Source organism: Hyaena hyaena, unplaced genomic scaffold, assembly GCF_003009895.1.
Source record: "Hyaena hyaena isolate Hyena2069 unplaced genomic scaffold, ASM300989v1 scaffold_50, whole genome shotgun sequence".
NCBI lineage: Eukaryota > Metazoa > Chordata > Mammalia > Carnivora > Hyaenidae > Hyaena > Hyaena hyaena.
This window is the reverse complement of record NW_024080682.1, coordinates 1,668,115-1,740,203: the sequence shown is the minus strand read 5'-3', so window position 1 is coordinate 1,740,203 and position 72,089 is coordinate 1,668,115. Positions and strand designations below refer to the sequence as shown.

The following is a 72,089-nucleotide window of genomic DNA, read 5'->3' as shown; positions in this document are numbered from 1 at the left end:
TGTTTTTGTGCCAGTACCATACTGTTGATGATTACAACTTTGTAATACAGCTTGAAGTCTGGAATTGTGATTTCTCCAGCTTTGGTTTTCTTTTTCAGGATTGCTTTGGCTATTCGGGGTCTTTTCTGGTGCTATACAAATTTTAGGATTGCTTGTTCTAGCTTTGAGAAGAAAGAGCATGCAACTCTTGATTTCAGGGTTGTGAGTTCAGGCCCCACGTTGGGTGCAGAGATTACTTAAAAATTAAAAACTCTGAGCCTCCTGTGTGGCTCATCGGTTAACCATCTGACCTCAGCTCAGGTCATGATCTCGCAGTTCCTAAGTTCAAGTTCTGCATCAGGCTCTGTGCTGACAGCTCAGAGCCTGGAGCCTGCTTCTGAATCTGTGTCTCCCCCTCTCTTTGCCCCTTTGCCATTCATGCTGTCTCTCTGCCTCTCAAAAATAAACATTAAAAAAATTTTTTTTCATTAAAAAAATCTTAGGGGCACCTGGGTGCCTCAGTCAGTTAAGTGTCTGACTCTTGATTTCAGCTGAGGTCATGATACTAGGGTCGTGGGATTTGGCCCCGCATCAGGATCTGCACTGAGCTCTACTCTGAGCAGGGAGTCTGCTTAAGATTCTCTCTCTCTGCTGGGCACTTGGGTGGCTCAGTTGGTTAAACATTGGACTTCAACTCAGGTCACGATCTCAAGATTCATGAGTTTGAGTCCCAAAGGGGTGAGCTTGAGTCCTGCTTTGGGTGAGCCCTGCTTCTCTTTCTCTGACCCTCATATGATCCTCTCTCTGTCCCTCTCTCTCCACCCCTCACTCATTTGTGCCCTCTCTCTCTCAAAAAAAAAAAAGATTCTCTTTGCCTCTCACTCCCACTTACACTCTCTCTCTCAAAATAAATAAATAGATCTTTAAAAAATGTTAATAAAATTTTAAAAATCTAGAAGTTGACTGTAATAAAAGGAGGATGTCAATTTGGAACACTGATGCCCATTGCTTTTTGTACAAATAATCTATTTCTCTTTGCACAGGTTTTCACAGCGGATATTTGATTTCCATTAATAGAAATTGTCCTCCCCCTTTCCTTTCTCTCGTCCCTCATCCATTCTCCTCTTACCTCTTCTGCTTCCTGAGGTCGCCAGCCCACTTCCCAAAAGTTTTGTGTTACTTACTGATAATTAGAAAGACTTCTTAGCATTCATTTCTTTCTTACGCAGACTCGAAGGCTGGAATTCTTCTGCCCCCCATTCATTAGCCAATGGATCCTGATCAACTCTCGCACGTCCTTGCTGTGAACAAGGGCAGCTAGTGAGCAGTGCCTCCTCTCTCCACCTGAAAGAATTATTGGAAAGCCAGGTGAGATAACAGACGTGAAAGTGCTCTGATGAATTGAGAACAGCGATACAAACAGCAGGTGTTATTATTAATAATTCACGACCTGGAACACTGACTTGTATCCTCCCTAACCAGAGAGTAAATTGGTTCTTGGAACTTTTTTTAAATTCCATTTACTCTTATGAGACCATAGTTTTTACTAAAACTGGAAGTGGAGGGGTGGCTCATTCTCAACAAGTTGTTTGCACGTAAGACACTATAAATGGAAGACTTAATGTGTCAACAGAGACAATGAACTCAAGGCTAAAGCCTATTGCATAACATCCAAAAAAGAAGTTGGAACAGTGGGCTTTTAAGAATCTTCTCCATTGAAGCTTTTGGGAAGGTGCTGATTGCCATGGGGAATCAACAGTCATTTAGTGGGATTATATGACATCAGTCTGAGTCATGCTAGTATGTAGAACTAGTATGAGGTCATTGTAAGCTAATCAAATGGGTGGCTGGAGAAAGGTGCCATTCACTATTTATGACCTCAACCAGAAACAAAAGGACTGGATTTAGTTAATGGAAACCAAGGGCTTAATGAATCAGACTAAACAAAGAGGGTGGTGGTAATTGTGTCATTAAGGCCTTAATACTGAGAATCTGTCTACTTCTCATATTGGCCCGAAGGCAACTTGTCCAAAGGTGATTCCATGGTCATTAAAAAGGCCTTCTGCTTTCAACTTGAAGAGCTCTTCTTATTGAAGTCACTGAAAAGTGGTTTCTGGGTTACTGGGAGTTTGTTCTGGGTCACTGGGAATGTTCGTTATTGGTCTGCAGAAATGTTGGTAATGCCCATCAAATTCTCTTCCAATGTCAGATGTCTACTCAGCCGGTTGATGGGACTATAAAAAAAAACCCTAAACTAAAGCTGATTATGTTGAATGGCTTCTGGAAACCAGTCGCATTCTCTTAACTGTGCCATCACATCAGACAAGCACGCAAATTATTACAATTCAAAGAAGGGACCGTAAAAGGAGCAGAAAGGGCTGTGGGGGAGGGGAAGACGAAAGGGCGGACATTTTTTTTTATCTGATTGGTGGGCTCAGAACTGCTCTTTAGAAAGATGACCCTTCCAGCCACTTTCAGGGCACCTTGAAGGAGACCAGAAGGGAAGGGGTTGAGGGCTGGAAGTGCTGAGATTCTGAGAAGGCTGATGTTGGGGCCAGAAGAGCAGGGATGGATGAAGGAGAGCTTCTGCACAGCAAAGGGACTTAAAACTTTGGCTTTCAGTTTGAGTGTACGGGAGAGAAGGGAAAGGATTCGCCCAACCAAGGAGTGAGGAGAAGGGCATGTCTGCGGTGGGGAAAGATGATTTGGGTCTGGGATGTGCCCCCTTCCCCCGAAGCAGCATGGATTCCTAAGGAGAGAGAGAAGACCAAAAGGCAGGGACCGGGACCTGGATGATCCCCCCTCTGCAGGGGGCACATCCCGACGGGACAGGAGTAAAGAGTTCATGATTCAAAAAGGGCCCGTGTGAGGGTCCCAAGTCAGGGTTGCCAGTTGCAGGATGCAGAGAGCGGGGAAGGCCGCCCGGGATGGGGTGAAGGCGGTACAGAGCAGCGGGTCTCACTCAGGCACAAGCATGTCCCCGGAAGGGCTGATTCACAGAGACAACTGGGTTCTACCTCGGAGTCTCCAACTGGGTCTGGACCTGGAGCTAAAATTTGCATTTCTCATCAGTTCTAAGGTGCTGGCCTGGGGCCCACACTTGGAAAACCACTGGTGTAGCGAAGGCAGTATAGGCTTTGGATTCAGAAAAACGTGAGACCAGGGGAGCCTGGGGTGGCTCAGTCGGTTGAGAGTCCAATTTTGGCTCAGGTCACAGTCTCACGGTTCGTGGGTTCGAACCCCACATTGGGCTCACTGCTGTCAGCACAGAGCCAGCTTCGGATCCTCTGTCCCTCTCTGTCTCTCTCTCTGGCCTTCCACCACTTGCATGCTCTCTCTCTCTCTCTCAAAAATGAATAAACATTAAAAAAAAAAAAAAAAAAGACATGAGACCAGTTCCCAGCTCAGTCACATCACCTAGCATCTCCGAAAGCTTTCGGTTCTCTCCAGCGGCAAATGAAGAAATAAACTACGTACCTTGGGGAGTAAAGGGCATGTGTGTACAGAGCCTCCCAAGAGCGTCTCGCACGAAGCTGGTGCTCAGTGCGGGATCCCACAGTTGGGAGGGTAGGAAGAAGACCCCATGGTGGGTCAGTAGGCGGATAGGTAGGCAGATAGGTAGGCAGATGGGCTGTCCTGTGGGCCCATCAGGATCCGCCAGAGGGATCAGGAAGATGGGGCAGAATAGATCCCCAGACCGAAGAGCAATCAGCAAACAGGTGCTTTTGCACCGGGTACCTGGCTTTGCCAGCGGGGTAACTGTTGAAAGAAACAGCTGGGGAGCAAGAACGAAAAGTCGCTGGACCGACCCAGGAAGCGGTGACAAAAGCAGCCCCGGTGATGTGAGCCTGGCCGTCCGGTCGTGGGCGGTGCACTCGCCTCCACTGCAGGCTCCTCGTCTCCGATGCTGGGGCTGGAGGCGGAAGACGCGTGCAGACACTCTTGCCCGTTTCTGGGCAAGCTTCGGGGCGTCGCATGGCGTGGGCCCGTCGTCGGCACGGCGCCCTGCGTGCACGGGCCACCCACCCGTGGAGCCGGCCCGGGTGGCACGTGCACCCCGGACTCACCCTGGGAAGACAAGCAGCCTGCATTTGCAGGCTCCGCAGCTCAGTCCACAGCTCTGGCAACGTGCTGGCGACGTCCCATTTAGAATCCTGTAAATGCAACCTGGTGACATAGGGCTGGAAGGGGTCCTCAGGAGTGTTTGGGGGGCTCCCCCGATAGGTTAAAAATCGAGGAAAGAGAAGTCCTTTACAAGGGGCGTGGCTTGCCCACAGCTCCTGTGAGCGCGACTTCCCGGCTCACGGAGGCACGTGAGGTTGTGGACTTGGTCTGAACCCTGATCGTGAAAAGTCCAAAGTCCCCTGTTCGGGATCCGTGTTGTGATTAAGCTTTTACATCCGAAATGTGTATGCTGGGCAGTAAACACACACTCCTACTCCGAAAGCTCCCTCTCCAAACTGACCACGACCGCGTGTCCACACGCCAAGCAGTGTCTATATTCGCCACTAGGAGGCAGTGTTGTCTAGTTGGCTGTTTGTAAGGCCACAATGCAAGGATTTTTTTCCCCCCATCTCAGTTCCCTTGCAGGAGGACTTTGAACTTCTATCTTAAAGAAGTGAAGGAACACCCTTAATTGTCTACTTCACAGCAATTGAAATGTATTAGCTTTACATTTCTGATGTAAAAGGGGGAGGGGCTGCAAAAGAAAAAAGTAAAGGTAGTTTTGACAGCAGGGTGCCCTTATTAACTGGATTACAGAAACCATTCAATCTAAAACCACGGGGTCAGATTCTGGTTTCGAGAATGTGAAAGAAACTACCGTGGATAACTGTCCAGGGATTGAAGAGAAACTCGGATGTTTTTTTCCAGGTAAGCTTGCCCTGCAGTGAAGCCCAAGGTACTGGCTTTGACCAGAGGGAATTTTCTATTTGATTCCTATGGCTCGAGGCTTACCAGCTTTCCTTGGTTGGCAAAACAGAGTCCGAGCGATACCACAGAAGCTAGCAATAGTCCAGCGGTTCACAAAAACTTGACACAGGCCCTGGGCGATTCCACCCTCTTCGAGGCTACGGATCGCTCCAATCCTGCTTCCAGAAGAAACCCAGGATCCAAATCTTCTGGAAATACTCACTGAGTTCCCAGGATGGGCTTAGAAAGAGCTCTATGTTATTTTCTATCTTCTAGGCCCTTAAAGAAGATAACTCACATGCAGAAACATGAATGTGTGTTGTTGTACTGTAGGAAAGAACATGAACTGTGTAGCCTAAAAGGTTTCCAGCTGGGGTGGGGAGAGGTCCCTTCACACAGGAATAATCTGGCTTCACAAAAGGGTGGCTCTTGGGAGAGGCTTTTCTCAGAGCTGGGAGAGAACGGTGCACCTTGGGTTCAAGGGCTGCGGGTAGGTACAACTCTATGGAATGCGTCTAGAAAGATGAGTTGGTGAGAAAATGTGGAGGTTACCACGTGCCAGGAAGAAGCCCATCACGAGTTTTAGAAAAGAGCTGAAAAGTGCCTTGTGGAAAGGTCTGGAGGACACACCAACAAAATAGAAGCAAAGAAGTGCTTGGTGAGAAAGGATCCCAAAAATACAGCGGAGGAAGTGGTCCGGCTGTCTGCGTGTGGATTGCCCCTCCCTCGCTCTGGGCTGTGGGACGCTGGGCAAGCTGGTTAACCCTTGTGAGCCTGTTGCTCATGGGTAACACAGGGTTAATAAGAGCATGGCCCTCACAGGGTTAATATACGGATTACACAGATCATCTCTACACATGGGTGGAACTACTTACCAGCCTTTGATGAAGATGAGGGCATTGTGAGCAAATTGTAGTTCAAGTGGATCAAAAACTAACCAGGGGCAAATCAGAACGAAGCGTGGTCTCCTGACTCTGATCTGGGGTTCCTCCTTCTTGCACACACACCCTAAAAATGTGAAGTCCTCCCATCCTGAAATATCTCCTGCAATCTTGTGTTTTGAACTTCATGTTAAAGCGCGAATTCTTTCGGAAATAAAGTAGCTCCATTTTCATGACTGAGGAAGAAAGTCTCCTTAATGATTATAGTTAACCAATGTCCAATTAATAAAGACTTTAGGGGCGCCTGAGTGGCACAGTCAGTGAAGCGACCGACTGGATTTCGGCTCAGGTCATGATCTCATGGTTCCTGGGATGGAGCCCTGCGTCGGGCTTCCAGCTAACAGAATGCAGCCTGCTTGAGATTCTCTCTCTCCTTCTCTCTCTGTCCCTGCCTAACTCTCTCTCTCTCTCAAAATAGATAAGTAAGTAAACACTAAGCATTATAATAAAAAAAATTTTAAGACTTTATTTAGCTGGGATTTCAATTGCCTTTCAGTTGAATCCATTATTTTCATTTCAGTAAGTAAATTTGATGGTATCTGTACACATGTGATACAATGAGATGTATTTAAACCTCTTTCTGCTTTAGGAGACACAGTCTATACCTATATATTTAAAGCTATCTTGATTTTTAAAGTTTACTTTTTGCGGCTGCAAAGAAAATCACATGAATATCTTACTGATGCAAGTGAAATTCAGATAATTGAGACGCATAAAGTCTTCAGGAAATAACCATGCATAAGCCAATGCGATAACAGCAATAATATATGCCATATATAACGGCATAATAATGCTAGAAGGGCAAGAGCAAACCAACCAACCTTTCACCAGACGTGATTAACTTGTTTCATTTAACTCAAAGCAAGCTTAGACTACTCTGAATGTTTTTCTTTGGCAAGAAATATGTATAATCATTTTAGTTCTACAGTGCCACGGGAGGAATAAAGAAACTCAAAATATTTTGGCTGGAAATGCACCTTGGGTAGAAGAGCGGGTGGTGGGAGACATAGCGGGTGGAAGAAAATAAGTAGAAAGACCACTGTCTTAAAGCCTCGCAGAACTGTCCCTGCAGGGAAGAGTTCTGCACATTCTGTGGCGTTCTAGAAACCAAAACAAGAACGTAACCTCTTCTGAAATGACAGAAATTCCAGTTCAATTTTCAGTACAACTTTCTGTCAATTAGTGTGCTCAAAATGAAATTTAATATCAAATTGTGTTGTCGTTCATATTAAAAAAAAAAGCACGTGTGCGGTGCTGGTTGAAGGAAGGGTACTACAATCATATGAATATGTGTACATGGGGCGCCTGGGTGGCTCAGGTGGTTAAGGGTCCGACTCTTGGTTTCGTCATCATCTCACGGTTTGTGGGTTCAAGTACTGTGCTGGGCTCTGCGCTGACGGTGCTGAGCCTGCTTGGGATTCTCTCTCTGCCTCTCCCTCTGCCCCTCCTCTGCTCACACACTCTTTCTCTCCCTTTCTCTCAAAATACATAAATAAACGTAAAAAAAAATGTATATGTATATGTGTATGTATACAAAACCCTCCAGGTACAATACCTAGAAACTTCCTAACCACTGTCGCAGGGAGGGGAACTGAATGGATGGAGAATTACCCTGCTCTCCATACTTGCTTGTTCTGCACGTGTTTTCATATACAACACAACGAACATAGAGGGAACACCTGAGCACGTTTTCTGAACTCGACGGTGCCTGAGCAGAATCATGTCAACCAGTCGACAAGAATGCTGTAAAAAGAATTCCTGCTTTGGGTTAAGGCCGGTTGATGACAGAATCCCAAGTTCCCTTCTGACTTAGAGAACAGGCTCATGCGGAGGAGACAGATGCGGGGGAGGAGAGCTGGGGACCGGGGGCAGGTCTTCATCCACTCCGCTCCCTTCCAGGTTCCAGGACAGAAGGGGCGTTGGCCTAACCCTAACCTTAACCCCTAATCCTAACCCTAACCCCTAACCCAAACCCTAACCCTAACCCTAGCCCCTAACCCTAACCCCTGACCCTAACCCTTGACCCTAACCCCTGACCCTAACCCCGACCCTAACCCTAACCCTAACCCTAACCCGAACCCGAACCCTAACCCCTAACCCCTAACCCTAACCCTAACCCTAACCCTAACCCTAACCCTAACCGCGGTACAGAACCAGCTGTGGGTATCAGAAGCAGAGGGAAGCTTGCCGCCCAGTCTTGATCTTTGTTTCCTTCTGCTTTTCGGCCTCTATGCGTAATCTCTCTTTTAGCTTGAAATCAGCACAGTGGCAGACAGGATCAACAATCGTTGTCCCGTCCTGAGGTAGCTGTCAACCCAGGAGAGAAATCGGATCACCTCTGGGGAAATACCACCTGGGCTTCGCTCCGAGAGGCCATAATTGCCTCTGGCAGGAGAGGTGTAACATTCCGCTTCCCTCTCCGCCCCCGAGCCCCCCGCGAAATTCTCTTCCCTAGCGTTCCTCTGGGCGCGTCCCTTGAGAAGGAGTCTGGCTCTCAACAGGAGGGAAAGGAAAGCAGACTGCCCCAGTTCCGAGGTCTCCCCCAGATCCTTCCAGCTGCCCCTCCCCTGTCCAGGTCTGTCCACCTCCCTGGGGCACTGCGGCCTACGGACGGCCAGCGCCATCTTGTCTCCGTAGGGGGCGTCCGTGCTAGTCCGGGCTTGACCCACGTATTTAGTACTGATCCCTGGCTTGGTATGACCTTTCTTCAGAGGTCACCTCCTTGCCTGCACCTTTAAACCAGTGCTCCCTGTCCCCGTGGTGGGACACATGGTTGTGTACAACCCCAGGTCTTCAAGGAAGAAAAAACAGGTTTGGTCTTATTTGAAGAAATGCCTGATTACCTGCTGCTTCGCATAAAGAGAACTTTGCTTCGGGTAACACATGACACATAAATGCTGAGAATGAGATTGCCTTTTAAAAAGGAGAATGTTTGCTCAACCTAATTTGGGGAATGCTTCTTTTATCTGCATTGTTTAGGCTAACTATACAGTGTAGACATCAACCAGATCTTTTCCTTTATGTTGTTTGGCACCTGCCATGGTTCTTGGTTATTTAGAAAGTGCCTTAATGGCAATGAGTAAAGAAGCAGGAAGTGACATTTTTAAAAAATAAAAGCTTTTGTTTTTACTATTAGCTTATCTGGTAAGGATAAAATTTGAATAAGGATTGAATTAGATCTCTTCTGAAAATAACAGACTGGATCACGGGGAACAACTCTTTCACTGAGAACAATTAGAAGAGCGGCTCAAAGAGAGAAATAATTTGTTTGAAGTCACTAGAGAAACTAACAACACAGTAAATAATTACAGGGCTGGGATCTAGAGAAGAATTAAACCCAAGGAGTGGCATCCAGCGTTAGGTCTACTATTCTCCTGGGAAATCTGTCAGTTCCTAGAAAAGTAACCAAAAGATTGAAAAGCTGAGCAGACATTTTTTGATATATTGTGAGGGAAACCTGTAGAGAAAATACACACACACACACACACACACACACAGTGGGTTGAGAAAGTCAAGGGCTAGACCCTAGGAATAAGGGCGAACTGAAGCTCAGCTTCTAATTATCTTAAGACTATTATTGGAAGGCACCTGGGTGGCTCAGTTGGTTAAGCGTCTGACTTCGGCTCAGGTCATGATCTCATGGTTCATGGGTTTAAGCCCCACGTCGGGCTCTGTGCTGACAGCTAGCTCAGAGCCTGAAGCCTGCTTCAGATTCTGTATCTCCCTCTCTTTCTGACCCTCCACAGCTCATGCTGTCTCTCTCTCAGAAATAGATAAAACATTAAAAAAATGAAAAACTTAATTAAAAAAAATAAAGACCGTTATTGGATTCATCTGATCTGGAAGTGCTAGTGTCCCTAACCACCTGCCACAAGCAAATACAAATCTCTGTCAAAAGACAACGTTAGATTAGATTCAAATTATTTCTGCAATAATTAATATACAATATCTTGCACACAATGAAAAATAAATAGGTTTATGAGTACTCAGGTCAGTTGAAACCTAAAGAAACAAAAGGCAATAGAAAGATACCCATAAGGGATCAAAATAATGGAGTTCTTCTTACTCAAAGGTGTTAACTATGTTGACTATGTTCCAAGAGATTAAAAACAACTCAGAAGAGAATTGGAAACTAAGGTAGAACCAAATGAAAATTATGAGATTAAAAAAATAGTAACCTGGGCACCTGAGTGATTCAGTTGGTTGAGAGTCTGACTCTTGGTTTTGGCCCACATCATGATTCACAGTTGGTGAGATCGAGTCCTGCATCGGGCTCTGTGCTGAGAGTGTGGAGACTGCTTGAGACTCTCTCTCTGTCTCTCTCTCGGCCCCTCCGCTGCCTTCTCTCTTTCTCTCTCAATAAATAAATGAACATTTAAAAAAATAGTAACCGGGGTGCCTGGGTGGCTCAGTGGGTTAAGTATCCAACTTCAGCTCAGGTCATGATCTCACCGTTGGTAGGTTCAAGCCCCGCATCGGGATCTCTACTGACAGCTTAGAGCCTGGAGCCTGTTTCTGATTCTGTATCTGCCTCTCTCTCTGCGTCTCCCTCACTCACACTTTGTCTCTCTCTCTCTCAGAAATAAATAAACATGAAATTTTTTTTTAAAAATTAGTAATCAAAATTAAGCACTCACTATATGGGTTTAACCTCATATTAGACACAGCTAATGAGAGAATTAACAAATCAGAAGATAGGTCAGGAAAAATGTCTAGCATGAGGCACTGAGAGACAAAAGGATAGAAACCATAGAAGAGAAAGTAAGAGGTAGAGGACGAGGACTAAAATATATGTAATTGGGGTACTAAGGAGAGAAAACAGAGAGTGGAGATGAAGCAATATTTGAAGAGATAATGGCAGAGAATTTTCCAAAATCGATGAAAGATATCAAGCTACAGATATAATCATCCTTGTGAGCCCCAAGCAAGATGAAAACTAAGGAAAAAATTCCACTTAGGTACATCGCAGTAGAACTTCTGGAAACCAAAAACAAAGAGAAAAATATGAAGCACAAGAAGAGGAAAAAAACTTTTGAAAGGACAGCACTAAGACTGGCGGCAGAATTCCCAAAAGAAACAATGGAATCCAGAAGGTAGGAAATACCTTTGAAATGGTAAAAAAAAAAAAAAAAAAAAAAAGAATTAGAAACCACCTGATAAAAATCGACCTTTATTAATTCATTCAACAGGTACGTATTGTGTATACTTTGTGTGCAGGGCACTGTTAGACAATCGGCATACAGCAATGAATGGGTACAGTGATTACCTCAAGAAAATTAATAATGGTACTCAACACTTTACTCAAAGGCCTACCTACACTTGAGCTGTAGGCATACTCCCATCATTAATAGTGGTTTTCTTATGGAGCGCCTTGAAGAAGGTGGGATTCAGGGGTACACACCAAAACTTGAAAGTGTGTGTCATTTTATTTTTTTTAATTATTTTTTAAATTTGTTAATGTTCATTTATTTTTGAAGGAGAGACAGAGCCTGAGCAAGGGAGGGGCAGAGAGAGGGAGACAGAATCCAAAGCAGGCTCTAGGCTCTGAGCGGTCAGCACAGAGCCCGATGCGGGGCTTGAACTTACGAGCCATGAGATCATGACCTGAGCTGAAGTTAGACGCTTAACCGACTAAGCCACCCCGTGCCCCGGTGTGTGTCATTTTAAAACCATCTCCCAAATAATATATTCTCGTCCCTAATCCCCCAAAAGACGAGAATTAGTGATGCATTGGGGGAGAGGGTGCAAACATTTGCACTGTAATTTAATAAAGCCATAATCAATTAATTTACCCATCCATTTAACATCGTGCTATGAATATAAAGAGAAGTAAGTCCTAGTTTTTGACCTCAAGATGCTTATAGTCAATGGGAGAGACATCCTAGAGAAATCAGTAATTACGGTGCAGTGTTTATTGTTTAATATTCTTCGGGAAGCGGAATAGGGGGAGCATGATCTCTGAAATCAGACGGTATAACCTCTCTATGCCTCACAATCTTGCTACAAAGATTAAGGGAGTATATGGAAAACATTTAGTACCATACAGTGCTTGACGTATTAGGTAACTGCCTAATAAATGTGGGGTATTTGATTACAAGTCCCGGAACCCAACTTTATGTCAATTAAGCAAGAAGGGTGAGGTTTTTATAAAGACACAGGCATATATCAAGCAACTTAAAAACAATAAGTCCATAGTAAAGGATCTAAACAGAATGAAGAAGATTATTAGAAACCCAAAAATAGGGGCGCCTGGGTGGCTTAGTCGGTTAAGCGTCCGACTTTCGCTTAGGTCATGATCTCGCAGTCCGTGGGTTCAAGCCCTGCGTCGGGCTCTGTGCTGACTGCCAGCTCAGAGCCTGGAGCCTGTTTCAGTCTGTGACTCCCTCTCTCTCTGACCCTCCCCTGCTCACGCTGTCTCTCTCTCTCTCTCCCCTAGAAATAAATTAAAAAAAAAAAAACATTAAAAAAAAAAAGAAACCCAAAAATACTCACTATCTCTCCCGTTTTCTCTCTACATTCCTCATTCATTCAGCTATCCTTCTAACGCTTGGATTTCCTTTTCCCAATAATAAGGCCAGCTGTGGCCACCCCCTACCTCCTAAATTTTTTGGTTTGTGGGACTGAGTGACAGTCTTACAGACACCTGTATTCTAAAACTCCTGTTTGGGACAGACACTTGCATATGACATAATTCATCTTGGGCAAGAGATGAGGCCAGGTAATAGAAACATGATTGGATAAAAATAATAATATAGTCTTTTTCATATTCTTTCCTATGCCTTCAATTAAATCCTGCCTATGGTAGGCTTAGCATATTCTTAGCAATGGATGAATGCAGGTCAATGATATGAGCTAGTCAAGCTTCCCTTTCCCCAGCATATCTGGAAAGTAAGACTTTGCTCTAGGAGTACATAACAGATCTTTGATAAGCTCAGACTAGAATTTAAAGTATAGGGGTTGGTCATCTGGAGAATTTCTCCAGATGCCCTATAGGCATGAATTGGTATGAACAGAGGTCTTGGGGGCCAGTAGGGGAATATGGTACAGCATGATTGGATGCCCGGAGAGAATGGGTGAACTGAGATAAAGAGGGAGGGTGGCCAGGCATATGTACCCAGCTGCTGTTGACTGAGGGGTAAGGTCTCAAAGTGGCAGGGATGTAGCCCCCAAAGGCTCTGGCTGGTGAAAGTCTGGCTGACAGCTATGTGGCTCTGAGGGCCAGCTGAAAGTCTACAATACAGTGTTGGTGAGAGGTCCACCCACCGCCGTCTGCGCTGTGCCCTCTGAGGGTTCGGTGTGACCACCTGCAGAGGACAGCTGGATCCAGTCAAGCTGTTGTTCCACGAAGGCACTAAAAGCAGGTCAGGACAAGATCCTCAACAAGAAAGCTGGCAGAAAAAACCTAACTGAACCCATTTCTGAGGATATGACGCAACACAAGCAGGTCCTAGAAATGCCTTGGGGAACGCGATGGAGGGATAAAAGAGGCTGAGTGCCGGAGCATGTGAAAATGCTTAGCCTGTTTATGGCATTCACAGCCTTCCTGAGTTACGCCCTGAGTGGGCCCTGGGAACTTTGGCACTAAATAAAAAATAATTTTATGAATGAAAGATTTTCGGACAGAGATTTGTCTTTTACATATGTATACAAAATCAAGTGTAAAAACATTATCCTTTTTAAACGGGGTTATTACCTTGTTTGCTCTTGATTTTATGAGTTTTTAAAACATATTCTGGGAATTTCCCTGTTACTCGAAGGTTTGCAAATTTTTTCTTCCATTCTTCAGGCTGACTTTTCATTTCATTGATCATTTTCCTTGTTGTGCGGAAAATTTTTAGGTTGATGTAATCCTACTTGTCTTTTTTTGTTTTTGTTGCCTGTGTTTTTGGTGTCATATCCAAGAAATCACTGCCAAGACCAACATCATGAAGCTTTTTTAAAAAATAGGCTAAAGACTTGAATAGACATTTTTTCAAAGAAGACACACAAAAGACCAACAGCTTCATGAAAAGGTACTCAGCATCACTAACTGTCAGGGAAAATGCAAATCAAAATCACAATGAGATATTACCTCACACCTGTCAGAATGACTATAAAAAAAAAAAAAAAGATGGGGCACCTGGGTGGCTCAGTTGCTTAAGTGTCCCACTCTTGGTTTCTACTCAGGTCATGATCTCATGGTTCATGAGAACGAGCCTGGCTTTAGGCTCTGCATTCCCAGCACAGAGTCAGTTTAGGATTTTCTCTCTCCTCTCTCTCTGCCCATCCCCACCCCCATGCTCAAACTCACTCTCAAAATAAATAAATAAACTTAAAAAACATAAACAAACAAAACAACAACAAAACCCAAAAGATAATAAATGTTGTCAGGGATGTGGGGAAAGGGAACTCTCATACACTGGCGGTGGGAATGCAAAACAGTGCAGTCACTATGGAAAACAGCATGAGCATCCTCAAAAAAAATTAAAAATGGAACTACCATCTGATCCAGCAATCCCACTTCTGGGCATTTAGGTTTTTTTAATGTTTATTTATTTTTAAAAAAGCGAGAGAGACAGAGCACGAGCAGGGGAGGGGCAGAGAGAGAAGGAGACACAGAATCTGAAGCAGGCTCCGGGCTCTGTCAGCACAGAGGCTGATGCAGGGCTTGAGCTCATGAACCGAGAGATTTTCACCTGAGCCGCGGATGCTTAACTGACTGAGCTACCCAGGAGTCCCCACGTCTGGGTATTTATATGTAAGTATTGAAATCAGGATTTCAAAGAGGTATTAGCCCTCCAATGATCACTACAGCATTTTTCACAATAGTCAAGATGTGGAAACAACCTAAATGCTCATAAACAGACAAATGGATAAAGAAAATGAAAATGTGGTATGTACACACAGTGGAATTTTTTTTTTAGGATTTTATTTTTGAGTAATTTCTATACATAATGTGGGGCTCAAACTCACAAACCTGAGATCAAGAGTTGCATGCATATAACTCTTGGTCTTGAGGTCGTGAGTTCGAGCCCCATCTTGGGTATAGAGATGACTAAAAAAAATAAATAAATAAACTTAAAAAAAAAGAGTCACATGCTGTACTGACTGAGCCAGCCACGTGCCCCCACACCATAGAATATTTATTATTCAACCCTAAAAAAGAAGGAACTTCTGAATATGTGACAACATGGGTGAAACTTGAGGACATATTATTCTGAGTGAAATAAGCCAGTCACAGAAGGACAAATACTGCATGATTCCATTTATAGGAGGTATCTAAAGTAGTCAAATTCATAAAACCAGAGAGCAGAATGGGGGTTGCCAGAGGCTCTAAGGAGGGGGAAATGGTGAGTTGTTAATCACTGGCATCAAGGGTCAGTTATACGAGATGGGTAAATTCTAAAGCTGTGCTGTACAACATCGAACACTTAACCATTTCAGAGAGTAGATCTCATGTTGTGTTATCCTAACAAAATAAGAAACGTTTAAATTACACTTTTTTTCTTTGGTGCACTTTGGAAGTTTCCACTCGCCACCATAGTTTATTAAAATTAGCTGGGGTCGAGGGCGGGGGAGATTCTACCCTCAAAGAGGTTATAGTCTTACTGGAGAGAAGTTTAAGGGCAATTTTTTTTAAGTAGCCACGTACACTGACTGCTTAACCAGCAGTGAAACTGACATCTACTAGTCCCCTGTTCGCACTTCACATTTCTTGACTCTAATCCACGGTGTCACTGCACTTCCCAGTTCGACAGATATCTCCATGATGCACATTTTGGGTTGATGCCTAAGGACATTTAGAAGGAGGTTAGTGCTGAGCGTAAGCTGAATATATTCCCAGAATTCCTGTGCTAATCAATTATTTATCCCTTACAAATGCTAAGATCAAATATGAAGAAAAGTTATGTACTTGAGCTTGACAGCAGGTTTTGGGAGTCCAGCAGAAACAAAATACTTCCGCGTCTACGGTGAGTAAAAATGAGCTTCCGGACAGTTATACTTGGTCTACAGCAAGGCAAAGAGTATTCCTCTGTTGTCAGTAGTTAAAAATTAATCCATAAATTATGAGGAAGTTGTAATTTACATGAAATGTTGCTATCCTTTACCACTGGTTACTGGGATTTTCTGATGTAACTAGAAAACATATTTTGATACTTGTCACACTTTACCCTTCATTTTGGTTTTACTACAAAAGGTGATAAAACACACTAAATTGCCACTTCAAAGGGCATCTTTTTATCCGGAAACTTCTCATCCTTGTGCACGTATAATTTTAAACAGGCTTTATTTTTTGAAAATGCTGTCACGTTTACAGGCAAATTGATGAGCTAGAATTAAAAAAGGTACCTGGGCTGAAGTTTAGCAATGATCAGCATCTTACTTTGCTCAGGTATACTTGTTACACTTAATTAGCCAATATTATCACTTGCCTCTTGTTTGTTTTCATTTTGTCATTTGCTTTCTTAGCCTCCTCTCTCTGCCTGCAGTAGTGCTGGGCTCTGCCTCGGGCTCCACACCCGTGGCCCTCCTTGTGACCCCCCCTGTGATTGCCAGAGCTCTGACCACACCATGCACTGCCTCCTGCATTTACCCCAAACACCGCTGTGCTCCCGTCTCCTCCATAAGCCTATATGCAGCTCCCTTCTGCTATGAAGGCTGTGAAATATTCCATGACGTGGAATACCGTAATTATTAAACCAATCACAGTCTTGTATTATTCTCCACACAAAGCCGCAGGACTTAATCTTGCCACATATTTCTCTCTGTAGCTGGGCTGGTATTTCCGAGGGATGGATTCTCCGAGGGCAATCTATGGGTCCAAGGGTATCGGTCGTGCTTTTTTAAACCTTTTAGAAATAAAGATTTCACAGTAGCAAATGTTTTATCAGTCCACTCTTTTTCTCACCTTATTTACAAATCACTAAATGCTTGATTTAATCAAAATATATCATATATATGGGGTGCCTGGGTGGCTCAGTCAGTTAAGCATCCGACTTGGGCTCAGGTCATGATCTTGCAGTCCGTGAGTTCGAGCCCCGTGTTGGGCTCTGTGCTGACAGCTCAGACCCTGGAGCTGCTTCGGATTCTGTGTCTCCCTCTCTTTCTGCCCCTCCTTTGCTTTCTCTCTCTCTCTCAAGAATAAATATCAAACAAGTTTTTAAAAAATATATCATATTTATGATAATTCCATGCTATAAGAGACTTACTCACTTTTACAGACCACTTCCTTCCGCCCTCTTCACTTTTAAATGGTCTACCCACAGGGTTATATCTCATTTTTCTTTTACTTTTTTTTTTTCCCTTCTCTGAAATTCTACTATTCATAGGTCTAGGACATATCTGACTGGACCCGTGTTTCCTCTAAGATAACGTGGTCATTTTCCGCTGCTGCCTTTGCACATAGTCAGAGTTAAATTTTATACAGCACTTCCTCTCATTAAACATCTAAAATTGAACACTTTAATCTCCACCAAAGGAGGTAAAGGACATACCTGAAGCTTTGCCTTCAACTGAATGAGGCTTCCATCAGCGGACAGTCCGTTCAATCCTCTCTGTTTCCTGTGCTGGTTTTGCATCTCATTTGGAGACAACATGACTCATGTTCTCTGTGTGGCCGGGCTGTCTGTGTGGTCTGCTCTCCCTCCAACAACTCTCCAGCACCCTTCTGCCATTTCTGCTGTTCCAAATGCTTCCCATTGTCTTCCCCCTGCGGTGGGTTTTTCCACAGTAGGCATGCACGTTTTGGAGAGAGTTCCAGTTCACTTCTCTGTTTTAATAGACAAGTACAACCTTGGATGGCGAGTGACTTGTTCTGCGAGTGTTCTGCAAGACGAGCAAACATTTCTAACAAATTTTCGCTTGATAAAATGAGCAATGCCTTGCAATATGAGTAGTAAGTGATGTCGAATGCCACATGATCACAACTGAGCCAATGGTTCCTCTCTCTCTCTCTCTTTCTCTCTCTCTCTCTCTCTCTCTGCGGAATTGTGGGTGATCGTCTCCCATGCTCGGATGCTCAGTCTCAGGCCACGATGTTTAGCAGAAATCAGTGACTTTTTTCAGAACGTTGGAAGGTGCCCACAACCGGCACTAGTGTATTTTTTGTCGCTTCAAAGCACTGATGGACAGTCCTTTGTTTTTCCAATCAAAAGTGAGCTCAGGAATGCTTTATTTCATTCTAGGTCAGGCCACCTGCAGATAGAGACCCTTTCCTTTGCTGCCTGATTGCCAGTTACATTAAATATAGTTTATGACAAGAACTTATTAATACCGTGCTGTAGCCAACATCCATGCAAGTGTATACAATGGCCCCGGTGCAGTAAAAGATTCCATTGAGCCAATAGATAGCAGTGATTTCATAAGTGATCGTGAAAGTTGTCCTACGCAATAACCTTCTCTCTTGTCTCCCTCACACCAGCCACGAAGGTTTTCAAAGGGAAGTACAGATTAATTTGTTTATTTTTTTATACTTTGTATTTTCTTTATTATTTTATATTATATTACAGGATTGTAATCATTCTTATATAAATATTTTGGGGTTGTGGAACAAATCATTTGAGTTTCCGTTATTTCTTACAGGGAAATTTGCTTTGATAGACAAGTGCTTTGGATTACAAGCATGTTTCCGGAACAAATTATGCTCACAAACCAAGGTTTTACTGTATGAGGTTCTTTGAAACAGAGTGTACGCCCTTATTTCCGTATTCATACCCCTAGTTTTATTTCCCTGATTCTCAGTAGCTTTTATAAGATCATTCTCCATGTCCATCTATTCGAAGTTCACTTCGTTTAGTACCCAGGCTCTGTTCGTGGCCATGTGAACTATTGCAGCAAAATGGACTTGTTTTAAACCCTGTGGCCTCACCCCTACAATTACTGGGACCCATGTTACCACCTCTCTTGCTCCTGTATTATTGACGCCTGAACTGGGCTGGCCTGAAACTTGCTTCGTTTCTGCTACCCTCTCAGTTCCTCACAAAAGGCTTCAAAACCACTGGTGACACATTCTTAGCTTCCTTCTGGGCTTTCCAGTAATTGCGATTACCAAAAAGTGTACCTAAAGTTGAGTAGAAGAGCAACGTGCTCTGCCTTTGACCTCATCAGCCGTGGCCCCACCACGTCATCGTGACGGATTTCCTTTCTCTGCTAGCCATTCCTCTCCTGTTATTAAGATGGTGTCCATATTTTCATAGAGCAAAAGCAAATGTTTAGTTGTTGAGGCACACGCTTTCTTATGTAATTTTTGTGCAGACACCTAGACATCCATGCACATATTTTGTTGTTGTTGTTTTTTAAAGTTTTTATTTATTTATTTTGAAAGAGAGAGAGAGAGAATCCGAAGCAGGCTCCTCTGACAGCGGGGCTCGATCTCACGAAGCGTGAGATCGTGACCTGAGCCGAAACTGAGTCGGAGGCTTAATCGATTGAGCCACCCAGGTGCCCCATGTGCACATATTTTGAAATGTAATTATTAAATAATGATTCTATTAAAGTAAATTGTAAAAAAATATAAAGTAAATTGTGAAATGTAGTCAAAGGAATTATTATCAAGAATTTTAGGGAACACTAAACTAGTGGTTGTAACACTATGATCTAAGGCTCCTGGGGTTGCCAAGACCTTTCAGGGAGTTCATAAGATCAAAACCATGTTCATAAAAATACTGGGATGTGATTTTCCTTCTTCTTTGTGTTGGCATTTGCACTGTGCTCACATTACAATGGGTTGAATTCAGAAGCAGATAGGAGATTATAGCTGTTGCTTGATTAAGCCAACCATTAAACAAATTTGTAAAAAAATATAAAACAATGCTATTCTTTTCACCAATTTTTAATTTAATTTAATTTTATTAAAGATTTTGTTTTTAAGTAATCTCCACATCCAACTTGAGTTCAAACTCTGAGACTAAGAATCTCATGGTCTCCCAACAGAGCCAGCCACCAGCCCCTCACCAATTTTTTATTTTTTCAAGTTTATTTATTTATTGTGGGGGGGGGCACAAGCAGGGGAGAGGCAGAGAAAAGGAGAGACAGAATCCCAAGCAAGCTCCATGCAATTAGCACGGAGCTTGACGTAGGGCTCAAACATAATGTAAGATCATGACCTGAGCTGAGATCAAGAGTCAGACACTTAACTGACTAAGCCACCCAGGTGCTCCACCAATTTTTTATTTTAGAAAATACTTTTTAAAATATGCTGACATGTAACAGGTTGAATAAAGATATATATTTTTTAATTTCTCAATTTAATTTGTAATCTAGTAAATAATATTCGATATAACCTAAAGTTCTTTGGGGTCCTTAGTAATTTTTAAGAGTGTAAACTACTGCTGAGCCCCCAAATTCTGAGAACTGCTACCCAAAAATGATTATTTAAATTCAGTCTGCATAGTTTTCTTGGAACTTCCTTCGAATTTGTTTTTTTTTTACCTGAAAAGGTAGGAGAATTCTACTATTTCCATCCTCAACTATCTAACAGGTTTTTATTGTAACAACTCTCCTCATATATGCCTACAAATATAAATAAAAGGTAAAAAGAAAAAGGGAATTGGAAACCTTATCCCATAAAACCCCAAAGAAACATACAGATGAGTAAAAAAAAAAAAGCAGTCTCTGAGAAGTAAAAATTTCTTCTGGTATATACAGCTGAGCGTAATTGTGTTTAATTACACCATTATAACTGTGTATAATTGGGTGTACAAATAATAAATAAAGAAGATAACGTCATCCTTGTCCATTCCCAACATCCATTTCTCTAAGTCTTAACCTCATAGCGTTTTCCCACAGCTTTCCTGAAAAACCCAACATGCCTACAGTTCACCTAGTTAAGTGTACAGTCAAACAGCTATTAGCTTATTCAGGAGTTATGCATCCATCACGTCATCGGTTTTAGAACATTTTCATTCTTCCAAAAGGAAACCCTGTACCCATTAGCCATCCACAGCCAACACTCCCACACGCCCTCCAGGCCTTGGAAACCACTAATCTAGTTTCTGTCTCCACATTCTCTTCTTCTGGACATTTCCTGTACATGGAATTATACGGTACGTGTCCTTTGTGACTGGCTTCTTCCACTTAGCATAATGTTTTCAAGGTTTGTACAGGTTGTAACACAAGTCAGCATTTCCCTTCTCTTTATTGCCAAAAAATATTTCATTATGTGAATATACCACATTATTCATCCATCAGTTGATGGGTACTTGGGTGCCGTCTATTCCATGGCTGTGATGAAAGATGTTGCTATGAACATTTATGTTCGAGTGTTTGGGTGTGCAGTGGTTTTTACTTCTCCAGGTATAGACCCAGGGGTGGGTGTGCTGGGTCATAGGGTAACTCTCCATTTAAGGTGTTGAGGATGGCCAGAATATTTTCCACAGGGGCTGAGACATTTTACTTTCCCTCCAGCTATACACGAAGAATCCAATTTCTCCACATCTTCACCAACGCTTGTTATTTATTTGTTTTTATTTTTCTAGCCATGCTGGTGGGTGTGAAGTGGCATCTCATTATGGTTTTGATTTGTGGAAAGTCTTTTAATTGGGCAATGAATGTTGTCAACCTACCAGCTCTAGTACCTTGGGCTTTAGATGCCCAGACTCCTCAAAGCACTTATTCTAACATGGATCTTCAATCTCTTCACCTCCTAGAGCAATTCAATTAGATTTAGAGCAATTTTATTTCTGCAGGTCTTTTGGTGAACCCGATTATCTGTCAGCATGGCTTAGAGAACTCAGAAACCCCACTGGCAGTCACAGGGTAACCGCCCTGGGCTCTCTGTTGTCCCAGACATGGTGTCTGTGGGGTGGTACTGTGCCAAGTCAAGAGCACCGGCTTTGGGTCAGACTCAAGGTCAAAATAATCTCCAACTCTTCCCAGCTATCCGAACGTTATTATGTAATTGATGTCATCTCTCCAGCCTCCGTTGTTCATGTATAAAGCAGAGACGTCACCATTGACGTAAAAGCAATATGCGGTAAGGGTGTAAGGGTCAGAGACACATCGGACACATTGGCCTGGATTGTAATCCAACTCTGCAGTTTCTTAACAATGTGGCCTTGGGCAAGTTGCTTAACCTCTCTGATCCTTTGTTCCTTCACCTGGCCCTTACCCATTGAACTGGAGAAAGGACTAAAGGAGAAAGTATGTAAAGTGTGCCAGCTTAGCAGAACTTAGTCAAGTTAATGTGTTCATGACCCAGCCACCCCATTCCAAGGATATATTGCAGAAAAAATTGTCACAAAAGATCTGTGAGGAGACATACGCAGAGAATGTTTGTCGAAGTGTTGTGTGTGGGGGGTCAGGAGTTGGAGATACTGTAGTTATGGAGGACACAGATAAACACAAGGTGTTGGGTACACAGTTTGGACCACCATGCAGCAGTTAGACAATGACACAGACAAATAGGACCAGAGGCAGACCTTTAAAAAAGGGAAAATCTGAGTGTATTGGCTGAGAATTAACTAGGAAAAGAGATAACATGTTAAGTATTTTAAAACAGAGAGATTTTTTTTACATTTATTTTAGAGGGGCACCTGGGTGACTCATTCAGTTAAGCATCAGCTCAGGTCATGATCTCGCAGTCTGTGAGTTCAAGCCCCATGTTGGGCTCTGTGCCAACAGCTCAGATCCTGGAGCCTGCTTTGGATTCTGTCTCCTTCTCTGCCCCTCCCTTGCTCATGCTCTGTCTCTCTCTGTTTCTCAATAATGAAAAAACATTTAAAAATTTTTTTAATTTATTTTAGAGAGAGAGCACGAATGGAGGAGAAAGAGACTCTTAAGCAGGCTCCACACCTGCTTAAGAGCGGAGCCTGACTCGGGGCTCAATCCCACAACCCTGGGATCATGACCTGAGCCAAAGTCAAGAGTTGGATGCTTTACCAGCTGGGCCACCCAGGTGCCCCAAGACAATTTAATATGAGGAACTGGTCACACAGGCGATGAAACAGTTGAGAAACCAAACAGGGAACAGGTGAGGCCTAGACTTTTGTAACAGCAGGAAGTCACCTCCACCACAGGTGAGAGGGACAAAGGGAGGAAGCGACGTGACCTAAGTTCAGGGGCTGAGGTCACTCTGTGGAAGCTGGAACGATGACAGGTTTGTTCAGTGGAGACTGGTGCTCTGGAGAAGACACAGTTGCCTCAGGAGATCCTAAAAAAGACAGAGAAGGCGTGCACACCAGCTTCTCCCTCCTTGCATCCTCCTGTCCCCCACTGGCGCCTCCCACTGGCTGAACTTGGCCAGGAGCTGGCTAGGGAGCCTGGAAATGCAGTTTGCGAAGCTCAGCCCATGCCCTGCCCCACTCCACCCTGCACTGCCCTGTGATGCAAAGCAGAGTGGGGAAAGAACGATAAATGGATTTGAGAATCTGAGATCCCAGCCAGGACAAAGAATGAGCACAGTTATCTACGCAAACTATGAGTACATCCACACTCAAGGTCACAGATGGAACACAGAGGAACTGCCTAGGCAGGGATGAGATAGATCGAGAGGAAGAAGTCAGGACAATGAACTACCCTGAGGTACATGAGGCAGGAAGAGGTTGAGGTGACAATGACTTTAGGGTAAGTGAACAGGACACTTGGTTGACTGCTGGTTGACTCCCATGGGAGAAAGGAATGAATGCTTAGGTTATGCATTATTAGTGCTTTGGTGGACATGTTGATTCCCTTATTAACTGTAGAGAATCATGGAACGTAGAGCTGTGAAAGACCTTAATCCCTTTGCATCTTCTGAAGCAACTTAATGCATTAGGAAGACTGTAGGCTTTATAGTCAGGGATACTTGGGTTTACTAACTAGAGGACTGTATGATGGTTAAACCTCTCTGAGCCTCAAAGTACTTGCCTATAAAATGGGGGTATAATAAATACTTTGCAATGTGCCTTGGTGGCTCAGCTAAGCATCCAGCTCTTGATCTCAGCTCAGGTCTTGATCTCAGGGTGGTTAGTTCAAACTCCACCTTGGGGTCAGTGCTGGGTGTGAAGCCTACTTCAAAAATTAAATAGATACATACATACCTTGGAAGAAAGAATTGGGAATCATACGATAGAATAATAAGCATAGTGTCTGCAACAGAATTGACGTCTGATAAATGGAAGCTATCATCTAGTCCAGATCCCTGACGTTCCAGGGAGAGAAGTGGAGGCTATCATCTCATGGAAGTTAGAGGCATACCCAGCATCACAGACATAGGGCAGAGTTGATTATGGATTTTAAATCTCCATATTTAAAATCTTTTGAAATTTGGGCACCTGGATGGCTCAGCTGGTTGAGTGTCTGACTTCAGTTCAGGTCATGATCTCGAAGTTCATGAGTTCTATCCCATGTTGGGCTCTGTGCTGACAGCTCAGAGCCTGGAGCCTTCTTCGTGTTCTGTGTCCCCCCCTCTCTCTGCCCCTATTCCACTCCCTCTCTCTCTCTCTCTGTCTCAAAAATAAATGAGCATTTAAAAACTTAAAAACAAAAAGCAAAAAACAAATGGGATATAATGGGTATATACCTAGGAATGGAATTGGAGTTATGACTTAAGGAAAAATTCCTAGAAGAAGGATTGCTGTATCAAAAAGTTAATAAAAATTTTTACATACTGGAAAATTCCCCTCCAAAAAGACTGTACATATTTGCATTTCTACCAGCAAGTTATGAGAGCATCTTGAACATTCTTTTAAAAGAGAAGTGATATCTCTAGAACATTAGAACTGAGGTAATTTTGGGGCACCTGTGTGGCTTAGTTGGTTGGATGTCTGACTCTTGATTTTGGCTCAGGTCATGATGTCATGGTCGTGGGATCGAGCCCCACATCAGGCTCCACGCTAGTGTGGCAACTGCTTGGGATTCTCTCCTCTCCCGCTGCCCCTCCCCAGCTTGTGTGTGTGTGCATGTGCTCACTCTCCAAAATAAAAATGAAAAACAAAACTGAGGAAATTTCAAAACCATGTTGTGCATGATGGCCCATACAAACAGGTGTGCACTTAATGAACTGAACCAGTTCAGCTGACATGTAATCTTCACTAGGAACTGTGTGAAGACCAAGAAACCCAGCCAGCTCAGAGCAGCTATTGGATTGTAAAGGCTTCTTTCTCAAATATTGATTTTCTTATACATAAGGAAAGGTTTACTTTGTCAAGAAGTGAATGGAATGGAAGAGGGGCGTGACCAGATATGTGGATTTGTATATATTTGTCCTCATTATGAAGGATACAATGGGATGAGGGTGCCTCCCCAGCACCCACTCCCACTTCTTCTAACTCCTCAGATGTTGTTGTCTTTGTCCATCTACTTTATCCACACCTTACACAGAGCCCATACACATTGAAAGAATATGCCTTTAAATTTTTTTAAATGTTTATTTATTTTTGAGAGAGAGATACAGAGTGTGAGTAGGGGAGGGGCAGAGAGAGAGGGAGACACAGAATCTGAAGCAGGCTCCAGGCTCCGAGCTGTCACCACAGAGCCCGATGCAGGGTTTGAACCGTGAGATCATGATCTGAGCCGAAGTTGGATGCTTAACCTACTGAGCCCCCTAGGCGCCGCTGAACTAATACACCTTTGACCCTGGACCTATGTGGGGGGCATGTGGCTCAGGCCCCAGCCAACCAGCCCAACTTTATTCCCTGAACGGATTAATGTTTCAGGTGTGGACACATAGCCCTATAAGGTCCAAGGTAGAGAATATGAACCTGACAAGAGAAAAAAAGGAACTAGGTACTTGTTTCCCAAACTGAGCTCTCAGTAACTAGTCTTAAAGCCTGTCTTACATCTGGACTTTATCTGGGGGACCCAAGAAATCTCATTTATTACTTAAATCAATTAAGAGCTGGGTGTTCTAAAACTTGCAACCAAAAACATTCTAATTTTATACCATGAGCAACTTTAGCATTTCACAAGAATATATTTCATAAGAATATATTCCCTAGGCTTTTTAAAGAATGGATGCATGAAAAATATATCTTTGCATGAAACGTTTTCATTCCATAAAACAGTTTCTCATCTTGATGTTAACGCCCAATGCTGCTAGGTCTAGATTCTTACCTCTTAGAACCCAAAAGTGGGTATTACTATTACCAGGACTAAATTTCTAGTTCCTCAAATCCTAGAGGTTAGGTCCAAAGCTTTATCAAGAAAGTTTAACAAGGCATAAAAACTTGTAGGTCAGAATGAAAGTCATGTTCATTTATTTTGGCTGAATCTTGCCTCTAGTTTGAAATATAGTCTTCCTGCCTTTCTCAATTACAATTATATTCTTGCTTTTCTGAGCTTCTGCTTTCCTCACTCAAAACCTTTAATATATCCTGTTACAGGTTGTTTAGTGTGGGTCCCAAGAACTGCAAAGAGCCTGAGAGTTTACTCCTCCAGCGAGCATGAATTAGTCTACCACAATTTCACGGATGCTGATAAAAGACAAAAGAGTCCAAGCCAGGGGCCAGAATACCAGCATCTCCTTACTCCGGTTACAGAAACCCCAGTAAAGCACAGAAATTGTGAAGAGGGTAAGGTAACACGTGCACATTATAGGAGAGGAAATTTCAGCTCAGGGAACCCAAATATTTTATAATGGGCAGTAAGCAGGACTTTGCTCCCGAGGGAGATACTGTATCTCTATCTTCCATAGGTGTTCACTACACAGATGTCTTGGACAGCTTGCAGACTTAGGAAAATTAGACATCACATTTCTAAGATAGGAAATCCAGGACCCCAGTTCAAAAGGGGATTATAGTTCAAGGCACCACTATCATCAATATGATCAGAATTGTATTAAGATTTGTGGACTTGCCCAAGGGAGTAAATAAGTTGGCACATCTTCTAAAGGATGCGTTTTTGATATTTGTCTACGTATTTTTTGAAATTCACAATCTTGCTTCTTTGTGTGGGAGCGGGTGGGGAGCAGACAGCTATCACGTTAACTAAACCTATACGTGGTAACTCTTCTGTTACCCAAGTGTGTCTTTTATGGTGCCTGTTTTATCGTGTTCCCAAGTGTCTTCTCTTCCCAACCACAGACAGTATCCCACTTGAAAAGATTACAATTAAAAATTTGTTTTTTTCCATCTTGTATTCTTGTGATATTTTAGGACATAGAGAAGTTTTAGCAGCCTTAATGATGTGCCACTCGACATCTGCTGACCAGGTTCATCTCTTAATCTGGTCCTAATCATCACCATCACGCTAACCAGGGGATGTATATTGAGTATTTATGGTATCTTTGGCACTATGTTAAGTGACGATCTAAGAAAGATAGGGAGGTAGGAAGGGCATTGATAGTTTGTGTTAGATGCTGCACTAGCTGTTTTAAGTACAGTTTTTCATCATCACATCACAGCAATAACTATGGTCCAGAGTGGTATTAAGTGATAAGACCAGATTTAAAAATCTAGGTGTATCTGATATCAAAATCCATGATAATTTCAGAAAATTAATCTTGAAATTCAAAAAAATTGTAACTCAGGGAGAAAAGCTCTGTGCAACGAAAAAATAGTACTAATATATGTTGTGTATAAAATGTGACTATAGACAGTACGTGTTACTGGAAAATTCTCCTGGTTAAAATAATTACCACCATGGTCTACAGTGGTATAGTACTTAGGTCAATCACCACTACTGTGTTCAGCATGAACCGAGGTTTTCTGAGAAAGGTTTTTAGGAGAGTGTGTAGATGGTAACATTAATTCAGGCAGTCAACTTAGGTGCACACTTTGATTTTCTCAAGAGGAATTCAACTAGATAGAGTCTTGGATTTCTACCACCTTCCTTTCTACTTCAGAGAAAAAACATAAGTCCTCAGGTGTGACCTTCCTCAACCTCTTTGAGCTTCCCACCCCAGAATATAGCTGCATCTGCACCCATATTTTACCATAGTCTCCACTCATAGTGAAAGAGTATTCTTTCTCTGATGGTGTCCTTAATCTACAGCTCCTTCCTGTCAGCATATACATTTTTTTTATTTTTAATTTTTATTTTAGAGGGAGAGAGTGGAGGAGGGGCAGCGAGAGGGGGGAGAGAATCCCAAGCAGCCTTCACACTTAGCACAGGGCCTGACGTGGGGCTCAATCCCACCACCCTGGGATCATGACCTGAGCTGGAGTCTGAAGTCAGGCAATTAACCAACTGAGCCACCCAGACATCCCATTTCCTGTCAGCATTGAAACGAGCAGCAGGCTTTGCTTTCTTAAAGACTCTTCCTTGATTTTTTTCTTGTTACTATGTTTATCTTCTTCCTTCACAACCAAGTTTCTTTATTTATTTAAAAAAGTTTTTAATTTTTTAATTTTATTTTTTAGAGAGAGAGAGTGAGTGTGGGGGAGGGGTAGAGAGAGAGGGAGACACAGAATCTGAAATAGGCTCCAGGCTCTGAGCTGTCAGCACAGAGCCTGACGCGGGGCTCAAACTCATGAACCTGAGATCATGACCTGATTATGATCAGACGCTTAACCAACTGAGCCACCTAGGCGCCCCACAACCAAGTTTCTTTGAAGAACAGTTTGCATTCTTCCTTTCCTATTTCTCACTAATGTGTTGACTCAGTACAATCTGGTCACCAAAGTAATGAGGACCAAAATTGTGCCTCAGTTTCCTCATCTGTGAAATATGGGGAAAATAGTAACTACCTCATAGGACTGTGCGTGTTAAACTAATTATTACATATAAAGCACTTAGGACACATACTAAGTATTGTAACCGTTAACTGTAATTACTATTATTCATAATTACTTAATTACATAGATTCTTTCAAACTTAGTGTACTTTTTTCAGAATTAACCATGAATCACATGTAAAGCCAGCTGGAGGCTTTTAACCCACAAATGGACAAAAAGCCCTGCCTGCTCAGTAACTGCTTTGTTTATGGGAACGAGAGAGAGAGAGAGAGAGAGAGAGAGAGAGAGAGGAGGAAGGAAGTAAAGAAAGGAAGGGAAGGGAAGGGAGGGGAGGGGAGGGGAGGGGAGGGGAGGGGAGGGGGGGAGNAGGAAGGAAGGAAGGAAGGAAGGAAGGAAGGAAGGAAGGAAGGAAGGAAGGAAGGAAGGAAGGAAGGAAGGAAGGAAGGAAGGAAGGAAGGAAGAGAACATGCTGCTAGTTTTACCTACTAAAGACGAACTGAAGTTTATAAGAAAAAATCACCAGCTGTCTCCCGGTCTCCTAGGAGACGCGGTCTGACGTCACCTGCGCAAGGGACGCCCGTAAGCCTTAGTGCGCATGCCCACCGCCTCCCGGGTGCCGGGCTAGCCGCAGTGCGCATGCCCCCGCCCGGGTCAGCGGGGTCAGCGCGGCTGACTGGCTGCGGGGCCGCAGCCGCGTGCGGTAAATGGCGCTGGTGGCGGGAAAGTTGAGTGTCTGGTGCGCCGAGCTTTCGGGGCCATGTGTAGCGACTTCCACAGGGCTGAGTCTGGGACGCAGGTGAGAGGCAGCGGGGCGGCAAACGGGAGAGACGGGAAACGGGGCCGCGGGCGGGCGGGCAGGCGAGGGAGGCGGGGCGGGCGGCCCGGCCCGGGGGGCGCTAGATTCCCGCCCTGGTGCCGCCCCCTCCCACCCTCGCCCCTGGAGCGGGCCCCCTGGACCTGGGAGTCCCCGGGCGCCGGTGGGTGTGAATTCTTGGTCTCCGCTCGCCGGGACCACTGGCCGCGCCTGTTCCCTGCGCGGGGCGCCGGGCGCTGGCGAGCCGGGCAGGGGAGGCTAGGAGGGTCGCCACCTGGAGCAGTTACGGGCGTTTCTCTAGGACGGGCGGCATTTCAGGAGGTTGCTTCACCCGCCTCCCCCACCCCCAGTCTGTGCGTCTCTGCCTCTGGCTTCCAGCCCTCGCTGCCCCACGTAGCATGCAGTTCCAGCCATGTGATGCCCGGCAGGAACGTGCGCGGAATTGCACCGACGACATCACGTGCTCATGTGTGCCATCCACTGGTCAGGGCATCGGAGGAGGAAACCAGGGAACCCACCTCTGCCGTTGCCGAGCCGGCGCGAAGGACCGACCCGAGCACCGCTGCAGGGTGTGCAGTCGGCGTGCTGTCCGGCGGAAGGGCAGCCAGGGCCAGGGGATGACCGCGGCTGTAGGCACCGTGTGCAGTCGGTTTGGCAGGCGGGGGTGGCACTCAGAGCGGAGGGTAGCGGTGACGTGGCTGGTGCCTTCGGTTAAGCGCGAGCCCGGCTTATTTGGGGGGACCTGCGGGTAGCTGTGTAGCTACCGCGGAGAAGCGGGCCGGGAAGGGAGCCCTGAGAAGGAGGCGGGCGTGGCTCACGAAGGATCTTTTGCACGGCGAGGGAGAGAAGCAGTACCCTAGGTGAAGGCCCCCGTGGTATTTAGGCTTTGCAGGCCAGTGGGGGTCTCGGTTAGAGCCACTCCCCCCTGCAGGTCTCCTGTGAAGGTTTCCATGGAGACGTAAACAAATTAGCTTGGCTGTGTCCCAGAAAAACTTATTTTGAAACTTTTGGATTTGGCGTTCTGGGCCATAGTTTGCTGATCCCTGCTCCTTTTTTAAATTTTCTTTTTCTTTTTACATTTATGATTTTTGAGAGACAGTGTGAGCAGCGGAGGGGCAGAGAGAGAGGGAGACACAGAATCTGAAGCAGCTCCAGGCTCTGAGCTGTCAGCACACAGCCCAATGTGGGGCTCGAACCCACCGACCCTGAGATCATGATCTGAGCTGAAGTCGGTCGCTCAACCGACTGAGCCACCGAGGCGCCCGTGCTGATCCCTGCTCCTTAAGAGTACCAGCCACTGCTTGTATAAGAACCACTACAGTTACAGCCTTATTTTATTTTTAAATTTTGTTTATTTAAGAGACAGCGGGACCACAAGCAGGGGAGGGGCGGGGAGGGAGGGAGAGGAAGAATCCCAAGCTGACTCGGTGCTGTCAGCACAGAGCCCGAGTTGGGGCTCCATCTCGCAAACTGTGAGATCATGACCTGAACTGAAATCGAGTCAGACGCTTCACCCAGCGAGCCGCCCAGGCGCCCCAGAAACGATCATTTGAAACCAAGGTCGAACTCAGATGACTTTTGCAGTCAGAACAAGCCTAGTCTCCAAAAACTGGGAGGCCTGCCACGTCTGTACGGAGACCGGAAGCGGGTCACCAGGCTCCGTCACTTCGCTTTGTGGAGTAGGAAGGGGTGGGGGGCTAGGGAGCTGGGCAGTAAGTGCTACTTTATTCTTTTTCCTTTGTGTCAACAACGCCAGCAAGGGCGCCTCTTTTTTTCAAAAGTCCTTGGGCGCTCTGTGGCCAGTGCTTAATTCGTTTGGATACAGCTTTCTCCCTTTGCACTTTAGGCTGCAGTACTTGCTGGATTCTACTCGGAGCCATTGTGTGGAGGCAGATCTCTGAAGTCACAAGTCACCCCAAGTAGTACTTAAGTGCTGCTTTAAAATTTATTCATTCATTTTTTTGTCTAAAGTGTTTATTTGAGAGAGTGCGCATACGAGCAGGGGAAGGACAGAGAGAGGGAGAGAGAGAATCCCAAGCAGGCAGCATAGAGCCCAACGTGGAGCTCCACCTCACCAACCGTGAGATCATGGCCGGGGCCAAAATCAAGAGTCGGACACTCAGCCGACTGAGCCACCCAGAGGTCCCTTACTTTAAAATCTTAATTCACTAGAATTACAGCTCTAAAAAACAGCTAACCATTCCCGCATTTTGTGAGTAGCAGGGAAAAGACGTTTCCTGCAGGGTCTTCCAAGAAAATAAAGTTGCAAAAGATATTTTAACAGATTCTAGGGATGGAGTTCTAGTGGGCCAGATGGTGTGAATAGAAAACTTATAATGAACCCTTGATTTATTTTTTAAGTTTTATTTATTTAAGTAATCTCCACACCTAACATGGTAACGTGGGCTCGTATTCATGCACCTGAGAGTTGCATGCTCTTCTGAACGAGCCAGCCAGGCACCCCACTGAACCCTTGATTTAAAGACAAAGCATTTTGACTACAATTTAAAATAAAATAATTCATTTTTTACCTTGTTGACTGTTAATCTTTATTCTTTTACCTTGTTTATTCCTTTTTTAAATGTTCATTTTTTTTTTTGAGAGAGAGCGTGTATGTGAGCGAGCAACGTTGAGGTCATGACCTGAGCCAAAATCAAGAGTCAGATGATCAACCGAGTCCCCGCGCCCCAACCCTGTTTATCCTTCACACTGACCACAGCTGACATTTTATATTGATTTAAGGGTCGTGAGAACAGACTTTGTTTTCTGTTGAGTTCATTCCTTTAGTCTCAGTGTTGAAAACTATATAGCCCATAGCAGGGACTCAATGATTGTTGGTTCAGTGGATAAATTTCTCTTCTCTCTCCCCTCTTTCTGCCTTGTTTCATGTGTCATTGAGAAAAAAAATTTCACAGGAACTTCCTTATGTTTTCCTGTTGTCTTTTTGTTACTGATTTCTAGTTTCTTTCCATCATTGTCAGAGAACACGCACTGTATGATTTCAGGTTTTTTCCATTGGTTGAGGTTTGTTTTATGGCCCAGGATCTGTCTTGATGAGTGTTCCCCAGGCCCTTGGAAATAATGTATATTCTGCTGTTGTTGGGTGGAGTTTTCCGTTTACATGAGTTAGATTGTGTGTTGTTCAGAGCTTCTGTATCCGTGCCGATTTTCTGTCTGTAAGTTCATCTGTTGCTGAGAGGGCACTGTTGAAGTTTGTGGGTTCGTCAGTTTCTCCTTTCACCTGCATTAGTTTTGCTTTTTGCATTTTGAGATTCTGGTAGGTATGAACACACTTAGGATCATATGTCTTCCTGGTCGATTGATCCTTTTTCTCTAATTTCCCTTTATGTCTAGTAATTTTCTTTGCTCTGAAGTCTACTTTATTAGTTATTAATATAGCAGTTCCTGCTTTTTCATGAAATCTGTCTTGATCATCTATGTACTATTTCTCTGAATTCCCTCCTTAAAATAGAATAAATATTTTTGCTTCTAAGAAAGTGCAGCTTCTGCACTTAGGATGCAGATTCCTTCCATCCCTTTCCTCAGGCACTTCACTGCTGCCGATGTTCCCAAACTCCTGTGGTCGTTTTTCTGTCTTCTTTCAGTCTTCTTTTCCAACAATCATTTCTGTCAGCACCCTAACATAAAACATTAACCACAAAGCAGAAAACCTCCCCTGACCTCCAGGCCCCATCCCGCCCACCCGCTTCCTTCTCAGCACAGCAGAGTTTGTGCTCGGTGCCTGCACTTCCTTCTCTCTCGTACTACACGCTTTAGCCCACCGGTCGGGCTTCCGTCGCCCAGGGTACCACTGAAAGTTCTCTTGTCGAGGTAATGAGCCAGCTGTGCTGCCAGACGCTCATTTCTGAGTGGGCCCTCCTTTGAGACTGAAGTGCAGGAACGCAGCAGATTGGGGACTTCTGTCTGTATCGGCAGACCCTCGGGAGGGGTGAAGGAGATGACCGGGCCTGTCTAGTACCTGCTCTCAGAGTAGCCCGCTAGGAAATCTCCCCTTCCTCGGGGAAGAGAGTGAAAAGTGGGGGAATATTCCAGAAGCGTTTCTCCAGCAGAGCTCCTCACATGCAAGGTGAGAGGAGTGTTCTGCCAATATTCAGCTCCTGTAATTTTGATTCTGTTTTCTTTCTGGGACCTTGCATATATTTGATTTTTTTTTTTTTAATGTTTTTTTTTTTGTTGTTTTGTTTTTTTCTAGGAGAGAGAGAGAGACAGCGTGAGCAGGGGAGGGTCAGAGAGAGAGGGAGTCACAGACTGAAACAGGCTCCAGGCTCTGAGCTGGCAGTCAGCACAGAGCCCGACGCGGGGCTCGAACCCACGAACCGCGAGATCGTGACCTAAGCGAAAGTCGGACGCTTAACCGACTAAGCCGCCCAGGCGCCCCTTGATTTTTTTTTTTTTTTTAATGAAAATTTGAAGGAATTTGGCATAACTTCCTGATGAAATCTGAAGAATGCATTTAATGGAATTAATAATTTGTGGAATGTCATAATTTGAAATTTAGTTCTTACAACTTCAGCTAGAAATGAATGCTGCTTACACACCTGGCAGAATGGCTAAAGTCAACAACACAAGAAATAACAGGTGTTGGCGAGGGTGTGGAGAAAGGGGAACCCTCCTGCACTGCTGATGGGGATGTAGACTGTGGAAAACAGTATGGAGGTTCCTCAAAAAGTTAAAAATATAATTACCTTATGATCTAGCAGCAGCACTACTGGGTATTTTCCCAAAGAATATGAGAACACTAATTAAAGAGATACCAGCAACCCTTTGTTTACAACCATATTGTTTACAATACCCAAGACACACACACACAAACACATACACGAATGTTATTCAGCCTTAAAGAATGAAATCTTGCCATTTGCAGCGACATGGATAGAGCTTCAGAGTATAATGCTAAGCAAAATAAGAGAAATACTGTATGATTTCACTTACACGTGGAATTTAAGAAACAAAGCAAATGAGCAAAGGAAAAAGAGACAAACCAAGAAACAGACTCTTAACTACAGCAAAGAGATTGCTGGTTACCAGAGAGGAGGTGGGGGAGATGGGTGAAACAGGTGATGGGTGCTAGGAAGTACACTTGTTCCGATGAGCACAGGGTGATGTATACAAGTGCTGAAGTATTATGTTGTACACCTGAAGCTAATATACTGTATGTTAGCTAACGGGAGTTAAAACTTAGGGAAAAAAAAGGGTGCCTGGATGGCTCAGTCAGTTAAGCATTTGACTTTGGCTCAGGTCATGATCTTGTGGTTCATGAGTCTGGGCCCCACATAGGGCTGTCTGCTGTCAGTATAGAGCCCGTTTCGGATCCTCTGTCTCTGTACCCTCTACCCCCCCCCCACTAAGCATTAAAAAATATATTTAAAAAGGGGGGGGAAGCTTAAATTCTCAGGTGTGTGTATAGAAAATTTTGCTTGACTTTATCTGTTTTTTCCTCTTATAGGATGATTGTTTTTAAAAAATATTAGAAAAGTATCAGCTCTTCATGGAATATACTTAGAAATGATGGGATTTTTTAAAACTGTTTTTTATTTATTTCTGAGAGAGAGAGAGAGAGAGAGGGAGACACAGAATCTGAAGCAGTCTTCAGGCTCTGAGTTGGCTGTCAGCACAGAGCCTGACACGGGGCTTGAACCCACGAACCATGAGATCATGACCTGCGCTGAAGTCGGATGCTTAACCGACTGAGCCACCCAGGCGCCCCAAAAATGACAGGATTTTACAATATGGTATATTACTCAGCAGTTGTCTTTTCCATATAATTTAGACAAAAGCTTGATTAAAGAAAATTCAGTTGAATTTTCAGAGTGCCAGAGGAGTCTGGTTTCACACATGAAAAGAAATTGGCCCTCTAATTTCTGGGACTACTGTAATGGTCCAGTTTTGCATCGATCACATGATGTTCATATTGTTGCTTTCCCTTGCTTCCTTATTTCAACTTGTCTTTTACTTTCCCTATGGTATAGTTCAACATTTTTGCCTGAATTTCCTCTATAAGTAGTAAAACTAAGAATTGTATTCAATTTTTAGGTGGAAATCCAGGCCTGTTATGGGGCAGGGGTGGGAATATTTGGTTTAGAATGTTTGCTTTAGGTAGCTTTTTTTTAATGTTTATTTTTTGAAAGAGACAGACAGAACATGAGTGGGGGAGGGGCTGAAGGGGGGGGAGGGAGGCAAAATCTGAAGCAGGCTCCAGGCTCTGCAGTATCAGGGCAGAGTCCAACGCAGGGCCCAAACGTGGAAACCATGAGGTCATCACCTGCCAAGGACGCTTAACTGACTGAGCCACCCGGGCGACCTTTAGGTATCCTTTTATACTTAACTAGTTTGAAACCCTTCTGCAGATATTTAATTACAAAAGGTCAGGGGGAAGTGAACCTTTATCCAAATGCTTTTTATATGTAAGAACTTACCTTAATGTCATTCATTTCTGGTTAGTTTGATCTTTTACGTTCTTTCTGTGCTTTATTATTTTTTTAATGTTTGTTTACTTTTGAGAGAGAGACAGAGTGTGAGCAGGGAAGGGGCTGAGAGGGAGACAATCTGAAGCAGGTTCCAGGCTCTGAGCTGTCAGCACAGAGCCTAATGCAGGGCTTGAACTCAGGAACCATGAGATCATGACCTGAGCCGAACCCAGGCACTCAGCCAATTGAACCACCCAGGTGCCCTGATTCTTTCTGCTCTATAAATGCTCGTTAAAGACGTCTATATGGGAGGCACCTGGGTGGCTCAGTCAGTTAAGCATCCGACTCTTAGTTTCAGCTCAGAGTGTGAGCTCACAGTTCATGAGTGAGTTCGAGCCCCGCATTGGGCCCTGTGCTGACAGTGCAGAACCTCCTTGGGATTCTCTCGCTGTCCCCATCTCTCTGCCCCTCCCTGCTTGTTCGCTTGCTCACGCTCGCTCGCTCGCTCTCAAATAAATAAAAACTTAAAAAAAAAAACATCTATATGGCAGGTGTTTTGCTTATCAGTTATTGAAGATTTGGTTAGTATGAAGGGCTTTGATGATAGGCATAAAATACTCACGGACTTGGTAGAAGTTTGTAGACAGTCCTGATAGAAAAATTGAACTAGTTTATGAGATTCATGGGGCGCCTGGGTGGCTCAGTTAGTTAAGCATCTGACCCTTGATGTCTTTGGCTCAGGTCATGATTGCATAACCTCCACCTAGGGCCTCGCTCCCTTGGCTCAGGATTCTCTCTCTTTCTCTCTCCTGCCCTCCAGCATGTGCTCTTGCGTTCTCTCTGTGCCTCTAAAAATAAACATTAAACAATAAACAATAGTTCGAGGTGGTTTACATTCCGTCCTCCCCAAGCCTGCCTACCTATGCCCTGTTCACCTTTAACAGGCAACTACTGAGTTTCTGCCAAACATAAAGCATGTGGACTAGGTGGTGAGCCGAAATAGATTCTTCTCCTCGTGAGTTTATCCATCCAGGTGAGGGAGACAGGCTGGGGATGTGTTAGTACAGTAATAGTTTCACGGAAGGAGGCAGCCTTGAAGAATGTTTGTTATTTTCATCTGTTCCATAGTCTAGGCCTTAGGAATTTAATTGAGATAATAGGGCAAGGACATTCCATGGAGAAAGAGAAAAAAGGATTTCTCTATCAGTGTCCATTTTGCATTTAAGAGAACTATAAGCTAAATAAATCTCTCATTCAAAATTAAAGCTGCCTCCCACAGATTAGAACTGACCAGAAGACTGAAGAAAAAGGCTGACAAGTCCAGCTTGAGGCGAAATGCCTTGTCTCAGGAGTAAAGTAAATCTCCCGCGGCCCCACCTCCCTTGAGACTTGCTTTTTCTAGCCCTGGAGGCTGGTCCCGCTGAGGGACCACCCAAGAGGGGAATGTTTAATCACCTGTCCGAGATCTCCAGGGCCGGGCGGGAAGTTCGGCCCCACGGGCGTTGGGCTGTAGGGTGTGACGAAACACGAGCAGAGAATGTTGGGAGGGTGCTGTGTTCTGGGAGGCCCCCCGTCGCTGGTCCTCAAAGCGATTTCTCCAAGATGGCGGTGTGTCTGGTTCAGACACTCCGGGGCACCCTGTATTTCTGCTGTAGCACCTGCAGTACTTTATTGTGCTTTTGTAACATTTTGACTTTCTCCTGTTAAATTCTTTGAGGACAGACACTGTGTCTGCTACGGCTCTGAGTCTGAGTCCCCGGCACCTTACTCCGTTCCCAGGACGCACTTGACTTGGCTGGGAGGTTTGCCAGTGGGCACAGTTGAGTATTGTGCCCTTTGCAGGCTCTATGCTTGTTACAGTAACAATGCCGCCCGTGGAAAGCTTTCAGGGCTCCTCGGCGGCGCCAGAGGCAGTGCTGACTGTGCTGCTGTGCGGGGCCAGGTAACCGCCCGGACAGCGTCTGGATTGGTTTCATCTGCTGCCCAGTAGTCAGTCCATCTCTGTGCTCAGATGTCATCAGACCCGGTGATACGGATTCCGAGGCGCCCTAGCACAGAGTTCCAGCTTTGGGCGCCAAATGACATCTCTTAAATCTTGGCTCTGGCAAATACTAGTTTTCTCATCTGAAAAATAGAATGATAACAAACAGTTAATATAACAGAAGAGATGATGTATATAAATTATGTACTTCTGAGACCACAGTAAGCACAAATAGTAGCATTTATTGGATCACTGTTATGATAATAAAACCTAGCAGATTCTGATTTACAAACCAAATGTCAAATCTATTAATTAACAATATTAGTCAAACTGCCAAATAGACTAAAATTGTTGTGTCCACTGTGCATTCTTTCCCAAATAGGAAATTAGGCCTCAGAAGGATTGCTGAATCGAGAGAAATACTTGAATTATCTTAATGGTTCCCATCACCACGCTCTGATGGCCCCATGTGTTAATCTTCCCTGAAAGGATTAAACCGGCATTTCTAGCAGAACTTACTTGGGTTCCCTTTACCCTCGACACTTAAACTCTTTTTTGCCCTTCAGAAACTCCAGACTGATTATACACCTTGCTTCTTTCAACTCACTCCTTCCTTAACTCTGGACATCCTTAATTTTGGTTTTGTAATGGGTTTATGTCAGATTTGTAGGGTGTTTTCTGCCTAGGTTTGGACGATATCTTGTCCCATAAAATAGCTTCCATAAATTGTTCATATTATTTGTATTTGTATTGTATTTATAAGGGTAAATCTATTTCCAAGTTCTGAGAGGTAATTTCCCTATACTCTGCTTTGGCATTGTAAAACATTATTTTTAATGTTTTTGATAGTAGAAAGTTTTCATCCTTTGAAAATGAATTTGAGTTTTTAATAACAGTGGAAATCAGATGCAAACTGGCTAATTTAGCCAGTTTGGTAAGAGGGGTAATACCATCTTTGTCCATGAGTCATGCCAATATAAAGCTTACTTTATACTTTCTTACAAGGAATTCTCAGAAGGGAGAATTCTAAAATATTTTAAGCAATGACAATAAGTAAACATTCTCTTAGTAACTTCCTGAGTTAATCATTCTGATGAGAATGTTAGTCATTTGTATACATATAGTTGTTATATATGTTCGATATTGTCCATGAAAGTTTGTGGGGTTTTTTAAATTTTTAAAAAATTTTTATTCTTGAGAAAGAGAAGAGACAGAGCATGAGCGAGGGAAGGCCAGAAAGACCGAGGGAGACACAGAATCCCAAGCAGGCTCCAGGCTCTGAGCTGGCAGCACAGAGCTGATGTGGGATTCAAACTCAGGAACCTCGAGATCATGACTCTGAGGCAAAGTCAGACACTTAACTAACTGACTGAGACACCCAAGCGCTGCCCCATTTCTGTCTTATTCTTCAGGCAGGACTCTCAATCTTATAACTCAGTGGTTCTCATACTTTAGGAGTGCATTGCACATTTAAAATTACTAAGGACTGGGGCGCCTGTGTGACTCAGTCAGTTAAGTGTCTGAGTTCCACCCGAGGTCGTTCATGAGTTCAGGCCCTGAGTCAGGCCCTCTGCTGTCAGCATGGAGCCTGGAGCCTGCTTCCTATTCTGGCTCCCCTGCTCCGCCCCTCCCCAACTGGCTTACTTGCGTGCTCGCTTGCTGTCTCTCTCTCTCTCTCTCTCTCAAAAATAAACAAAAACATTGAAAAATAATAAAAATTACTGAGGATTTTAAAGAGTTTTTGTGTGTTTTTTGGTGTCTTTTGTGTGTGTGCGGTGTACTCGATATAACATTATTAGTTTCAGGTGTCCAACATAATGATTTAATATTTGTTTATGTTGCAAAATGATCACCACAGGAAGTACATTTAGCGTCTGTCACCAAAAGAGCTTTTGTTTATATGGGTTATGTCTGCTAGTGAAACAGACATTGATTGATGGGTTGGTTGAGTAGCAGAAGTGGGAAAGTTTATTAAAGTAAAAAGTATACTATCAAGATCCGAGAGCAGGCAGAATGAGACAGATTTAAAATCTTATGTATTTACATTCATGTACAAGTGACAGTAATAACCCCATTGAATATTATCATAAATATATTAATGAAAAATAGCTGTATTTCCCTAAACAAAAAAATGTGGTGAGGAGAAACACTTTTATGTACCTGCAAATCTCTTTCATGTCTGGCTGAATAGAAGTTAAACGGGTTTTCATCTCTTCTGCATCCAGTCTATTACTGTGTGTTGTTCCGGTTAAAGTACATGAAGACTGGTCTCTCGTAGATTTACAACTGGAAAAAGGAGTATTTGAAGATCTTTTCAGATAATTGTGGATTTTTTTTCTTTGATACTGTACCAAAACTTGGCAAGTCATAGTTTCCTAAAAGTTCATTGCAACATAGAATCTAAAATGTGTATCAGTGAATCTTCATATGTTAAAACCATTGATTGGCCTTGTACATGGAGTGAACCTTTTACCCAGGAGTGATGTGACATCATGCATCGCTCATTTGGAAATAACTGGTTCAGTGAATTACACAGATCTTTCAAGGATTGATGTGTTTTATTAAATAATTGTTTTAAAAATCACATTAAAACACTGGTGACTTCACCAAAAAGGACTGTGAGTGTTGGGAAGCTGTCAAGGTCATGATGGTGGATAAGTTTTCCAAAATTTAAATTTTATCATTGGCAACACATACTTTCAGTTTTCTTAAGGTGATTGGCTTACTTTCTAATATCTGCCAAATCTCGAAGTCTGTGTAATCACAGTTTGCCTTGTCTTCCTTTCAAATACAAGGGTAATCAATGAAAAAAACATCCAATTCAAATAATCCACAAGTACGTGCTCTTTCTAAAGGAAAGAATGATTGTATTTCAGTTTGTAGCCGAAGTCCCTTATCTCTGTGTGAAGCTGGGCCTTTACTGCAGACACAAACTGCAGAGGTTCAGGTGCGTTCTGACACGAGTTGCAGGTTTGGGGTCCCCAAGACCACCTATAGTAGCTCCTAGAAGGACTCCGAGCTCACGGAAAGCTGTTACGTCGGGGTTATGGGTTCCTGCAGGGGAAGGATGCAGATCTGAAAGCAGCCCAGGGGTTGTAATGGATCAGAGTCAGGAGACTTTATCCTCTCCTAGTGGGCTTGCGGCCAGTACTCAGTCCTCCCAGCAGCGTGTGGGACAGCCTGGGGCTCTCCTGTAGACCAGGCAAGCGGCTGACCTCACCCTCCAGCCCCTCTGATACCAGAGGTCAAGTTGACCCAAAGCCCCACCCTAAGTCACACTTTCAGGCTTTCTGATGGGGCAGCAGGCCTGGGGTAAACAAAGACACTTCTGTCTGGAAGGATATTCCTGGGGGCTTAGCGATGACCTCCCAGGAGCCAAGGGCAAAGGCCAGACCTCTCTTTGGTTAAGGTTAAATTCTTTACTGCCAGTATGCTGCCCCTGTCATCACAATAATTTTAAAAAGTACCCTGGGGTCACGGTTTAACAGAACTAACACTTTGCTTCCCCACCAGGGCATTCTTATGTAAAACCAGTGTTGCCTGTTTTGAGGTTTTCTTCCTGTGAGTGGGCGGAGACGGTGTGCGGCAGCTCCCCCCCGTCCCTGCCAGTGTCATGGAGGTGAGGAAGGGAGTCTTAATATTCAGGGGGCCGGTTCTGAACTCAGACGTGCCTTCAGAACCTCGCTGTGACTCTTGTGTAGTTAGCAGCCTGTCCTGTAAGAAGGTATCTGGAGGGGACTCCGGCCAGGCCGGCTTCTTCCTCTGTAGTCTGCTCCTGAGAGACCCAGTGCGGATTTGCTAAGTTAACTATAGAATCCTTTCATCACTTCAGGGAATCTTTTCAAAACTTTTGCTAGGTTAAGAGTGACTCCATTTGTTCCCATTTGTGATGTGCTTTTTTTTCTCTTTTGTCGTATGGAAGAGTTGTCAGATATGTGCTGATTCCTTAGAGCCTTGAGAATCCATTTGATTACATTTTCCTCTTTGACATTTAAATCAGTTACACAGTTCTGCTTGCTGTCATCCTAACTGCTTGGTGTGGGCACACCTCCTCCAGATTAGTGTGACTCCAGCCTTCTCCATACCTGGTTTTACCCCCAAGTCCATCCCCTTCTAGCCACCAGGATAATCTGTTTGAAATGCAGATAATGATAGCTGGGCCGCACACAGTGCTGCTTCTATGCCAAGCACTTATTATTTTTTTTTTTAAATTTTTTATTTATTTCTAGGAGAGAGAGAGAGAGACAGCGTGAGCAGGGGAGGGTCAGAGAGAGAGGGAGACACAGACTCCGAAATAGGCTCCAGGCTCCGAGCTGGCAGTCAGCACAGAGCCCGACGCGGGGCTTGAACCCACGAACCGCGAGATCATGACCTAAGCGAAAGTCGGACGCTTAACCGACTAAGCCACCCAGGCGCCCCGCCAAGCACTTATTTTTAACGCACTGACTCCTCCACATCCTTGAACGGGAGATAGCTGTTACCATTTTCCTGATGAGAAGCCTCCGTCCCAGAGAAAGGGGCTAGCAGGTCTGGTTCTGAAGTCCCAACTATTCTAGACTGCTTCTCATTATGCAGTTTAAAATCCCTTGCTCATGTCTAAACACCAGAGAACAGCCTCCTAAACATGGCATCTAAGACCTTCCGTGAGCTGACTCTCGCTCTTTTAGGACTTTTACGAATCCACTGCCTGTTTGATGTTACAAGCTACAAGCTGTAGCAGTTCAAATCCACTTAGTTTACCTACAAGCAGAGTGTTCCTCATGGCCTCTGCACCTTGGCTGACACCCTTCCGCCAGGTACCTGCCGGAGCTCAGGTGGGAGCTCCTCCAAGTAGGGTTTTTCTCACCTTTCTCCTTTCCCCCTTTCCCCCCGCTGGATGAGGAATTGACTGTCATAGGCAGACAAACCAAAAGTGTGGTAAGTGTACTGAGAAGGGAGCTTGTGACCCGTAGGAAAGGTAAATACTTGGCAGTTAGCAGTTCGGTCCTATGTCCCAAACTATAGCGTCTGCTCCTTTGAAGACAGGGATTCATTTTATGCCATCCATACATAAAAAAATGAAGTATTTTCAGGGTACCTGGGTGGCTCAGTCGGTTAAGTGTCTGGCTTTTGATTTTGGCTCAGGTCATGATCTCGTGGTTCCTGGGATGGAGCCCAGAGACTGCTTGGGATTTTCCGTCTCCCTTGTCTCTCTTACTTGTGCATGTGCCTACAACCTCTCTCTCTTCCCCAAAATAAATAATCTAAAAAAAGTGAAATAGTTTCTGAATAAATGAACACAATTTTTCTCCTAAATTGTATCTATTTCATAATTTCCTCAATCCTCAAAATTAAATGAGTCTTTTTATATAGACGTTTGGAAAATTGTATAATGTAGATTTCTAGGATTTTATATTTTTAGGTAATGAGTTTTCCTTCTCTTGTTTCTTTTGCAAGCTCCTTGCCCGACTTGAAGGTAGAAGTTCCTTGAAAGAAATAGAACCGAATCTATTTGCTGATGAAGATTCATCTGTCCATGGTAAGAACAATCTCAAACCAAAATAGTGTCATAAATTAAGTCTTCTAAAACATGTTTTCCCCCCACGTGTATTCATTTATGTGTACATACCCCTAACAAGTGGCTATATGGATTAAACTGTAAAATTAAAAAGTGAGAAATAGATCATGACAGAACACTTTCAAGTGTTATCTGTGTCAGAGGAGATGAAATTTGACTCATCATCTGCGGTGAATCTTGAGAACAAGTATTGACCTCTTTTATCCCAACACATTATTTGTGGGGTTTTGTTATTATAATTATTTTTTAATTCTTTAGAAGTTCGAGAATCACAGGAAAGCCCTTAAGTGCCCCATTGTCTGTTCATATCTCTACAGAAGGGAAAAGATGTACCTACTTTTCCCACTAACACTTTTACACTAGGGAAAACTTACAAAGAAGGTCCTGTGCTTGGGTTGTTTTTCTATTAGTGGAAGAGCTTTGTAGAGCTATAAGTTTAAGTGTAGAACTTAATGGTTGTATTCTAATATTCACAGTTATGTACCTAGGACCACAATTGATTTTAGAATATTTTCATCACCTATTAGCAGTCACTGCCTGGCTCCTCCCACGTCCCTCAGCCCTAGGCAGCCACTCATCTACTTTTGGACTCTCTAGAGTAGCCCTTTCTGTGTATTTCATATAATTGAATTACACGGTATGTGGTCTTCGGGACTGGCTCTATCACTTGGCATCATCTTGCCAGGTTTTGTCATGTTGTGGCACATATCAGCAGTTGTGTTTGCTGTTGAGTGATGTCCTGTGGTGTGGGGTATCCCCATTTTGTGTGCCCATTCGTCAGCTCATGGACATTTGGGTTGCTTCTACTTTTTGTTATGCATAAAGCTGCTGTGATTATTATTTGTGTCCAGGCTTTTCTGTGGATCTGCTTTCAGTTCTCATGGATAATACCTACTGGAAGGATGGTTAGGTTCATGTGGCAACGATGTTTAACTTTTTGTGGAACTGCCGGGCTGTTTCCCAAAGCAGCCGCACGTTTTACTTGCCTCTGGTGGTAAAGTTTAGAATGGTCCCGGTTTTCCCACGTCTTGCAAACAAATGTTCTTATTCTCTGTGTTTTTAGTTATAGTCTTCCTAGTGAATCTGAAATGATATTTCATCCTGGTTTTGATTTACATTCCCTGATGGCTAGTGATATTAAGCCTCTTTGCATGTGCTAATTGGCAATTTGTATGTGTAATTTGGAGAAATGTCATATCTTTCGCCCATTAAAAAAATGGGTTGTGGGGCGCCTGGGTGGCTTAGTCGGTTAAGCATCCGACTTTCACTTAGGTCATGATCTCATGGTTCGTGGGTTCAAGCCCCGCATCCAGCTCTGTGCTGACTGCCAGCTCAGAGCCTGGAGCCTGTTTCAGTCTGTGACTCCCTCTCTCTCTGACCCTCCCCTGCTCACGCTGTCTCTCTCTCTCTCCTAGAAATAAATAAAAAATATTAAAAAAAAAAAGTTAAAAAAAAATGGGTTGTGTCTTATTATTGACTTATATAAAAAGTTTAATCCTTTATATATTCTAGGTACACGTACTTTATCACATGTGATTTGCAAACACTTTCTCCCATTCTGTGGGTTGTCTTTTCACTATCTTGATGGTGTCCTTTGAAGCACAGAGTTATTAATTTTGATGAAGTCCAGTTTATTTTATCTTTCCTTGCTCATGCTTTTTGGTATCATAGCTAGGAGGTCATTGGCTAATCCAAGATCAAGAAGCTTTATAGCTTTTTTGTTACTGATTTCTGTTTTCATTCTTTTCTGATCAGAGAACACACTTCTGTGATCCATTCTTTTTAATTGATTGAGATTTGTTTAATTGCTGACCATATGGCTTACCTTGAAGAATGTTAGATGTGCACTTGAGAAGAGTATATATTCTTCTGCAGTCGGATTGAGTGTCTTCATGATGTTTTGTAGTGCTCGTTGGTTTCCAACTATTGAAGTTTCCAACTATTATTTTTGAACTGTTTATTTCTCCCTTTATTTCTCAGTGTTGCTTCATATATTTTGAGGCTTCGTGGACTCTTGGGCACTTGTACGTTTGTTATACCTTATTGATGAATTGATTCATTTATCATCATAAAATGTTCTTTGTCACCTCACACCCATTAATTAGGGTGGCTCCAAAAAAAATTAATCAGTGTTGATGAGGACGTGGAGAAATTGGAAAACCCTTGTGCAGTGTTGATGGAATTGTAAAATGGTGCAGCCGCTATGGAAAACAGTATGAAGTTTCCTCAAAGAATCAAAAATAGAACCGTCATATGATCCAACAATTCCACTTCTGGGTGTATCTCCACAAGAATTGAAAGCAGAGTATTGAAGAGATATTTGCCTACCTATGTTCATAGCAGTACTATTCACAATAGCTAAGAGACGGAAACAACCCAGATGTTCACTGGCAGATGAATGGATAGACAGAATGAGGTCTCTGCAAATACAATATTATTGAGCCTTAAAAAGGAAGGAAATCCTCTCACATGCTACTACATGGGGAAACCAGGAGAACATGCGAAGTGAAATAAACCAGGCACAGAAAGAAAAATATTGTGTGATTTCACTTATATGAGGTATCTAAAGCAGTCAAGTTCATAGAAACAGAACAAAATGGTAGTTACGGGGGGCGGGGGCTGCGGAGAAAGGGGGAAAAGGGAAGTTGTTTAATGGGTACATGGTTTCAGTTTTGCAGGATGGAAAAGTTCTGGAGATGTTTCACAGCAATGTGAATGTACTTAACAGTGCTCAGCTGTACACTTAATGGTGAAGATGCTCAGGGCGCCTGGTGACTCAGTCTGTTAAGCGTCTGACTTTGGTTTAGGTCATCTCACGGTTCGTGGGTTTGAACCACGCATCACCCTTTGTATGGACAGGTCAGAGTCTGGAACCTACTTCAGATTCTGTGTCTCCTCTCTGTCTGTCCTTTCCCCCACTCGAACTCGGCCTCTCTCTCTCTCTCTTTCTCTCTCAAAAATAAATGCTAAAAAAAATTGTTAAGATGGTAAATTTTATGCTGTCTTTTAAAAGAGTGGAAAACAAAAATGCCATTGTCTCTAATAACAATTATTAAAGTATATTTTGTCTGATAATAGTATAGCCACATTAGCTTTCTTTTGGCTACTGTTTGTATGCTGTATCTTTCTCTATCCTTTTATTGTCTATTTGTGACTTGGCAAAGTGTGCCTGTGGTAGGTAGCCTACAGTTGGGTCGTGTGTTTTATTCCATGCTGCCATTCTCTGCCTTTTAGACTGTTTAATCCATTTATAACTAATGAATCACTGATAAGATCGGTTTTATGACTGCCATTTGCTCTTTTTATATATGTCATATGTTTTTTGTTTCTCTATTCTTCCTTCTTTTGTGTTAAATAAATATTTTCTGGAGGCATCTGGGTGGCTCAGTCAGTTAAGCATCCAGCTTTGGGTTTGAGCCCCATGTCGGGCTCTGTGCTGACAGCTCAGAGCCTGGAGCTGCTTCAGACTCTGTGTCTCCCTCTCTCTCTGCCCCTGCTGGCACTCTGTCTCTCTCTCTCAAAAATAAACATTTAAAAAAGTTTTTAAAAAATTTTTCTAACGTACCAGTTATTTCCGGTCATTACTTTTACTTTAGTTTTTTGAGTTATTTTCCTAATGGCTGTTCTGAGGATTACCATTAATATTTTAATTTAAAACAATTTAATTGGAATTAATACTACTGTAATTTCAGTATTTTATAAATACTTTGCTATATAGCTCCATTCCTTCCCCCTTTGTGCTGTTACAAATTACATATTTATACATTGTATGTCCATAAACACATCTAAACTTATTATTGAATTAAAATAAAATTAAGACAATAAATTAAAAAACCATTACAGCAAAGAAATTAAAATGCATTATAACAAATAAATTTATTACTTAATGCAATTGTTTCTTAGATAAAACAAGTTACAATTCTAAACATATTTACACGGTCTTTCATGTTTACCTTTGTGGTTGCATTTACTTGTGTTTTGTATTAACCCATTTGGATTTAAGTTACCTACTGTCCATTCGTTCAGACTAGAAGCCTCCCTTTACTGTTTCCTGTAGGACAGATCTGTTAGCAAACAATTTTCTAAACTATCAATAATGAAAGACAAATTTTGATCAAACATGTTAGAAGATTGAACTGTGTTCTATCAGAAAGGATGTCAGTAAGTTGGACCTTATGAAATTGACATTAAAGCAAGGGCTGTCAGCACCACTTATGCATTTGAGTATTACATTTATAGAAACTTTGTTTTTAATTTCAGAGAGTGAGCAGGGGAGAAGGGCAGAGGGAGAGAGAGATAGTAGAACCTTAAGCAGGCTCCACAGCCAGTACAGAGCCCGTGGTGGGGCTCTATCCCATGATCCTGGGACCATGACCTGAGCTGAAACTAAGAAGCTCTCAACCAGCTGAGCCATCCAGGCGGCCCTAGGTCTGTGGAGACTTTAGAAACACGTCTGTTCAGTCACTGACAAAAGAGCTTACCTGCACCTACCGTACACGTTACAGCTGTGAACCTAGTGAGATGAATACTCATTGGAGCATTGGCAGACTTAGGACTGGTATTGTAAGGGTTATTTATCAACAACAGTAGTTTATCAGAAACTGTATACGAAGCTCAAGTCGAAGCAGGAGGAGATTTAGGGATTACAGAAAGCTCTAACGCTGTTGGAAACATTTTAAAATTTTTTTGTAGCAACTCAGTACTATATACCAACTCATTACCTCCTCAGTACTATAACGAACATAATCTGCAAATTGAACATATTTGTTATACAATTAGTAGATTGATACCAAAATGATGTATTTTTTGGCTTTTCTTTTCTATCCTTATTTTGAAGGATCTTTAGATTCATAAACTCACTCTGACAATCTGTTACCGAGATCCCTTACAGCGTTCTATTTGTGAGAGCAACTATCAAGGCCAAACCATCCAGATTTTCTGATTTAGTTTAATTCGTCAAGTGCCAAATGGTAGAGATGTGTTTTGGTGTGTGTATGTGTTTTGGAGGGGTTTTGTTTTTTGGTTTTTTTACTGCAAGTTGTCATAGCCAGTATTTGAGCGGACAAGCATACTATTTCTTTTGTAACAGCTCTCAGGAACATTTGAGACAGTGACTTCAAACAGCTAAAAGGACTGTGTCCCTTCTGTAGAACATAATTTTGGGGGCGCCTGGGGGGTTCAGTTGGTTAAGCATCCGACTTCGGCTCAGGGCATAATCTCATGGTTTGTGAGTTCAAGCCCCATGTCGGGCTCTCTGCTGTCAGCACAGAGCCCACTTTGGATCCTCTGTCCTTCTCTCTCTTTGCCCTTCCCCTACTTGTGCGTGCGCGCTCTCTTCTCTCTCTCTCTCAATAATAAAAATGAACATTTAAAAGTTTGGCTTTTGGGGCGCGTGGGTGGCTTAGTCGGTTAAGCGTCCGACTTTCGCTTAGGTCATGGTCTCGCGATTCGTGGGTTCGAGCCCCGCGTCAGGCTCTGTGCTGACTGCCAGCTCAGAGCCTGAAGCCTGTTTCAGCCTGTGACTCCCTCTCTCTATGACCCTCCCCTGCTCACGCTGTCTCTGTCTCTCTCTCTCTCCTAGAAATAAATAAAACATTTAAAAAAAATTTAAAAATAAATAAAAGTTTGGCTTTGTTAAAAAAAAAAAAACAACCCATGATGTGTGAATATGATTTTTGATGTGATTAGGCTGTGTTTATAAAACCAGGGAAACTGATGTCAGTTCATCATTAAGTATATTTGTAGGGAATCTAGAACCTTAATGGTAATATTTATGTATAATTTGTAAGTTTGCAAATTTCATTTCCCCAGTTGTTATAAATGACCTATTTATTTGCTTTGCTATTAATCTGTAAAAGGAGAAGAGTGTTTTTATATGCCTGTTAATAATCTCCTCGCCAAGGATTTCACCTTAAGCTTTGTCTCATTTCAGTCATGCTGAACCAAGTATGTAAGGAATCCATATACCACACCATGTATTTCTTAGTAATGTGTGCATTTATCAAACCTTGTTAAACCACGTAAGTACGTGTCCTCAAAGACTTACCCCTTTGAGTTATGCTCAAAGATGTTTCTGAGCACCACCTTCTGTCCAAGAAAATGTTTGGCAAGGTTTTCATTTTTTTCCTATTCTGAGAATTCGAGAACTAGGCAGAGATAGTACACAGTTACCCTCTGGCCAGTGTCCTGTATTCCTATCCCCTGTGGGGTCTCTTCCCCTTTAAAAAAAATTTTTTTTTAAAAATATTTGTTTATTTTTGAGAGAGACACACACACAGAGTGTGAGTGAGGGAGGCTCAGAGAGAGAGGGAGACACAGAATCTGAAGCCGACTCCAGGCTCCGAGCCAGACACGGGGCTCGACCTCACAAACGGTGAGATGAGATCTCAGCTGAAGTTGGGGATGCTGAACCCACTGAGCCACCCAGGTGCCCCAGCGTCTCTTCCCTTTTGCTTCAGAATATGTTGTCTTTCTCTTGACTTCTGTTGTTTTCATTGGGCTCTCCAGCCTCATGAAACTCCTACTGAATATTCTTACTTTTTAAATGAACACAAACCATTGTGTTTCCCCCTAATTCCTCGTGCACCCCCTGATTCCTTGTCCTTGCTGCACTTCAGGAGCACTGGGTGCTCCCGGGAACACCCTTCCATCTCTCTTCCTTGTGTCTGATTCTGAAGTTTGGTTCATAATATATTTATATTAAACGTGCTTTTGCAAACTGCACATTTACTGCTGTCAGGTAACTGTCCAGGGCCAGTTCAGGGATCTGTTTGTTCCTCAACTCTCCTCTGCCATTTTGTCACTTTTAGAACTTTCAGTGCTGCATTTACTAGGATTTAGTATTGTTTCATTTTCTTGAAACCTTTTGTGCTCTGTGTCATTTTCCTCCTAATTTTTCTGTTAAATTTATTTCTGTTTTATCCATCTTCATGCTGACTCCTCTAACTGTGGATGTATCCCAGTAATTGGGTTTTTGGCCTCTGTTCTTTTGGTTCCCTCTCACCCACCTGCTTCTGTGTCTGTGTCACCTCCTCAGACTGTTAGGTCCAGCCTCTTATGACTGTCCTAGATCTTAAATCCCAGTGGTTGTGAGACCTTTTTGTTTTGTGACACCTCGTTAACATAGCATTTTGAAAGCTGAATTCTTGTTAGGATATTTATGTGATTACATGAATTAAAAGTCCCTACTTTGCTTATGCGGGTACTTCCAAGCCTATCCCCGAGAAGAACCTGTAAGTCACTACCTTAGCCTGCCCTCAGCCTTCTGAGCAAGTGCAGGGGGCTGAGTGCCAGCAGCGCCTGGCCGGGGGCTGTGGCAGCGGCCGGGCTAGCGCTGGTCACTTTGTCCTCTTGTGCCCGCCCCCCGTGCCGCGCGCTGGTCCGCGGCCTCTACCCCTGCTGGCTTCTGTGGCCAGACTTGCTTCCTTTCAGGGTGCCATGTTCCGAGGTTGCCTTTTGGGCCTCTAACCCTCACCAGGTCATCGGGACTTAACATTTTCATTTTTCAGGTGCCTCTCAAGAAGTTCTCCAAAGGAAAGTAATCTGATGAAGTGCGGCCAGAAGATGCTGTGTGTGCGCGGGAGACACACTACAGGAGGAGCACACGCGAAGTGTGGTGACGCGGATAGGCAAAACCTAGACGGCCTGAGAACCGTGATGACGGAAGCTTATAGAGTTTGCCTTCTTACCTCAGAGTACTGCTCTTAGGATCAAGTGAAATGTCATGAATGGCCCCTTGTCGTCTGTGAAGTACGGGAGAAAGCCTGGTTGTCGCTGGCCGGCCTCCCTGCCTTCTCTTCCGGGGAGAGGGTGAGGGAAGGTGTGGTGCAGTCTGCTGACTGGCTTCCCCGCCGTGTCTCTCTCTGTGGCTCATGGTATCCTACAAGCCGCTTCAGATGAATCTTGCTAACCTGTGTTCTCAACGTTCCTTCGCTACCGTGGATATCTGTTCTGTGCTAATGTTGCGCTTAGAGCATGTAGTCTGTTCTCCCTCTGTAACGCAGGGCAGTAAAGACTTTATGTGGGAGCAAGGGCAGCTTAGCTCCTTAGTCACCTAGTAGGAGACGGTACTGAATAGAGCTTTAGTCACTATGATAACATTCAGCAAGAGCACTGGTGAACAATGGTTATTGTGAAAATAGTATTCCTTGATCTGGAGTCTTGGCGGGGTGGATGGGTGAGGGGAAATCTTTTTAATTTAAATTTGAGGGGCGCCTGGGTGGCTCAGTCGGTTGAGCGTCCAACTTTGGCTCAGGTCATGAGCTCGCGGTTCGTGGGTTCAAGCCCTGCGCCGGGCTCTGTGCTGACAGCCAGTTCAGAGCCTGGAGCCTGCTTCGGATTCTATGTCTCCCTCTCTCTCTCTCTGACCTTCCCCTGCTCGCGCTGTCTCTCTGTCTCAGAAATAAATAAAACATTAAAAAATAATAATAATAATTTAAATTTTGAGGAGCGCCTGGGTGGCTTAGTCGGTTAAGCGTCCGACTTTCGCTTAGGTCACGATCTCGCGATTCGTGGTTTCGGGCCCCGCGTCGGGCTCTGTGCTGACTGCCGGCTCAGAGCCTGGAGCCTGTTTCAGAGTCTGTGTCTCCCTCTCTCTCTGACCCTCCCCTGTTCACGCTGTCTCTCTCTCTCTCCTAGAAATAAATAAAAATATTAAAAATAATGATAATTTAAATTTTGAATTGCAGATTGCCTGTAAGTTTATAGTAGAAACTGGCTGAAGTTTTAGACTCTCTTAAATATGGTGTAGTGGTAACATGCTAGAATTTTTTACATACTTTTTGTGAATGTTCCAATTTGCAATAGTTTGTTAGTAATAACCGGAAATAAAGTAACTGGATTCTCAGATAGACTCTGTATGTGGTCAGGGCTTAAGAATCTGCATTTCTTTTCTTAAATAGTTTATTGTCAAGTCGGTTTACATATAACACCCAGTGCTCATCCCAACAAGTACCCTTCGCCATGTACATCACCCCCCAAGAATCTGCATTTTTAACACCGTGTTTTCAGTTATGTGGTTCAACCCTAAATTAAATGGAAAGAAACTAGCCAGAATTGGAGGGCCGCTGTGGAGACTGGATCTTGACAAGCTATGGAGGGCGGGACAGTTCCCCCAAGTGTCTAATTTCCTCACTGCAAGAGAGTTACTGGAACCTGTATAGACAAGGATCTGGAGTCTTTATAATGCGAGGAAAATAATTTACGGTGCAGATGTCATTCCAGCTGGACACCGTTTCAGGAAATTCACACAGCAAAGGACAGCCGATGGCATTTGGGGGATGCGCGGCCTTTGCAGGCGAGGGAAGCTGTTGACGTCTCGGCCCAGAGCCGTGGACTCTCCTGCCCCCACGTGCACGGACTGCTGTCCCCGTAAAGCCGGGAACACCGAAAACCTTAGTCGGGGACTGTCAGCTGCAGGAGACCTGATGGGGTCTCCGTCTCCTCACATCACAAGTGGCACGGACGCAGCCCTGTGTGGCTGGCGTGGGGTCCGTGTTGTCCTCAGGGCCCCGGGCACCTCCTGTCTGCCTGCCCGCCTGCCCGCGGTGCTCGGGCCGTCCCTCCATCCTCAGGGCCGCGCCTCCCGAGGAGGGAGCAGCAGGGCAGACATGGCACCGGCACCGGCGCAGCGGGACTCAGAGACCCCAGCAGGCCCCTCGCTCTCACTGGCTGCTGCCCCCTCTTAGCCAGAGATGCTGGGAACAGCCTTCTAAGCTGGGCGCGTCGCCGTGCCCCGCCCGTAACCTGAGGTCTTCTGCTTAAGGGAAAGGAGCCCGCGGATACTGGGCAATCAGCCACCAGAAGCGGCGTGTGCTGCCGTGATCAGTAGAGTTCTGAAAGACCCTAGGTCTGTGGCGCTGCATTCGAACTCTGTGCCATCACCAGTTCCCGAGCGTGGGAACGGGGATCCGTCCCCCGAGGTCTCCTTCGGCGCCTCCCAGCCTTGCCTTTCTGGTTTTCACATTTCCTTGCTGCTAATTAACAGCCAGCTGCTTTCTCAGAGGTGAAATGTGACGATTTAATTTCCTTATCTACGTGTATTTGCTTATATGGATCCGTTTCGCACGTGGATTTAGATTTTCTTTCACATTCCAGTAAATGTCTTAAAAAATTTTTTTTCAATGTTTTATGTACTTTTGAGACAGAGAGACAGAGTGTGAGTAGGGGAGGGGCAGAGAGAGAGGGAGACACAGAATCCCAAGCAGCTCCAGGCTCCGAGCTGTCAGCACAGAGCCCGACGTGGGGCTCGAACCCATGAACCCCCAGATCATGACCTGAACCGAAGTTGGCGCTTAACTGACTTGAGCCTCCCAGGCGCCCCAGCCAGCAAATGTCTTTTTAAACATTGTTGCAGATTTTCATTTTGTAGCCTGTTGTGCTGCTGCGTTTTGACTGACATTTTTAAATTTTACACAGGTGACATTATTGAATTTCATGGTCCAGAGGGAACAGGAAAAACAGAAATGTTTTATCATGTAACAGCGCGATGTGTGCTTCCAAAATCGGAAGGCGGACTGGAAGTCGAAGTTTTGTTTATCGATACGGATTATCACTTTGACCTGCTTCGGCTCGTCACGATTCTCGAGCGTAGACTGTCCCGGGGCTCGGAAGAAGCGGTGCGGCAGTGCCTCGCTCGCCTGTTCGTGGTCAGCTGCGGGACCAGCTCGCAGCTGCTGCTCACCCTGTGCTCCCTAGAAACCACCGTCTGCAGCCGCCCCGCCCTCTGCCTGCTGATCCTGGACAGCCTGTCCGCCTTTTACTGGACAGACCGCGCCAGCGGCGGGGAGAGCGTTAGCTCCCAGGAGTCCGCGCTCAGGACGTGTTCCCGGTTCCTGGAGAGACTCGCCGTCGAGTACCGCTTGGTTGTCCTCGCGGCCACACAGAGTCTGATGCAGACGGCGTGGCAGGGGCCGGCCGGGGGGCCCGGCGAGCCCGAGGCCCACTACAGGCCCTACCTGTGCAGGGAGTGGCAGCGGCTGGTAAAGCTCAGAATGTTCTTCTCCAAGCAAGATGATCTGAAAACTGACACCCAGTTTTCTTTAGTTTCACGTCATTTAAAAAGTAACAGTTTAAAAAAGCATGTTTTTGTTATTGGAGAAAGTGGCATTGAGTTTCGTTGATGCGGCTTGAAAAATAGTGTTTTCCAGGATACTATACAAAATTTAAAAAGTCTCTTAATGGGCTAAAATGATTCAGTTATAAAGTTTAAAACTCTGGGAGAATTAATATAAATGTTTCTATACAGAATGGATTTTTTTTTTTAAATGCTTTATTTACTTATTTTGAGAGAGAGAGGAGAGGGAGAATCCCAAGCGGGCTCTGCACCATTAGCACGGAGGCCTGTGCGAGGCTTGTTCAACAACGTGAGATCAGGACCTGAGACGGAACCAGGAGTCGGCTGCTCAGCCGACAGAGCCGGCCAGGTCCCCCCTCCCCCCCCCCAAATGGATTTCTTCAACTCGTGCAGTAAAAGCTGACACCACTCTGTTCTTGGGTTGTTGAAGAAGAATCAAGTGCTGGTAATAATTACTAAAGTGTCTATTAAGCTTGTTTTAAAACTAAATAAATAATCTACACATTGCAGCCTAAATAAAATGAACTTCCATAACTCGGTGTCACATCTCTGGGATTTCGTTAAATCCCTGTTTGCTTAGGGAACTTTAACTGCATTTCTGATTTCTCACACGTAACCCCTTCAGGAAGCAGCGACTTGGGAGAACGATTCTGTGGAGCTGCTGTGTCTGCACAGGGGATGGGAACAAGGAGCCACCCATCTGCCCTTCACACCAAAGCCTGGAGAGTGCAAGCGCTTTGATCTGAGTTAGACCCAGTCTGAAATGGAGTTGCATTCTGGTTGGGTTTTTATATAATTTTTTTAAAGCTCTTTTTTTTCCCCTAAGTTTTATTTATTTATTTTGAGAGAGAGGGAGGGAGAGAATCCCAAGCAGCCTCCTCCCTGTCAGCATGCAGCCCGATTCGGGGCTCCATCCCACGAACTGTGAGATCGTGACCTGAGCCAAATTCAAGAGTCAGATGCTCAGATGACTGACCCGCCCAGGCGCCCCTGTCTAATTTGTTAACTACAGGGAAATAATATACCCATTCAAGCAATTCTGTAAAGGTTGTTGTGAAATTTTCATCCCCTTGTTATATGACAGACAGATGCTGACTGTATTAGAACTGTATGTGACTAGTATGTTCTTACCCATTTAGGACGGGCCAGCTATTCCCTGAAATGAGTCCAATTATTTCCAGCTGAGAGCTGGACAAGGCTGTCTATACTTTGATCAAGGAATGGCCAGAATGGGGGGCCATGCATCTCAGGGGTTACACAGTGTATTGTGGGGAGGAAGAAAATCCTAAAACTTCTACTTCTGCATTCTTTTTAAATGCTTATTAATTTTTGAGACAGAGAGAGACAGAGCATGAGCGGGGGAGGGGCAGAGAGAGAGAGGGAGACACAGAAGCAGGATCCAGGCTCCGAGCTGTCAGCACAGAGCCGACGGGGGGCTCTTCCCCACAAACTGTGAGGTCCTGACCTGAGCCAAAGTCAGACGCCTAACCAACTGGGCCACCCAGGCGCCCCTACTTCTGCATTTTAATCTAAGAAAAGATTAAATTATATCAATATTTGATACTCCGATCGACTGTGGTTCACTCGTCGGTCTATGTGTCAGGTTGTCTGTCTGTATAGGCAACTGAGGTATTCTATGGGAAGAGTGGAAAGAATTGATGGTGGTGTTTTTGCGGGTGTATTCATTTATGTGTTACCTCCTTAGTTAAAAACTAAGTTGATTTACCTAACAAAGATTTTTTTAAAGGGCTTAAGAAGGGCCCTGCAAAGAAACTGAGATTAAAGAGAGCATTCTTCCTAACGCAGGGATAGCCCATGCAGCGTACCTGCCGGGCCCTGCACTTCCCAGAACCCGAGGCTGAGGTGACTTCCGGCTGCCCGAGCCTACTGGGCTGCGTTTGGGCCCGACAGGCCATCCCGAGCCAGGGAGCACCCCGCTGCCTTGCCCTGCAGCTCAGGGGACACGGAGGTTTTCTGCGAGTGGTCCCAGGATCGCTGCTCACCAGTTGCCTGCAGCAGCCACGTGCATTAGCGCGCTGCGTATTGCCTGCCTGCCTCCCCTGGCACTGCCCTCTCACGGGGCCCCCGGGGATGGGCTCCCTACTCACCTGCCAGTCCTGGTCCAGGAGCTACTTCTGTTGTGGGGGTGAGTGAACCAAGCTGTCAGCAGACAATAAAAAGTTGTCAGACTAACAGCCTCTCGAGGCCCAGTATTTGCTCTGCAGCCACACTGAAATTTAAAATGATGGCGGGCTAATTGGCAATCCGGTAAATTACACTGGGTCCCATCCTGCCATTCACACCCCCGCAATAAATTTTATTTGTCCGCTAATAAACTTCCAAATTATTTTATTTTATTTTTTTAAATATTTTTATTTCTAGGAGAGAGAGAGACAGCGTGAGCAGGGGAGGGTCAGAGAGAGAGGGAGTCACAGACTGAAACAGGCTCCAGGCTCTGAGCTGGCAGTTAGCACAGAGCCCGACGTGGGGCTCGAACCCACGAACCGCGAGATCATGACCTAAGCGAAAGTCGGACGCTTAACTGACTAAGCCACCCAGGTGCCCCCAAATTATTTTAAAATACAACATATTTTATCCCTAGTTCTTCCTTTTTCACTTCGTATTTTTATGTTTTTTGTTACATGCAATACATGTTATACATAAGTAATTTATAAACATTGGTATGTTGGAAAATATGCTTATGTTTCCCTCTGGTACATGTGCGGTCGGTAAGATTGAGGCCCTTTTGCTCTAGAGCACTTCTCTTTGGAGCTGTTAGGAAAAGATGGGAAAATTCTGTACCTTCCCTGTCAAGCTTTGGGTGTGTGTATTACATGTAGGTATGAAAAACTTCACAATTCTTAGCAGAATTCTATCCTTAGAATATGATAGTTTCTATTTCTCCTCCGTATAAATGAAGTATTAACTTAATGGACTGTTATTCGCAGATTTATAACTTACTCTTCGGGAACATGATTAAAAAATAATGAACTTTTATATTAACTTAAATTATCAATTATATATTAATGTGTCAGACCAAAGACTTAGTTATCTTAAAAAGATTTGTTACCTGACATGTTGGAAAGAATTAAGAATCATGGTTAATAAAAAATTCTTTTAAACTAAAAGTGATACCGATAGGATTTCTCGAACAGTACCGAAAATTTAATATTTACAAAAAGAATGAGGCTGACGGGAAGAAGTTAGACAGATAGCAGATACTGGGGTGCTTGGTCAGAACCAGAAGAATAATGGGAGCGAAGGATTACAAATCCCAGAGTATTTATTCCATTTGCTGATTAAAAAAAAAAAGGGGTGAACTTATCAGGATCATTGTGAGAATCTGGTAAAAGAAAACCTTATATGAAAGGTATTGCAGACATTCATCTGATAAATGGTACACAACATTGAGGTAACGTTTACCTTCGCACTTCCTTCGTAGAAAGTTTTCAGCCTTCAGCTACCAAAGGCCGTATCACTAATACTGTTCCAAAAAAATTTAGGCAGACTATTCTGCTGTATGGATTATTCAAGAATGAGGATGAAATAGACAATTTCAGATGAACAGAAACTGAGAATTTACCACCAAAATCACCTTGCTAAAGGAGTTTTTTGTTTAATTTTTCCTAATGCTTATTTATTTTTGAGAGACTGAGAGTCAGAGTGAGAGCAGGGAAGAGGCAGAGAGACAGGGAGACACAGAATCTGAAGCGGGCTCCAGGCTCTGAGCTGTCAGCACAGAGCCCGATGCGGGGCTCGAACCCACGAACCGTGAGACGAGGACCTGGGCCACTTAAGCCACTGAGCTACCCAGCCTACCCCTAAAGGAATTTCTAAAAGATAAACTTTAAGGAAGGGGAATATTCTCACAGAAGGTCTGAGATGTAAAAGTAACAGTAAAGAAAATAGTAAGCACTTGAGTAAATCTAAATAAATATCAATAGCGTAAACAGTCATTTGTGGGGAGAAGGGAACTGTATAAGTAGAAAGTCTAGGTATCCTATTTAGCCTAATGCATGTAAAGTAGGTAATTGAAATTGTATCAGTCTAAATGTCTTGTATTATTTTGTGTTTGGGAGTTTTTTGTTTTTTGTTTTTTCTTTTGTTTTTTTTTTTTTTTTTGAGTGTGAGAGCATGAGCAGGGAGGGGAGGAGCACAGGGAGAGAATCCCAAGCAGGCTCCAGGCCCCGTGTGGAGCTCCATGCTGGGCTCTACTGCACCGTGAGATCATGACCTTAGCCGAAACTAAGAGTGGGACACTCAAGTGACTGAGCCACCCAGGCGCCTCGAGGGGATTTTTTTTAAACTTAAGTTAAATTCATATTGTGTCCCTCAACTAATTACCTTTTGTGAAAATGGGACATTCCTGCAGAGTCTACTGACCTTCAGAAGATAAGTTATTAGGAATTATTTCATGCTCAAGATTTTTGAAAAGTGGTAAAATGAGCAAATTAGTAGAAAAATACAGCTTATTAAAGTCTGTACGAGGACACATTTTAAAAGTTTCAATAGTCTATAACTATTAAAAAATTGGATCAGAAATTTAAAACGTAAGGAAACTCCAGGCTTTGATAGTTTCTCCAATGAGTTTTATCAAGCGTTTGAAGGAAGAATGGTATCAATTTTATTTGAACTCTTACAGAGATTAATAGAAAAAGATGGTTGGATTCCAATTCATTTAACCAGGCTACCAGCACTACGATGCAAAACTGGACAGAGACATAAAGGGAAAGTGCAAGCGTTTCTCACTGATGGACATATATGCAAAAATACTAAACACAATCAACAATTCGATGAGATATAAACAGGCTACAACATCATGACCAAGTTGGATTTATCCCAGGAACACAAGATTGGTTAGCATTTGAAAATCAATATAATTTAACATATGAACTGGGTTGATTTAAAGGGAAAAATATAAGATCCTATCAAACAATGTAGAAGAAGTGTTTGATAGGATTCAGTATCTTCATGATAATAAGTCAATGTAAATTTCACACAGATTAAAAGTAAAAAATAGTATATCAGTAGACACAAAAGCTTTTAATGTGTTGCTTTTTTTGAGAGAGAGCGTGTGAGCAGGGGAGGGTCAGAGAGAGAGGGAGACTCAGAATCTGAAACAGGCTTCAGGCTCTGAGCTAGCTGTCAGCACAGAGCCCGACGCGGGGCTCGAACCCACTAACCGCGAGATCATGACCTGAGCCGAAGTCAGACGCTTAACCGACCAAGCCACCCAGGCGCCCCAAAAGCTTTTAATAAAATACATCTTTTCATGATATCCTTACCATAGAATAGAAAATAATTTTCCTTGAGCTGATAAAGGTCTCTACAAAAAAATCCCATAGTAAACGTTACTAATAGTGAAATAAAAGCATTACCTTTAAAATCAACAGAACAGGGGGCTCAGTCAGCTTGATTACGGCTCAGGTCATGATCTCACAGTTCCTGAGTTCGAACCCCGAGTCAGGCTCTGCACTGACAGCACAGAGCCTGCTTGGGATTTCCCTTTTGTCCTCTCTCTCCGCCCCTCCCCTGCTCGTATTTACTCGCTCTCTCTCAAGAATAAATAAACATTTTAAAATGTTTAAAACCCAAAAAATAAAACAATGCCTGCTGTCACTTGTATTCAACATTGTAATGAAAGTGTCAGCACAGTAAGGCAAGGAAAATGAATACAAGACATAAGGAAGAAACAAAACTCACAAGATTATGCAATTGTGTAATATGGAAACTTAAAATTGTCTGCAACTCTATATGCAAATTTGCAAAGGGATCAACATTTAAATTTTTCTAAATACCAGCAGCAGAAATTAGAAAAATAGCGCTTAAAAAATAAACGACTTCAATCATAACTAGAAATACGAGATTCCTAGAAATCTCAAAAAACCTGCAAGATACTGGATAAAATTATAATGCTGCATTGAAAGAGTTTTGGTGGGCGCCTGGGTGGCACAGCCGAGCTTCCAACTCTTGATTTCAGCTTAGGTCATGATCCCTCTGGGTTGTGGGATAGAGTCCCACTTTGGGCTCCTTGCTGAACATGGAGCCTGATTACGATTCTCTCTCTGCCCCTCTGCCCCTCTCTCAGCCGCACGCTCTCTGTCTCTCTCTAAAGTAAAAACTAAAAATAAATTTTAAAAAGATTGTTTTTAAATTGGTTGTTCTTTACTACTGAACAGCATTTTAAATTTTTATTTACTTTTTTTTATTTGAGGGAGAGTGCACACATGTGCTCATAGGGGGCTGGGGGGTGGGGAAGAGAGGATCTTAAGTAGGCTCCTTGCTCAGCCTGACATGGGGCTCCCTCCCACGACCCCAGGATCATGACCAGAGCTGAAACCAAGAGTTGGAAGCTCAACTGACTGAGCCACTGAGGCGCCCCAAAGAGCCTTTAAAGAAAACCTAAATAAGTGGAGAGAGCGTGCTCATAGATTGAGAGACTCAGTAATTTAGAGACGTCAGTTCTGCGATGGCTAAATCCATCCAATGTTATTCCTGTCAAAATCCCAACAAAGTATTTTTGGTTTTGTTTTCGTTTTGGAGCTTGGCGGTCTGATTCTTAAGTTTAGTAGAGCAAGGCATCAAAAATAGCCAAGCCCTTTGTATTAGCTCAGGTCTACCAGGACACAAGAGGCCAAAATGTGGTTGGAAGTGTAACATGTGGAAGAAAGAGGGGAGAACAGGATCAGGCAGGGAAGGCCTCCGGGCGGAGATGCGGCTCTGACACAGGTGAGCCGAGGAAGGAAGGACGGGCAGAAGGAACTTGAGACGGGCAGCACAGCTCTGGGGCCAACCCGAAGCTCCATGCAGAGTCGCACGTCAGGCAGAAAGGGCCCCGCCTTGGCTTGTTGTCTGGGGAAGAACATGATCTCAGCTCGAATGCTGAAGCCGTTCCAGAAGGAGGCTGTCCCTTAACTCTGCCATGTCCCTTCTCCAAGGGAGATCTGAGCAAGTCCCTTCTGACACTACCTACATTCTCAAAGAAGACAGAGGTAGCGAGATTTACCCTATTGTATGGAAAGATGTTATATCCCTAAGGTAATTACACTTTAAAGTTTGTTTATCTGGAGAGAGAGAAAGAATCCCAAGCAGGCTCCATGCTGTCAGAGCAGAGCTCGATGCAAGCCCGATCTCATGACCTGTGAACCCGTGACCCGAGCTGAAATCAAGAGTCGGACCTTAACTGACTGAGCCACCTGGGCGCCCCAATGCATTAACTTTTCTCATTCATTTTATGTACATAACCCTGTGTGAGCATGTGGTATATACACAAAGCAATGAGGAAAAATCAATAGAAAAATGGGCAAAACTTGGAGGCATTTCATAGAAGAAACAGGAGTGATCAAAAAACATAAAATGAGGTTCAGCCTCCTTGGTAATTTGAAGTGCAAATTAAGATATCAGTAAGATGTCATTTCATACATAATCGGAGGGCAGAAACTTCCAGGCCGACGGTTCAGGCAGCGAAGGTGTGCTACCGTTTGGTGCTGGTGGAGATGTGAAATCCTGGTGGTGCATCACTTGGAAACCAATTTATCATTATTTTACCAAGTGGAGCACACAAACCTCCCCCTGCCCCCCCCCCCCCACGGTTGCTCTGTGTCCTGGAGAAGTGCTGGCTTCTATGCAGCAGGGGACATGTATAAATATCTTAACCCTGTGTGTAACAGCAGAAGCTAGCATCCTCTAAAACATCCACTCACCGTAGCATGGACAAACAGACGACACCCATACTAAGAAGCTCTCAGCAGTGTTCAAATTGAATGTACTACTATGGGGTGCGTAAACATTAGATAAATCTTTAAACGTAATGTTGAACTTTCTTAAAATATTTCCAGAGAATACATTCAATATAATACCTGTTCTTTGATAGCTTTTTGGAAATATAATTCACATACCGTAAAATTCACCCATTTAAGGTATACATTTTGATGGTTTTAGTATATTCAGAGTTGTACAACTACTGAATTTTAGATAATTTTCATCATCTCTCCCCCAAAACCACCCATACCCCTGTCTTCTCAGTCCTAGGGACCACTCACTCAACTACTTTCTGTCTCCACCCATTTCCCTATTCTGGGTGTCTCACAGGAATGGAATCACACGGTGACCTTTTGTGAGACTTCTTTCACTTAGCATTATGTTTTCAAGACTTGTGCATGTTGTAACACGTCAGTACTTCATCGCTTTGTATTGCTGTATAATATTCCATTTTGAGAGTAGACCACTTAAGAAATCTGTTTACCATCTGTGGACATTTAGGTTGTTTCCATTTTGGGGCTATTATGAATGATGCTGCTATGGACCCTCATAAGTTTTAACGTGGACATTCTTTCTAAAATAAGGTTCAGGGGCGCCTGCGTGGCTCAGTCAGTTAGGCGTCCGACTTCGGCTCAGGTCATAGCCTCATGGTTCGTGGGTTTGGGCCCCGTGTTGGGCTCTGTGCTGACAGCTCAGAACCTGGAGCTGCTTCTGATTCTGTGTCACCTCCTCTCTCTGCCCCTCCCCCGTTCACACTCTGTCTCAAAGATTAATAAACATTGAAAAAGATTTTTTAGGGGCGCCTGGGTGGCTTAGTCGGTTAAGCGTCCGACTTTCGCTTAGGTCATGGTCTCGTGGTTCGTGGGATCGAGCCCCGCGTCGGGCTCTGTGCTGACTGCCAGCTCAGAGCCTGGAGCCTGTTTCAGTCTGTGACTCCCTCTCTCTCTGACCCTCCCCTGCTCACGCTGTCTCTCTCTGTCTCTCTCTCCTAGAAATAAATAAAACATTTAAAAAAAAAAAGAAAAAGATTTTTTAATAAAAAAATAAAATGACTTTCAAAGACAAACTAAATGGTGTATGCTAAAATTAAAAAAGGCAGGAAAGGGAAGCAAAAGTAATATAAAAACGAGGGGGACAAAACTAAGAGTCTCTTAAATACAGAGAACAAAGTGGGGGTTGCTGGAGGGGTTGTAGGTGGGGGGATGGACTAAAAGGCAAGGGGCATTAAGGAGAGCACTGGTGGGGATGAGCACTGGGTGTTGTACACAGGGGATGAATCACTGGAATCTACTCCTGACATTGTTGCATTATATGCTAACTTGGACGTTAATAAGTAAGTAAATAAATAAATAAGTGAAAGATCCACAAATAGTAAGAAAGAGCAAGAGAGAGAAAGAAAGAGGAAGGAAGGAGGGAAGAGAGAGAGAAAGAAAGAGAAAGGAAGGAAGGAAGGAAGAGAGAGAGAGAAAGAGAAGGAAAGGAAGGAAGGAAGGGAGGGAAGGAGGGAGGGAGGAAGGAAGGGAGGGAAGGAAGGAAGGAAAAAATGAAAAGGCAGAAGGCAGCAGAATGAGATTTGGGGGCGTTCTGATCCGTTCATTAAGGTTCATGTCTAATACCCCTCACTCATAACCGTATGCTACGGTAACCCTAACTTAGACACTCAAACACAGGTGCAAAGGGTGCTTTGGCCTCCACGTTTTGTAAAAGTTTGATGATTGAATGTGGGAGGGTCTCTGGGCTCTGAAATCTGCGAGCAGGTTTTGATTTCCTAGGGAGACGTGGGTTCTCGTTACTCACGTGAGCTCTTCTGCTGTGCTCCCACCGTGTGGCGTTCTGGAGCACGTTTTGGGTTCTGGCGGGTAAATTGGCATGTTTGTGGGGTGCCTGCTTAGACTTCCTCGTCATCTGTTTACTAGGTCCACAGATACCCCCACCCACCAGCTTTCCAGCTTCAAAACTGGTGTTGCCGTTGTCTCCTCTCCACCTCTGTTTGTATGGGTTTTACCAACCCACCCCCTTTCCTGACGGTTGAGTCAGATCTCAGAAGAAATTAAGAGGTAAGCAGGTATGTTCAGTTGCTGAGGTTATCCAGAAATTTTATAATTTAAACTGAGTCGAGGTTTCCTATTCCTTGTAGCTAAGGCCATCCTGACCTGACATGCTATCAATAATATTTTCCCATAAAGGGGCACGTGGGTGGCTCAGTCAGTTAAGCATCCAACTTCGGCTCAGGTCATGGTCTCACAGGTCATGGGTTCGAGCCCCGTGTCGGACTCTGTGCTGACAGCTTGGACCCTGGAGCCTGTTTCAGATTCTGTGTCCCCCTCTCTCTCTGCCCCTCCCCCGCTGGCACTTTCTCTCTCTCTCAAAAGTGAATAAACATAAAAAAAAAAATTAAAAAATATATTTCCCACAGAAATAGTCTACAGTCTGAGGCTTAATGGCTATACAGCCTTCCCTTTTACAGATATTTATTAATCATTCTCGAATATTTCAGTGGTTTCCAGTTTCCCAATTACTTTTCAAAAATAGAACATAGAAATACATTTGCTGCCACTTTTTCATATTATCAAATTTCTCAAGAAGGTTTATACTAACTTATATTCCTCCCTTCAATAGAGGAGGATCTTAGGCTCTCCACCCCCTTAACAACAGGGTACTTAACTTATTTACATCTTCTACTTTATTTTCTAATGATATTTGTTTGAATAAGAAATAAGTCAGTCATAATCCCACCATCCAGAATATGGGAGTATATCATTCTAGACTATTCTCTATACATGTATCCACATTGTTTTTCAGATAAGTGTTTTGACTTTCGTTTTGCTTTGTTCTGTTTTGGTTTTTTCTCGCTGTACAGTGTTTTATACTTGGTCATGATGTGCTGTGGACACCTTGCCACATCAATGGGATGTTATGGCCCAGTTCTTTCCTTTAGATAGATGAATAAAGAGATATTGCTTTAGATGAATAAAGAGATATTGCTTGGTTAAAGGATGTTTACTTTTTTGAGTTCTCCTTATGTTAATATGTACACTGAAGGCTGTGGGAAGCAGCGGAGCCGAGGGTATAGGTGGGGCTCTGGTGGTATCTTTTGGTCTCCCGTGTAATTCAATTCCTGGACTTGTAACTCATGTGAACTAATGAATTAACATTTTGCCTTAGTATGGCAAAACTTGTAATCTCTAATTTCAAACTCTTGGTAAGCTAAAGAGGAAGGCACTGGACCACACCTATATGAGTAGTTAAGTAACACAAAGTTGAGATTTCAACTGTGTGATGGGGACAGCAACGCATTGTGCGCTGCGTGAGTGTAACAAATCATTCAACATTTAGGAGGTCTGCATCTGTTTAATGTAGAATGAAGAATGAGGTTAATATCTGTAGTTTGCTTAGCCTGGTGTATTGTATCCCATTGCATCTAAAGTCTTGAGTTGACATGAGTTAACCTATACATCTCTAAGTATTTGCAGAATTATATTTTGTACAACCCTGTAATAAATGACCATATTAGAATTCAGAAGCTGAAAAGTGTAGTGAGAGTTGCCATGGGAACGTTAATGCGATGGTCCCTTGCTTCCATTTAAATTTCATTTTTAATATTGCATTAATATTTTTGCATTTAATGGATAGATATTTGAATTAATATTGAAGTGCTCTCTAATATAAATAAAATATAAGAAATGAAAATGTGATTTTTCTTCCAGAACAAATGAACGTATAATCCAAGATCTTGTAGAAATAACAGCACTTGAGTGTTAAATTATTAGATTCCCATTAATTTATTTTAAAGTTTCTTCAAGGATCTCTTTTAAAAGATTAAGAAATATTTATGGACAGTCACATAATTCATATCTTTACATTTCAGATATGGCCCAGAATTTCCTGAAGTCTGTTTGGGGGCCACCTTCTTCACTGTGATTTAGTTTATTTTGTTTTTTTTTCTGACCAGATGACCTCTGAGGTCTCTCCTACTTCTGTAAGTCTGTGTTAGTGTACTAATTATTTATAGGGTGGTATGCTTCATCTCATTTAAAATTCTGACTGCATTATCAAATAGAGGTTTGTCTATTCAAGTTCATTGTAGAAAAATCTAACTGATGCCAGAGATACAGGTACTTTCTTATTACAGAGGATTCTTGGCTGTACAAGAATATTCATTTAAATTAAATAAAATTAAATATTCATTTAAACAAATACTCATTTTTTAAAAAGCCACATAACTGGGTGGCTCAGTTGGTTAAGCATCTGACTCTTGCTCCCAGCTCAGGTCTTGGTCTCAGGGTTGTGAGTTCGAGCCACACGTTGGGCTCCATGCTGGGCATGAACCCTCCTTCAAAGAATATTCATACATTGGATTATGTGAATAGTACGTTTAAAATAGAAGTAAATATATAAAAGTTATAGACAATGGAATCTGTGATTGGAAGGAACCCTTAGGTGTCAGGAGTCATAGAATCTTTCTGATGCAGTATGGCCAGGTGGGTCTGTGGCTGTGTGGAACTCATTTAATTTCTTATGAATGAAACAGAAAGACCAAATTAGGATCACTGGGCTTTGCTACTCATGTGTCCCTACCTGAAATTTGGAGATTTTTGTATTGCCTTATACCTTTTGAATTGACATTCAGAACCTTAATTTACAAGATTAGAATATTGGCCAAAGGTTTGTTTTTTGACATTAATATTTTAAAATAAAAATTTATGAGATATATGCAATGAAATCAGCATATCATAGCAATTTGATACTACCCATTAAAAAAATTTTTTTAACATTTATTGTTGAGAGACAGAGAGAGACTGAGCACAAGCAGGCGAAGAGCAGAGAAAAAGGGAAACACAGAATCTGAAGCAGGCTCCAGGCTCTGAGCTGTCAGTACAGAGCCCAACGTGGGGCTCGAACTCACGAACCGCAAGATCATGACCTGAGCCAAAGTTGGATGCTTAACTGACTGAGCCACCCAAGTGCCCCTAAATTATTCTTAATGACTATTTACTTTTGTCTGGCGGGAAGAGAGAGACAGACAGACAGCATAAGAGAGTGCTCCATACAAGCAGGGGAGGGCCAGAGAGACAGGGAGACACAGAATCCGAAGCAGGCTCCAGGCTCTGAGCTGTCAGCACAGCCCAAAGCAGGGCTTGAACTTAACATACGGTGAGATCATGACCTGAGCTGAAGTCGGACGCTTAACCGACTGAGCCACCCAGGTGCCCCTGCAGACTTTCTTGAGCAGAACTGACTGAAGAGCAGTTTAGGATTTTTCATAATTGACATTTACATAAATATGATTTATTGGACTTTCCCATGAGACACTGATGCCTTCCGATGTTTTAGTGCTGTATTCCATAACGAAATGACCTATACGCTTATGGATTATATTCTTCTCTAAGGGCATCTCTTCTCTGATGTGTGACTGTGCCTAGAAGTTTCCAGATGAGCAAGAGTGTGTTAGAATTTAATTTAATATTGGACTTAAATACCCTTTAAACCTATATCCAGGTGGCTGTTGCCTGGGCTCCAGAGCTCACCGGGGCTGCCATGTAGGTGACCTCTGCACTCATTACTACTCACTGGAACATTTTTGGTGCCCTCCTTCTGAGTTTTGTCATTACATGAATTAATTCTTTGTTTCCTCAAACTGTACAGATTGAATACCTGCTCTTACCATTGTTCTTTTTATTTTTTTAATGTTCATTTATTTATTTTGGGGGAAAAGAGAGAGAGTATGCATGCCTGTGTTCGCACGAGTAGGGGAGGGGCAGAGAGGGAGAGAGTCCCACGCAGGCTCTGAGCTATCAGCGTAGAGCCTGACACAGGGCTTGAACCCTCGAACTGTGAGATCATGACTGGGCCCAAGCTGGACGCCTAACTGACCTGAGCCACCCAGGAGCCCAAATGTTCATTTTATATTTGTACGAGGTCATGTTCTTAATCTTTTGAAAATTAGTTTTTGGCATAATGTCAGAGGCCCCTTCTTTTTTGGCCTCCGATCAAATTAGGTTGATAGGCCAACAAAAAAAATATATTACTAGTAATAAAAATAATGCAACTGAGACTCAAATCCCAGCCTCCCTTACTTCTTCTTGCACTGTCGGGTACTTTCTCTGCTTGTAACCAAGAAAAGATGAGCTAGAGAGAATTGTTCATTTAGTTAATCCATCTGCCAACCACATTTTCCCAGCCCTGTTGTGAAGAACACGGCCCGGGGGGTGGGGGGGCACGGCGAGCAGACAGTTCAAGGGGGATGTCGAAGCTTAGTTTCATGTTACTGTTTTCAGCTGGAACCCAAGCAGGGTGGAAGAAATTCACGAGGAGAATGAAATGAAGCTAATACATTAGCATTTTGCCAGATAAACAGACTCCGCGCAGCTTAGCCAAGTAATCATCCACAGATGAATGTTTTCTTGACTGGATGGTTAGTAAGGCTGGCCTAGTGAGATTGACCGAGTTGGACCTTGAATCGGATCTCTGATACGAGAGTCCTGAGCAAATGTTTCTTTTGGGAAGGTGTCCATGAGACCTACGGGTGAGGGAGAATCTTTCACTCAGGACAGTAATTCATTCTACCATTGTGTTAAACTTATTTTGAGCTTCAACACCCAGCTCTGGAATCTTACTTGCTCTGAAGCTCCCCTGATCCTTTGAGGCCAAAGTTAACTTCTGCACACTTGTCTGTGTCCCTTAGTTGAGAATTCTGTACCATCTTGGCCATTAGCTTTACGTGCATCTCTTTTTTGGGGGGTCTGGACTCTAATTCCTGGAGAACAAGTTTTGTGTCCTTTACTTTTATATCTCAGTGTAACGGTTGGTTGGTTCATAAGAGAGGGTACTCTTGCCCTGTTTGGTAGAAAAGGTGCTAGCCTGGCTTTTTAAAAAGATAATCGTGGGGCGCCTGGGTGGCTCAGTCAGTTAAGTGTCCGGCTTCGGCTCAGGCCATGATCTTCTGGTTTGTGAGTTTGAGCCCTGCGTTGGGCTCTGGGCTGACAGCTCAGAACCTGGAGCCTGTTTCGGATTCTGTGTCTCCCCCTCTCTGCCCCTCCCCTGCTCATGCTCTGTCTCTCAGTAATAAATAAAAACACTTAAAAATTTTTAAAATAAAAATTAAAAAATAAACAAGATAATCAAATGCATTGGCACGTAACAGAACTTACGTCTAAGTGGTGGCTGCAGCTTCTGTACAGCCTGGTTTCAGCTATCTACACCCGTTATTGTTTTCCTCACACAGCACACTGCTTGAAATCTGAAGTATTTGTGTAACAGAAAGCTTCTGAAATTACTCTTGAATTTTCAATGTGGCATTTAAATTTGATTCATATGATGAAGAGCAAGATGTGCACAGGGAAAGAACAAATCTAATTCCATATAATAACGTGTGTTTTACATTTGGTTGAATGAAACGTTTATTAAAGCAACATGCCTATTTTTCACGACAGCTAGTTGGAGTCTAAAAAAGGTTTAGAATATTGGAGTCTAAAGAGTGCTGTTGGGATTGCCTCCTATTTTGAGAATATCCTATCTCCCAATCACAAAATTAAGGTTTTGTAAAAATATATACATATTTTACAGAACACGTCTCGGTACCTGGCTCATAGGGCTTTATTAAATATTCCTTGACTGAGTCATTAGGATAAGCTGTAAATTAAAATAGGACACCATTTATGACCGCCTTTTCCTGTGTGATCACAAGCCCTGTTCCCAGTATTTCCAAAGTCCAACTATACTTTAGGGTGTCTATTAAGAGAATCCTAGGGACACCTGGGTGGCCCAGTTAGTTAAGCGTCTGACTTCGGCTCAGGTCATGATCTCCTTGTTCGTGAGTTCGAGTCCTGCATCGGGCTCTGTGCTGACAGCTCAGAACCTGGAGCCTGCTTAGGATTCTGTCCCCCTCTCTCTCTGGCCTTCCCCTACTCATACACTTTCTCTCTGTCTCTCTCTCTCTCTCTCTCTGTCAAAAATTTAAAAAAGAGAGAGAGAGAGAGAGTCCTAGATAGGGGTGCCTGGGTTCAGTCAGTTAAGCACCCGACTTCGGCTCAGGTCATGATCTCCGGGTTCCTAAGTTCAAGCCCCACAACAGGCTGTCTGCTGTCAGCACAGAGCCTGGTTTGGATCCTCCGTCCCCGACTCTCTGCCCGTCTCCCGCTTGCACTCTTTCTCTTTCCAAAAAATAAATAAACGTTAAAAAAAAATTAAGAAAAAAATTTTTAATGTTTTTTTATTTCTGACAGAGAGAGAGAGAGACAGCATGAGCAGGGGAGGGTCAGAGAGAGAGGGAGGCACAGACTCTGAAGCAGCTCCAGGCTCTGAGTGGTCAGCACAGAGCCTGATGCGGGGCTCGAACCCACAAACTGTGAGATCATGACCTGAGCCGAAGTTGGACTCTTAACCGACTGAGCCACCCAGGTGCACCAAGGGAAAAAAAACAAAACAAAACATTTTTAAGAGTCCTAGATAAAGCAAGTCCGTGTGGCATAGAAGAATAAAACTCTTGGGGCTTTTACCAGTGTGTCTCGAACTTTTATGTGAATAGAAATTACCATTTTTTAAAAAATCTCTTTTAATTCTGTGAGTCTGGGGTAAGGTCTGAGATTCTGTATTTCTAACAAGCTGCCGGGTAGTGCTTTTGATGTTGGGCTGGGATTGCACTTTGATAATCATCGTCTTAGAGAATTTGGGATTTTCAGACTTCTCTGTGCTACCCTAAAATCTACCCTATTCCTGAAACTTTTTTTCTTTTTCTCTACTTCGTGTTCTAGCCCATAGGGCCATCGTGCCTTCTCTCTACCAGGTATCCCTGTTATTTCAACACAGAATAAGACTCAGTCCCCTTTTTTCCCAATAAGAAGCTATTTGTGATGGAAAAATGGGGCGAGACTAGGAAGCAAAGTATCAGATGCTCCCAGATGTGAATCCACTGCATTTGAGATTATTCAAACCAAAAGGTGTTGGCTCTTTTACATTAGAAGCAAGCACTTGCCTATACCCCGTAGTGGAATTTAATAGTAGTTATAGAGATGAAAAACCAAGATGAAATTCTATCCCATAATAAGGTTTTATTCATATGGAAAAGTGGAATCCTTGGAGGAGGATAACCAACTTACTACAAAACAGTACAAATGGAAAACCTCCTGATGCCCTTTAAAATTCTGGCTCCAAATGTAAGTTTCAAATATGTTTTACTGTGACATAGTGAAGGAAAACAAAAAGTCTTCAGCTAAATACTTTCTAGCATAGATACAGGCTTAATTTCATGCCTCTTTTGAGCGGCTCTGGTTATCTAAGACCTAGAAAGTATTGTGAGTAGTTTGTACTGAGATCTTTCTTTTGTCTTTATTAAGGGAGAAAGGAAAAGGCTCTGAGTGCACCTGCACTGACCGAAGGCTGATGCACCTGAGTGAGGATTGGGAATCTCCCCTAGAAAACCCCTCACCCACGGGGCGCCTGGCGGGCTCAGTCGGTTAAGCATCTGACTTCAGCTCAGGTCATGATCTTACGATTCATGGGTTCGGGCCCCGCATCAGGCTCTGTGCTGACAACTCAGAGCCTGGAGCCTGTTTCAGATTCTGTGTCTCCCTCTCTCTCTAACCCTCCCCTGCTCACGCTGTCTCTCTCTCTCTCTCTCTCAGAAATAAATGAAACATTAAAAAAAAAAAAAAAAAGAAAGCCCCTCACCCAGCCCCTGCTTTGGTTTCCAGGGGTACTGCGGAACCACCAGACGTAGGAGTGCCTGCCCTATGGAACTAAGTGCTCAAATGTTAGCTGCTAAAATGAAATCTTGCAACTTTGCCAGTCTTTTGGAAGATATTCTTCCAATTTGTCTATCTATATTCACCTATGCATGTATCTATTTACTTCCTACCCATCTATATTAAAAATAATAGTCTCACGCACTGAATTACTCCCATCTCATTTAGATTTTTGCATTTAAGAAAAGAGTGGGGGCACCTGGGTGGCTCAGCAGGTTAAGCATCTGACTCTTGATTTTGGTTCAGGTCATGATCTCACAGTTTGTGGGTTCAAGCCTTGAATCAGGCTTCATGCTGATAGCACTGAGACTGCTTGAGACTTTCTTTCC

General features: G+C 43.6%; 1 protein-coding gene across 1 annotated transcript; it reads left to right on the top strand.

The window, feature by feature from the left end:
* Positions 1-29,010: 29,010 nt before the first annotated feature.
* On the top strand, positions 29,011-54,781 carry XRCC2 (X-ray repair cross complementing 2). The gene is made up of 3 exons (XM_039230729.1): positions 29,011-29,198; positions 43,062-43,143; positions 53,599-54,781. The coding sequence occupies exons 1-3, from the start codon at positions 29,160-29,162 to the stop codon at positions 54,300-54,302; spliced, it is 825 nt and encodes a 274-aa protein (XP_039086660.1). The 5' UTR covers positions 29,011-29,159; the 3' UTR covers positions 54,303-54,781.
* Positions 54,782-72,089: the final 17,308 nt, after the last annotated feature.

Coding starts and splice junctions, on each gene's coding strand:
- XRCC2 (XM_039230729.1), top strand. CDS start 29,160: ATGTGTAGCGACTTCCACAGGGCTGAGTCTGGGACGCAG. Junction 29,199..43,061: donor GGGCTGAGTCTGGGACGCAG/GTGAGAGGCAGC, acceptor TTCTTTTGCAAG/CTCCTTGCCCGACTTGAAGG. Junction 43,144..53,598: donor TGAAGATTCATCTGTCCATG/GTAAGAACAATC, acceptor AATTTTACACAG/GTGACATTATTGAATTTCAT.